The following is a 72089-nucleotide window of genomic DNA, read 5'->3' as shown; positions in this document are numbered from 1 at the left end:
TTTCCAGAATGATTGGAGTAGTTTGAAACTCCACCAACAATGCATTAGTATACCTGTTTTCCCATGACTCCACGAGCATTTGTCATTTTCCTCTTGCCATCAAATTTGTACTTACATGACCATGCTTATTTATTACAAGAGAGGGCTTTTTGGGGGGGGGAGGGGGTCAGTGTTCGAGTCAAAGGTGTGATAGTGATGCTTTTAAAAAGGAAAGAAAGAAAAGAAAATCACTGAATCATTTCAACATTAAATGTTAGAGAGCAGAAGGAAGTTCCAGGGTGGGCACAAAAAATAAGCAGGGGAATGTCTACCAGGTTAAATTCGAATTACAAGAAAACCTGTATGTTGTGTAAAAACAACTTCTGTATTACAGAAGTTCACAGTTTCATATATCATTATAGTCTTTATTGTTTTTAATTTTATATTGAAATATTCATGTTTGCTGATGTTTATTAAGTTAAAATAGAAAATTTGAAAAGGAAGTTCACTAAGGAAACCTATGAGTTCTAGTGGAATACAAACTCAGTATATACATTTTATTTACACACACACGTGTGTTTGTGTATGTATATACAGGAAATAATGTTTCATGCTACTATATTTATGAAAATATATCCTCGAGAGTAATATAAGATGAATGATTTTAACCTGTTTATGAGTCTCCTTTTTAATGAATTCAGAATTTCTGGTTATGATTATTGTGAACAAGCTAGCAAACATTGCATATCTGATTATGCCTTGTAAAGAGAAGTAGAAATATAACAGCTATCTGTTTTTTTTTTTAACCCAGGTAGTCCAATTTGTATCCCAAAGTGCATTTGAAGATGACTTTTGCTCTTGTGTAATTTATATTGATCAAATGCAGAAGCCACATAGAATAGATAAAGATTTGGATTTGGATTTGGAATTTGGAATCAGAGGAGTTCCCTTTCAACTTGAAATCCATAATCCTACGCAACAATTTAGATTTTAAAAGAAAAGCACAGAAGAAAGAAGAGTAGATAATTGAGAATAAATATAGAAGGGCATAACCATTTCAGAATGTGATAAACACTATAACCTAGAATGAACTAAGGACAATAAAAAGGGCTTTTAAAACAATAACAACTGCACTAGGTATAAATAGATCAAAGAAAGGGTGAATGGGGTAGATAGAATAAGATCATGAATAATGGAAAGAAATTAGAACCATTCAAATCTTACTTTGCTTCTTTTAGCCCTAAAAAATAATTATCTTCTCAAAGCAATGTACAAAACAAAGATGTTCAGTAGAGGACTGGAACTCAAGATAAATAAGGGAATGAATTCAAGTCAATAGACCTTGACAAAGTTTATCCTCAGGGTACTGAATGACCTAATGTGATATGATTACTGAAGAACTGGCAACTAATTTTTTAAAAAGTCTTTGAGACTACTGTATTCTGCAGATTTGTGTTTTAAATAGGAATTTAAAATAGATATGTCCATGTGTCTTTTTCAGGTTTGTCTGAGAGCATACTGTTTGTCATTTCTTATAATACAATGATATTCTCTCAGAGTCACATACCACAGCTTGTTCAGCCATTCCTCAATTGATTGGCATCCCATCAATTTCCAATTCTTTGCCACAACTAAAAGAGTTGCTAGGAATATTTTTGTACATATAGGTCCTTTTCCTTTTTGTTTTTTATCTCTTTGGGATATAGACTTCCTATACTTCTGGGACTGACTGTCTCTTCTATCATCCCTCTCCTTTGAACTCTTTGAAATCTGCTCTCCTAAAATCTTGGGTATATACTACACTGCACCTAGCTTTCCATTCCTCAGCTACGAACTCCATGGGATATGATTACATTCTGTCAAGGTTCCTTTGGCAACTAGTTCTGTCTTATTAAGCAGGTTGAGAAGAATAACATAAACTATTAGGCCCATAATATAATAATATTATATGATTACATTACATATTATAATATAATTATATAATTTATATAACATAATATATAATTATGTTATATATTATATTAATTATATTAATATAATATAATATATAATTATATATGTGATATAATTATAATATTAATATATTAAATATATAATTATGTTATATATTATATTAATTATATTAATATAATATAATGTATAATTATATATGTAATATAATTATAATATTAATATATTACATATATTATAATAATGTATTAGGCCCAAATTCACAGACATATAGTACTTTTGACCAAGTATCTTTTCCTACCTGCCTTTAATAGAGGTTGTCCAGTTATCTTTTCCACATCACAGAGTGAGGGGCATGGTACCCCTGTGATCTGGAAAGTCTGTGTAAAATTTTTTGGTGTTCCCTTTGTACCAGAGAAGTCTGATTTTTAAAATTTTTCTTCTGTGATGTATTTACAGTACCTTATTGTAAAATTTGGGTTAAGTATTTGGTCAAAGGTTCTGTGTCATCTGCTGACCTTTGCATATCATCTACAGCTTCTGCAAAACTCCTGAAAAATTCCCATTTAATTTCTTATGCTGACCTATGATATACTGAAACTGTCATGAGGAAAGTTATGATGTGGAAGGGATAACTGATATATCCTTTAAGGGATATATCCTTTCAGATATAGATTTCATTGCTTCCATCAAACATTTTCTCTAAATTGGACCATTACAACACATTAGTAGTAACCTTTGAGAATATGATCAAATTATAGCTAAAAATCACCATCTTTCAAATTCAGAAGTTTATTATACAAGGTCTGCTTTTGTTGACTACTGGTCAACTTTTTAGGCACAATTCAGGTATTTTGGGCTTACTTCAAACATTTCTCTTATCACAGAATCTGATTTCTAGTAAAATAATTTCCTTCAAATGCAGGTACATATTGAATTTAGAGGTGAACCCTTTTCTAGGAAGGATGTTCAACTATAAAGTTCTCTTCCTTTTTTCAATTTCTAAACCTAAGTCTGTTGATTACATCACATAAATTAGTTCTTTATCAGATATTTATCTTCCCATGGGAATGTGCCCATTTAAGCCATATTACCAGTGAATTTTCATGGTTTAAGCTTTTAATGATGAGTGTTTTTTTTTAAATATACAGAAAAAAATCCAGGGGAATATACTCTCAAACACATTATGTACACAATGGGTGAGAGTTGGGTGGAACAGGTGGACACTAAAGGTGGAAAGAGCTCCAAAAAGGGCTTGGCAGCCATTACACCAAAGGTACTGGCCCTCCCTGAATACACCCTACAACCCTTTACCAAGGTGTGGCCACTGCACATGCTGCAGCTTCACGGAGCCACAGGTAAGAGCTGGGAGGAACAGGTGGACACCAAAGGTGGAAAGAGCCCTGAAAAGGGCTCAGCAACCATCACACCAAAGAACTGGAGTTGGAAACAGCAATAGCAATGGTCATTTACTGCTGAAGACTTGTATATCACATGACCTTCCTATCACCAACACTGTTTTTCTGTTTACCTAAATGCAATAAAGCATCTTTTTGGTCCTCTTCGAGAATGAAGGACCACAACCATGTACACAACATGGTTATATTTCATATAACCATGTACAAAGTTTGTTTAGAGAAATTGAAGAAAGCACATTTGCACTTCTCCATATGCCTAACTCACCTAAACCATAGTTTCTATAAAGTTGTGCTGAGTGGGTCAGAAAATTTTGTGATGTAAGAGAGTGTAATTCACTTCTAGCCTTATCTCCTTCATTATGTTACAACACCCTATTACTATACCCATTTTTGTCCCAGTAAAAGCAGAACAAATAGGTTGTCTTTCACAAGTTTTCAAAATATGTTAACTATAACCACATCAGGAAATTATTAAAGACTCTCTGCTGTAATACCCTGGGGCAACTTTGATCTTTGTCAAGCGACTAGTGCCTCAGACAAATGGAACCTGTAACCAGGCACTCAAAAACTGCAAGCAAAATTCTTTCAGACCAGTAGTTTTTATTCAACTTACAATCACCATTAACTAAGAGCCTTTATGCACTACACAGTGTAGCTCATTATACTCTTATATCACATCAATTAGGGCCCTTGCAGGAGCTAGAGAAGGTGTTTTGAATAGCACTGCTTCAGGAAGAAGAAAAAGAAAAAGCTTCAGAATTCACTTTGAAAAAAAGACCATATATACTAACCATAGTTTGTGATTGCTAGATAGCTGGGGGTATGGAATCTATTGTGGCTTGTACAGTAAAATCTTTGTTATTAGGAAGGTTTTCCATTGAGCTCCTACTTGATAGGACCAATAGCCAAAAGGATCTATGGCTTCACTTTTCCAGGACTGCCTCATGTTATACAGTTCTAGTACATGTAGGTTTATGGATTGCTTGATAAACTGTATCCAAGTCTGGTTATCATTGGCTTCTGAAACTCAAGCACTTTTGCTGAAGAAGCATAGTTATTTATACCTTCTTCATCCTTAGTAGACCCTTCTGCCTAATTTTTAGAAATCACCCTTTGCTACTAGTCTGCACTCCTGGATTCTTTCTGCCTCATCTGGGAGGTGTCATGGCAGACCCCCTGTCTGAAAACCCTAAGTGAACCCTGGCCCTTAGTGGCTCTGGACTTCAACAGGAGAAACACATTCAATAACTTGTCCAGCTCACCACTCAGGATGTTGTGCCATGGGATAGTTGGGGAAAGGGAGGCCACATCAACTCTACTCCTGATGCATCTGTACTCTATCCTATGCTTGGCTATGATTATCAATGAACCATTCTAACCCATCAGTGCCATCCACTTAAATTTCTCCTTAAATTTACACAACAGCGTCTCATTGCAAAACAGAGCATAAACTCCACAGGTGGTACCATGTTGGAAAGATTTATAATATAGAATCAGCAACAGGATGTTTGTTGTCCCAAGACCAGCTAAGTTGGAAGAAGATTATCACCAGGTTGGCCAATTAGTGATTAACCAAGCATGCAATTCATAAGCATGTATTAAGCACCTATTTGCCAGGAAATGTGCTAGATGCTGGGGATACAGATACAGAATAAAATAGTACCTATTCTCAAAGAGCTTATATTCTAAGGAAAGGGTAGCTAGGTGGTGCAGTGGATAGAGTACAAGTGCAGGAGTCAAGAGGACCCGAGTTTCAATCTCACCTCAGACACTTGAAACTCACTAGCTGTGTGACCTTGGGCAAGTCACTTAACCCCAATTGCCTCATCCTGTGTCATCTTCAGTCATCCTGATGAATATCTGGTCACTGGATTCAGATGGTTCTGGAGGAGAGATGAGGCTGGTGACCTGCACGGCCCTCCCTAACTCAAAAAACAAAGTCAAGTGCAAAGTCATGCCATCATTTCTCTGATGGCATGGTCTTCTTTGCAACAAAGGATGAACACAAATATATTCTAAGGAGCACAACTCAAAAAGCATTGCATGGACAGTATGACAGCTTCAGAACTGGAAGCATACTCAGAGACTATCAATCTTAATTCATGCCTGAACAGAAATTCTCTCTCTCTGTAATTCTAAGTGATTACTCGGCTTCCAATTGAGAAAACCTAGTAAAAGTGAACTACTATCTCCTGAGGGCAGTTAATTTCACGACGTGATAGTGGAGAGTGGGTTAGAATTGGAGACAGAATATCTGCGTTCAGATTTTATATCAGACATCTGATGGCTGTGTGATCACAGGTAAGTCATGATGAACTTGTCTGTCTTGCCCAGAGCACCATCCTGATGAGTTTTGGAATTCCCTGGCTTAAGGAAGTCTTGTCAGTATAATACAACAACACTTTCTCAGCTGATGGGTGATTTTTAGTTAAAAGAGCTTGTCACTCTTTCATCAGTTCAAGAGCAGAAGTGCAGATTTAGCTAGCAGAACAGGAAGGACAAGGAGGGAAGCAATTAGCAGAGAAGTGGCTTCATATGGAAGAGGTTGTTTCTGAAGAGACCAAAGACATTGAGGTTTACAATTCAGAGTTGTGAATAAAAAATTTTGCATGGGTTTTCCTCACTCATCTTTTTCTCCACTAGGTTTCTAGACATGTATACCCCCTCTCCTCCATGGACACAGTGCACGATGGTGGTAATGTATCCCAGGCTAATATGATATTATTTTTATTTCCTTTTTGTTTAGTAACTGATGTTATAATAATTTTTTTGTCTTATTGTTAAGTAAATGTTTTATGTTTAAGACCTAATGGTATCAGGATGACTGATTTTGTGTGAAAGGGAAGCAGAGTGGTGGAAACTTATAAGCTACAGTGGCATGTATATTCCCCCACAGCAGAGTTATCCCTAGAAACCTGAGAGAGTTTGAATTATAGCCTTAATGGGGTGATCTGTCTTTGCTAATCCCAGACCTTCCAGGGTTAGTCAATAAAGAAGCACTTAATTAAACATTGTCTCATTGTTATGGGGCACTATGCTAAGCATCGTGGGAGCAGGGTAGAGTGACAAGTCAGCTCAAAGAATGAGAGGGTGACTGTGTTCCATGTAGGGGCTACACTACTAATTTTATCAAAAAAAGAATTGACAGTTGGACACGAACTTGTTCTTAATATAGCCATGATGCTTATAGTGATCATGTTTTTGTGCTCACAAACTCCCTGTGCAAATTGTTTCTAGAGTTTTTACAAGGAATCCATATTAATCTTACTGGCCCATAGTATGAAGTGCTTACTTTCTTACCCTTTCTGAAAATTGGAACAGTACTTGTCCATCTTTAGTCTAAAGGCTTCCATTTGCCATGATTCCTTAATCTTCATTGACAGTAATCTCATTCACAAGTCTTTTCAACATCCTGGAATATAGTTTCCTGGGTGCTCAGGTGACTTAAGAACAACTATGTGCTCTCTATTACTCTTTTGCCTTACTTATCTTGGATTTTAGCTCAATATTCCTCCTTTCTGTTTTATCATCTCTTGCCTAAAGATCATTAGAGAAAATAGAAGTGAATAGAAGCTGAGTAGTTCCATTTTCTTTTTGTTATCATAATTTCTGATTTCTACCACAGCTTTTTCCTTGCCTCAGTCTTCTTGTCCTACCATAGCAGAAAAAAGTCCCCCTTATCATCTTTAGCTCAGATGGAAAGGAGTCTAAATAAGCACACTACCAAAGCATTTCATCTCATTGTGTGAATTCACTTTTTGAATTGAAAATACAAAAAAATTGCAATTTTGTTACTTCAAGATGGGACAAGTCTCCTTAAGCATAGTGAATTTTACATTGTCTACCTAAGCATTTATTTTAGAATAAAACATTTTGTTTAATCTCTGCATATATAGCTGTACTTTGCAAATTTCAAGTAATATCGTCTTCTTACTTACGTTCTAAAATGGTGTGTAAGTATTTACTTTCAAATTTAGTGATACCATGTAAAAGCATGCCTGTGAATAATTGGACAATAACACTTTTTACTTTCTTCCCAGTTAATGGAAATATTGTATTTTAACAAAATTTTCTTCTTACTAAAGTAATCTAATACTTATAGTAAGCAGTATCAAAATTTTTAAAAATCAACATAGATAATATTTATCGATTTCTGCAATCTTGTCACTTCTCAGTTGTTGAAGGGAAATTATTACTTTTTTTCTTTATTATTATTATTTTATTTTCAATGTTCTACAATCACTACCATATAACTTACATTTTTCCCTCCCTCCCCCTCCTTCCCCCCTAATTCCCCCCTCCCTCCCTGAGATAGCATACAATTTTATATAGGTTCTACACATACATTCCTATTAAATACACTTTCACCAGTCATGCTGTATAGAAGAATTAAAATGAATGGGAGAAATCATAAAACAAACCAAAACGTAATACAAAAGAAAATGATTTGCTTCATTCTGTGATCCAATTCCATAGTTCTTTCTCTGGATGTGGAAGGTGTTTTGCCTCCAAAGTCCATTAGGAATTTTTTTAAGTCCTTGTATTGCAGTGAAGTTCCAAGTCTACCAGAAAAAACTCTCGCACACTGTGGTCGTTGCTGAGACAAAGTTCTCCTGGTTCTGCTCCTTTCACTCAGCATCAGTTCATATAGGTCCTTCCAGGCCTCTCTGAAGTCTTCCGGTTCATCATTTCTTATAGCACAATAGAATTCCATTACATTCATATACCACAACTTGTTCAGCCATTCCCCAGTTAATGGGCATCCCCTTGAGTTTCAGTTCTTGGCCACTAAAAGAGTGCTGCTATAAATATTTTTGTACTTGGGGGACCCTTTCCCATTTCTATGATCTCTTGGGGGTACAATCCTAGAAGTGATATTGCTGAGTCAAAGGGTAATGCACAATTTTGTAGCCCTTTGGGCATAGTTCCAAATTGCTCTCCAGAATGGTTGGATCAGCTCACAGCTCCACAAACAATGAATTAGTGTTCCAATTCTCCCTCATCCTCTCCAACATTTAATATTTTCCTGTTCTGTCATGTTTGCCAATCTGATAGGTGGGATGTGGTACCTCAGAGTTGTTTTGATTTGCATCTCTCTAATCAAAAGTGATTTAGAGCGTTTTTTCATATGACTACAGATAGCTTTAATTTCTTCCTCTGAAAACTGCCTGTTCCTATCCTTTAACGATTTATCAGCTGGGGAAATGAAGTTAGTTTCTCATGGACTATTACATTTGCTTCCAATTCAAATATCCAGCCTGCCTCCAAAATGCTGGGCACTTCAGGTTTCACCAAACCCCACCCCACACAGGTGTACACTCCTGCCACTTTCCTCATTTTCTTTATAGGATGGTGTGATACAAATGCTTTTAAAGGAATTCCCTTAATAGATAAAAAAGTCAAACCCAGGATGGGTGAAGGTTTCTTCACCACTTCCATAAGATTCTTCTCTGGCCTTTGAAATTGTAGATTTTACCTAAAGCACAAGGAAGGAGTCGTTGGCCTTCAGATACGTCACTAAGCAGGCACCCACATCCTTGTGGATGTCTAACTTCTAACCGTTTGGGCCTTCCCCAGCAAATACAAGACTTCTGGCACATTACATATTTTCTTGTGGAAACAGAGTTCAGCTCATCTCTTACATGTGCAAAGTACCTTGTGACAGCAGCCATGGAAGGAATGTGTGATTAATGGAAACATCTCCAAGAAGTCTTCTGCTTTAGCCAGTAACAAACACAATCCAGATTATCAGGTGAAGGATCAGTACCTGTTTTAACTATGGCAGAATTTTCAATAGCTTCTTTTTCGTACCTCTTCTTTATCTAAAATAGAATGTTTCAAGCTCGAAGCACCATGTTGAAAGCCGGGATTCAAGTCGAACACTGGTGAACCCTTGGAAAGCTTCATGGAACTGTCCTGCAGCGCAAGGGGAGCCTCTGAATCTCCTGAACCACCAAGTGCCCAGCCTCTCCCTAAATGCGCTTTTTCCTCTCGTAACTCTTGGGAATTTTTTTAGAAAAGGCACTCTCTTCAAAATGGCCGGGGGTCAAAGAGGCCGCGCTGGGGAGGGGCTGCCCCCTGCCCACCCTCCCGTGGCCGGCCTCCCGCAAGCCTGCCTCCGCAGTCCCTGTGAGCGGCTTGGGGCTCCTGGGCAGGAGACGCCCCACCAACGGCCGTGGCCACTGCCCGTTTCTGTTCTAAGTCACTGCTGGTGATGCCGGCCATGCCCAGGACCCTCTGACAAGACCTGAGCGCCCCGGCGGACTGCTCTGCAGGGCTGGTCTGTCCCGTCCCGTCCCCATCCCTCGGCTCTCCATGGCGCCGTTTACAGGAACCTCAAAGGGCAGAGCCCAGTCAGTGTCCTCCCCCATGCTGTAGAACACCGAGCCGCCTCGGCTGTACTAGGGGCCCTCGAAGCGGGGCAGGGCTGGGATGGCCGCCGCGTAGTCTTCCACAGCTTCGTACAAGTCCACCCGAAAATACTTGATCTGACCTCTGCTGTGGTAGGCCGTGGCCAGGTCCTGGGGGAGGGGGGAGGGGAGGGGGCAAGGGTCGGCGCGCGCTCTCCCGCCCCCGTCTGCGCAGGCGCACTGCCGAACGTAGGCGGAATGGAGGGCCTCGGCCTCGTCGTGTTCACCCCTCCCGAAGAGTGCGTGGGCCTCCGCCAAGGGCCCCTCGTGGCCTCGGGGCGGCTGCCTATTCCTGGCGGCCGAGCAGGTCCTGTTAGGGGCGGGGCCGGGGCCACGGCGCGGAGGTGGGAGGGGGAAATTATTTTATTCATAAAATGTTATTGACTACTAGAGTACTTGTATGAACTATTCCCCCCCCCCCCCCCCATGGCTATGGGGATATTATAATAAGATTCACATCCATCTTATACTGCTCAGATTTTTCAAAGCTTTATGTTAAAGAACCACTGTATTATGCTATACCTCTATGCGTACATATTTATGTGCATGCACCAGTCTTAGAAATGCAGCATCCAAGTCAGCCGCAGAATGCCGGCTACTTTAAATCCCTAACTATAGCTAAAAACCTGAAAACAGTTTAAAAAGAGCTTTTTGAGTTGCTAAAGCAATGCATGTATTTTACTTCTTAGCGAAGTCCTTCAGTTAGAGCGTAAGAGTATTTAACACGTATTTCTCACAAACTCAATTAGCTGGCTTTCCAGACCACAGTGAAATAGAAATAATAAATTAGATGTGGGGTAGGGGCAGAATATTGCTAGAGGAAAATACCCTGTGAGCAGCAAGAAGTGATGAGTGATGGAGGACGCAAAAGCAAAGACCTGGTATAGTATAGCAGTCCTGTACATACACGCCAAAGATTCCACAGGTCATTGTTGCATCACAGATCAATAAGTGATATTAATAATTAACCCAAGCAATCAAAATGTCTAATCATTTTTTATCATGCTCAATATGAGAAGGTATCAGAGTATATCACATTTTATTTCATTTAAAAATTATTATTTAATGTTAAAAAATTTTGAATTCCAAATTCTGTCCCTCCCTACCACCCCTTCCACATCAACTGAGAAGGTAAGCAGTGATATATATTATATATGTGAAATCGCGTAAAATGTATTTTCATATTAACCACATTAAACAAAGGCAAGAAAATTCTACTTCAATTTTCAGTTGGAGTTTATCTCTCTCTGGAGGTGGATAGCATTTTTTTGTTTTGAGTCCTTTGAAATTGTCTTGGATCGTTATATTGATCAGAGTGGCCAAGTCTTTCATAATTGGTCATTACAACATTGATGTTACTATACACAATGATTTCTTGGTTCTTCTCAGTTTACTTTGCATCAGTTCTTATAGGTCCTGTCATGTTTTTTTTTTCTGAAACAGCCGCCTCATAATTTCTTATAGCACAACAGTTCTTCATCACAATCATATGCCACAACTTATTCAGTCATTCTTTGGTTGATGAATATCCCTTCAACTTCTAATTCTTTGCTACCACAAAAGAGCTGCTATCAATATTTTGTACCTATGGGCTCTTTTCCTTTTTTAAAAAAATCTCTTTGGGATACAGACCTATTAGTGATATTGCTGCTGAGTCAAAGAGTTGTTTTTGAGTCATTTTAGTTAGGTTTGATTCTTTGTGACCCCATTTAGAGTTTTCTTGGCAAAGATACTAGAGTGGTTTGCCCTTTACTTCTCCAGTTCATTTTACAGATGAGGAAACCGAGGCAAACAGGGTTAAGTGACTTGTCAAGGGTTGCACAGCTAGTCCTAGGCCAGATTTGAATTTAGGTTTTCCTTGAGTCTGTGTCTGGCCCTTGTAAGTGTAAGCAAAGTGGGATTTTTTTGTTGTTTCTTTTTTTTGGAGTTCAGTTTCTCAGGCTTAGGCTAAATTGTAAACAGTTGAAGTATTAATCTCCTTTGAACCCTGATAATTCACAGTTGTGGTGAGTCATGTAGTTTTCATGCCTTCTGGCTCTGAGCCAATCAGGGGTCACATCTTTGTTATATATTCTGGGAGGTTGGCATTTTGATTTGGGGGTTCATTCATGAGAAGGACCTTTTGATTCTCTGGACAGGACTCTGAATAACCGTTTGTTAAGAGCCTCCCAACTACTCAGATGTTAGTGCTTTTCTGGTCTGGTGGTGTATGTAGGTGATTGTATTAATTTGTTCAGACAGTTGGAGCTCTGTTTGTTGAAGCTCTGTGCTAATTTTTCTTCTTGTATTTTCTATACTCACTTCTTTCTAATTAAAGTAAGATCGTTGACCCCTTTGAAGTTGTCTTTCCTTTAGAAAAGCAGATCAAAGAACCTGTGCTAGCAGCCCACCTGTGTGCTAGTGTGGTTGCTAATACAGAGCTCTATCCAAGGTGCCACTTAGCTGCCAAGGAGGGAGGTCAAAGAATATGCACAATTTTATAGGCCTTTGGGTATTCTTCAAGATTGTTCTCCAGAATGGTTGGACTAGTTTGCTACTCCACCAGCAGGTTATTAGAGTGCCTATTTTTCCCTCATCTCCTCCAATGTTTGTCACTTCTGATGGGTGTGAGGTGGTACCTCATAATTTTTTTTATCTTAATATGAATTTTCATATTTTAATTAAAAAAAACCTACATTACATTGAAAACCAGATTCCCAGTATAACTTTTGCTGTGTACTTGCATGGCTACTGATTGGAAAGAAGCAAATAGTCTTTCTTTACTTGCCTTCGCTTCTCTCTAATTTCTGGACTTAATTATTTAAGATTACATGTTAGCATAACTTCTGGATGTTTTACAACCTGCTTCTTAAGATAATTAATTTATTTTTACTTTTCAACATTCACTTCCATAAGATATTGAGTTTTAAATTTTCTTCCCCTTCCTCTCCTTCACACAGCATGCAATCTGATATAGGCTCTACTTATACAGTCATATTAAACATATTTTCACATCACTCATTATGTAAAGAAGAGTTAGAACTAATGGAGAGAACCATGAGAAAGAAGAATCAAAACAAAACAACAAAAGAAAAGGAGAGCAAATAGTATGCTTCCATCTGCATTCAGACTCCAAAGTTCTTTCTCAAGTTCTTTATCAATGTGGATAGCATTTTCCATCATGAGTCTTTTGGAGTTGTCTTAGATCCTTGAATTACTGAGAAGACCTAGGTATATCAATGTCACTCATTGCACAGTGTGATTGTTACTATGTACAATGTTCTCCTGGTTCTGCTCATTTCACTCAGCATCAATTCATATAAGTCTTTTCAGGTTTTTCTGAAGTCTGCCTGCTCATCATTTCTTATAATACAGTAGTATTCTATTGTACTCATATAGGACAACTTGTTCAGCCATTCCCCAATTGATGGACATCCCCTCAGTTTCCAATTCTTAAAATTCTTAAAAGGCTGTTTTGTTTCTGACTACTGTCTCCCTTAATCCACCCTCCCTTTTATCATCCCCACCTCATATCTAACTTTTCCCTCCTATTTCTCTATTGAGTGCTTGTGCATACACATCAATCTATCTATCTATCTACATATCAATCTATTCTATTCATCCCTAGTTGAACCATTTCTAATGACAATGAGGTTTAAACATTGCCCACTACCCCCCATTTACCCTTCCATTGTAAAAGCTCTTCTTTGTGTGCCTCTTTTATGTGAGAATATTTACCCCATTCTACCTCTTCCTTTCTCCTTCTTCCATTTCATCCCTCTTTCTCACCCTTGCATTTTTTTGGCAATCATTCCAACATAATTGTCTGACACTCACAGCCTCTGTCTATGTGAACTCCTTTTAAAATTCTTAGGAGTTACATGTATCATTTTCCAATATAGGAATATAAACAGTTTTGCTTTATTGATTCCCTCATGATTATTTTTCATGTTTACCTTTTTGTACTTCTCTTGAGTCTTATATTTCAATGTCAAATTTTCTATTCAGTTCTGGTCTTTTCATCAAGGATGTTTAGAAGTCCTCTGTTTCATTAAATATCCATTTTTTCCCTCGGAATGATTATACTCAGTTTTGTTGGGTAGCTTATTTGTCATTGTAATCCTAGCTCCGTTGCTTTCCAGAGTATCATATTCTGAGCTCTCTGTTCCTTTAATGTGAAGCTGCTAATCTTGTGTGATCTTGACTTTGACTTCATAATATTTGAATTGTTTACTTCTGGCTACTTGAAGTATTTTCTTTTTGTCTTGAAAGCTCTTGAATTTGACTATAATATTACTGAGAGTTTTCATTTTGGGATTTCTTTCAGGAGGTGGTTGGTAGGTTACTTCAATTTCTATTTTACCCTCTGGATCTGAAATGTCAGGTAGTTTCCTTGATAATTTCTTGAAATACAATGCTTGGACTCTTTCTTTGATCCTGGCTTTCAGGTAATCCAATATTTCTTAAATTATATCTCCTGGATCTATTTTCCAGATCAGTTATTTTTTCAGTGAGATATTTCACGTTATCTTCTATTTTTCTTTCTTTTGACTTTGTTTTATTGTTTCTTGATGTCTCAAGGAGTCACTAACTTCTACTTGCCCAATTCTAATTTTTAGGGAATTATTGTCTTCAGTGATATGTTATACTTCTTTTTCCATTTGATCAATTCTGCTTTTTAAGGAGTTCTTTTCTTTGGTGATTTTTTTGGTGCCTCTTTTTGACATTAGGCCAATTCTGTTTTTTTAGGTGTTATTTTCTTCAGTAATTTTTGTGCTTCTTTTATGAAGCTTTTAATTCTTTTTAAAAATAATATTCTTGCATCACCCTAATTTATCTTCCCAATTTTCCTTCTGCCACTCTAATTTCTTTTAGGAGTTCTCGTTGGACGAGTCCATCCAACTAGCATTTTTTATTTGAGGCTTTTCTTTGATTGTTGTTTTCACATTGTTGTCTTCCTCTGAGTTTATGTTTTATCTTCCTTGCCACAGTAGAAGCTTGTTGTAGTCAAATTCTTTTTTTTGTTTTGTTTTTGGGGTTTGTTCATTTTTCAGTTTATTTCCTATTTTGAACTTTTTGTTAATGTTGGGCTTTGCTCACCTGGATCTGGGGAGTCACTGTCCCAAACTTCAGACTTTTTTGTGCTATTGCTTTCAGATTTTAGTTTGAGAGTCTGCAAATTTTTGGTGCTTTCAAGGTCGTGTGATTCTTGGAGAGTTCTGGTTCCTGCTTTTCTGATTTTACCCAGGAATGGCCCCAGCTCTTCTGCAGCTGCAAGTGATAGTGCTCCTCTCTGCCTGGAAACTGTACCTAGGGCACCCGCTTCCTTGTGACTGACTACAATCTCTCCTCTCTGCCCTGGAACTGTGACCCAGAATTGCTTATGGGCAATAGAATTTCCAGTCAAACACTAACAGTATCTATTGCCAGCAAAGGGTCCCCTATAATGTTTTTCTGACCAGTTCTCTGACCACCTTACAATCTCTGGGCTAAGAGCTTCAGAAGCTACTGCTGCAGCTGCAGCTGCTCTTGCCATGACCACAGCTGTAGACTCTGGACAGGCTTCCACCCCAGTGCTACAGACTTCTGGTGACCTCAAGTTTTCTTAGATTTTTTTGTTGGATCTTTTCCTCTGAAATTTTATTTAAAGCGTTATTTTAAAGTTGTTTGGAGGAGAATGCTGGGAGATTTCAGCTGGGTGGCTATCCCTAATCCTTCTCTTCCCAGTACATGATATTTCAGAAAGAACTACATGAAAGCTACCTAAAGTTTTGTATCTTGAAAAGAGAGAATGTTCAGTTATCTGAAACATTCCTGAATGTGGAACACAATTCTTTTTTGACCCAGTGGATAACTATGTTTCTACTTCTACACTTTAATGAATCTGTAATCTAATCAGTGTTCTTCCAGCAATGCAGACTGTAACCCTTCCATACCCTCTTTTTTCTGGACAACTCTTGTTCACGTTCTCCAATAGACCCACCCAACATTGCTGCTAACTTTCCTCTACTTCTCTTGAAATTATGTGGATGTTAATGGAACATATAGTTTGCCTGTTGTAACTTCCACTCTCATCACATGAAAACCTTACCTGCTTTTCCAGCCACATATCTCTCTGATCACATCTTTTATGCCAATTCTCTTGTATAGTTCTCAGTAATATATTGCAGATTACTCATTTTCACCACATATTACCTTTTGGATGATCTTCAACTCTAATTTTTCATATAATTATATGACTTTCAGTGATATAACTTGAAGATAATGTTTTGATTTCATCAGTCTAAGGAACTATACTGTAGAAATCTCTCCACCAAAGCAGATTATCAACTTATCTACAACTTAGAGTCATAGACTGTTGCCTGGAGATATTGAAAACTTAGGTAGTTTGTCTATAACCAGAAAAATACTGTTTACTACACTTGCTTTTGGCATAGGGAACAGGGCTCTGGGCTTTGTTCAAACCCTGATTCAGATACTTACTAATTATGTGACCCCAGGCAAGCCACCTTGTCTCCCTGTGTCTTAGTTTCTTAATTTGCAAAATGATGGGCTTCTAAGGTTACTTATGACTCTAAATTTATGATACTTCTTGCTGTCATGCAAGTCCATTTCCTTTAGTTCTTAGCAGTAATACCAAACAATTAGTCATACTGTTAAGAAAAATTATAGTAGTGATACCAAACAATTAGTCATACTGTTAAGAAAAGCTATACAAGCACCTAAGTTTTTGGTATTATGTTTGGACTTTTTAAAAACTAAATTTCTCTAACTCTTAGAGGTGGCATATTATGGTAATTTAAATGCTGGATGAAAGACTGGAAGACTTCAAGATTTATCACTCTCACTAATTGATCTTAGACTAAATATAGCTTCTCTTGACTTCAACTTTCTCATCTGTAAAATAAATAAAAATGATAACAGTCATATATTTAAATCCACAGGATGTCTTAGAGGTAATCTTGTCTAATTCTTTCATTTTTAATGATAAAGAAGTGGAGGCACAGAGAGGTTAAATGACTTTCCCAAGGTTATGTAGAAGGTACATTTGAAGTCATGTCTTCTAAGCCTACATCCAGCACTCTGTCCATTGTACCGTTGATGCCAGGTCAGATGATCTCTATGGTTCTTTGGAGATCTAACTTTCTATGATTCTCTTGTGAGAAATGCAAATTATAAACAAGTAACCTTGCTATTTTTCAATAGCTTCATTTATGAAATGTTAGAAAAGTTCAGTTCACCTTAGTTTGGGGTGATTCAAGTGAACTAAGATTTCCAAAGAACCTTCAGAGAAATTGAATTGAATACAAGTACTTGTATTAACACTTGTATCAGACAATGTTCTTGGAATTAGGGATACAAAAATAATACAATTCTTACCCTCAAAGATATTACATTCTTCTAGGGGAGGAGATAATATGTATGCTGATAAATAAACATAAAAATATACAAAGTAATATTGACACTTTAGTTGGAGACATAAAGGGAGATAGGGATTCCAAAGGTAGAGGTGAGGAGGAAAAGCATTCCAGGCAAAGATGTTAGAGTCTCTGTGCAAAGGCTCAGAGATAAGAAATGACATTTTGTGTACAGGGAACAAAGTAGGTCAATTGGACTAGAATGGAGAATTCGTGATAGGGAGTAATATAAAATCACTAGAAATATGTGTTGGAGAGAGACTGTGAAGAACAGAGGTCTGTACACAGTGTTCATTGATTTGATCAAGGCCTTTGATACTGCCAGTCATGAGAGCTGTGGAAAATCATAGCAGAAGTTGGTTGTCCAGAGAAGTTCATCAGTATTGTGTGCCAGTTCCATGATGGCATGCTTGCATAGTTTCTGGATAATGGATGATGCTCTTGTGCTTTCCTAGTCACCAGTGGAGTGAACAGCAGGGCTGCGTGCTTGCTTCCATACTTTTTAGCATGACGTTTTCAGCAATGTTGTCGGATGCCTTCAATGAAGACGAATATGGTATTAAGGTCACCTACTGTACTATTGGTAAATAATTGGACTCCAAAAGGCTACGAGCCCAGAACAAGTGGAGGGAGGGTTGGTGTGTGACTTTATTGACATGTGATTGTACGCTCAATGCAGTCTCTGAGGCTGAGGTGCAACAAAGTATGGATCCATTCTCTGCTGCTTGTGCTAATTTTGGCCTAACACCATGAAAACAGAGGTTCTCCACTAGTCAGCACCACACCATCCATACATAGAACTATCAGCTACAGCAAATAGAGAAATTTTGGCAGTATGCTTTCCAGAGATGTCCACATAGATGATGAGGCTGACACACCCATTGCTAGAGTTAGCTCAATGTTTGGGAGACTCCAAAGGAATATGTAGGAAAGAAGAGGTATTAGACTACCTACCAAACTGAACACCTACAGAGCCTTTATGCTGACCTCATTGTTGTACACCTGGACAGTGATGCTGGTGCCATTCCAGGAAACTGAATCACTTTCATTTAGATTGTCTTAGGAAGATTTGAAGATCACTTAACAAGATGAGATACTGAACACTGAGGTCATTTCTTTTTTTTTTTTAAATTTATTTATTTAACTTTTAACATTCATTTTAACAAAATTTTGGGTTCAAAATTTTCTCCCCTTTTGTCCCCTCCCCCCCCAAACACCAAGCATTCCAATTGCCCCTATAACCAATCTGCTCTCTCTTCTATCATCCCTCTCTGCCCTTGTCTCCATCTTCTCTTTTGTCCTGTAGGGCCAGATAACTTTCTATACCCCTTTACCTGTATTTCTTATTTCCTAGTGGCAAGAACATTACTCGACAGTTGTTCCTAACACTTTGAGTTCCAACTTCTTTACTTCCCTCCCTCCCCACCCCTTCCCTTTGGAAGGCAAGCAATTCAATATAGGCCAAATCTGTGTAGTTTTGCAAATGACTTCCATAATAGTTGTGTTGTATAAGACTAACTATATTTCCCTCCATCCTGTCCTGTCCCCCATTACTTCTATTCTCTTTTGATCCTGTCCCTCCCCATGAGTGTCGACCTCAAATTGCTCCCTCCTCCCCATGTCCCCCAATCCATCATCCCCCCCACCCTGGTTATCCCCTTATCTCCCACTTTCCTGTATTGTAAGATAGGTTTTCATACCAAAATGAGTGTGCATTTTATTCCTTCCTTTAGTGGAATGTGATGAGAGTAAGCTTCATGTTTTTCTCTGATCTCCTCTCTTTATCCTTCCACTAATAAGTCTTTTGCTTGCCTCTTTTATGAGAGATAATTTGCCCCATTCCATTTCTCCCTTTCTCCTCCCAATATATTTCTCTCTCACTGCTTGATTTCATCCAGAGGTTTGCAGGTCCCTCTGGAACAGAAATCTCCTTCACTCCAATGTTCTGTGGCCTCTGGTCCTGCAGAATTCGCAGTGAGTTGCTATTTACAGATGTTCTATGGGTTGTGGGTTCGGAGCTATGTATATGTGCGTCTTTCTACTCCACCATCCTCTTCAGTTCCCTCTGTGCACTCTGTCTCTATGTGTGTGTGTGTGTGTGTGTGTGCATGTGTGTGTGTGTAATCCCACCTAGTACCCAGATACTGAAAAGTTTCAAGAGTTACAAATATTGTCTTTCCATGTAGGAATGTAAACAGTTCAACTTTAGTAAGTCCCTTATGACTTCTCTTTGCTGTTTACCTTTTCATGCTTCTCTTCATTCTTGTGTTTGAAAGTCAAATTTTCTTTTCAGCTCTGGTCTTTTCATCAAGAATGCTTGAAAGTCCTCTATTTAATTGAAAGACCAATTTTTCCCCTGAAGTATTATACTCAGTTTTGCTGAGTAGGTGATTCTTGGTTTTAGTCCTAGTTCCTTTGACTTCTGGAATATCCTATTCCATGCCCTTCAATCCCTTAATGTAGAAGCTGCTAGATCTTGTGTTATCCTGATTGTATTTCCATAATACTTGAATTGTTTCTTTCTAGCTGCTTGCAGTATTTTCTCCTTGACCTGGGAACTCTGGAATTCTCTTTTTGGATCTCTTTCAGGCGGTGATCAGTGGATTCTTTCAATATTAATTTTGCCTTCTGGTTCTAGAATCTCAGGGCAGTTTTCCTTGATAATTTAATGAAAGATGATGTCTATGCTCTTTTTTTGATCATGGCTTTCAGGTAGTCCCATAATTTTTAATTTTTAATTTTTAAATTGTCTCTCCTGGATCTATTTTTCAGGTCAGTTGTTTTTCCAATGAGTTATTTCACATTATCTTCCATTTTTTCATTCTTTTGGTTTTGTTTTGTGATTTCTTGGTTTCTCATAAAGTCATTAGCCTCCATCTGTTCCATTCTAATTTTGAAAGAACTATTTTCTTCAGTGAGCTTTTGAATCTCCTTTTCCATTTGGCTAATTCTGCTTTTGAAAGCATTCTTCTCCTCATTGGCTTTTTGAACCTCTTTTGCCAATTGAGTTAGCCTATTTTTCAAGGTGTTATTTTCTTCAGCATTTTTTTGGGTCTCCTTTAGCAGCATGCTGACCTGCTGTTCATGCTTTGACTGCATGTCTCTCATTTCTCTTCCCAGTTTTTCCTCCACCTCTCTAACTTGATTTTCAAAATCCTTTTTGAGCTCTTCCATGGCCTGAGCCCATTGAGTGGGCTGGGATATAGAAGCCTTGACTTCTGTGTCTTTGCCTGATGGTAAGCATTGTTCTTCCTCATCAGAAAGGAAGGGAGGAAATGCCTGTTCACCAAGAAAGTAACCTTCTATAGTCTTATTTCTTTTCCCTTTTCTGGGCATTTTCCCAGCCAGTGACTTGACCTCTGAATATTCTCCTCACACCCACCTTGCCTCCTGATCCTCCCAGCCAGTGCTTGGGGTCTGAGATTCAAATGCTGCTTCCAGCCTCAGGGCTTTTGGTGGGGGCAGGGCTGCTATTCAGTGTGAGATTAAGTTCAGGTGCTCAGGTGGGGGCAGGGCCACCTCACAGGCTCAGTTCCCTCAGGGGGTTTATGCAGAGACCTTCAACAATGGATCCAGGCTCCTGCCTGCTTTGGGAGCCCCTGTCTGCTCCCACCTTCGCTTCTGCCTCCTGAGGGGGCCTGAGTTATGGGGGCACCCCACACCCTTCTCGACCCGCCAAAGAGACCCTCTTACCGACCCTTGTCACCTGTGGGTGGAGGGACCCGCGCAGCCACTGGAGATCCCGTCCCTGAAGCCCGCTCGGATCTGCTCATCTCAGTGCCCTGGCCACGGCAGGGCTGTACTTGGCTCCCAGTTCACGGCACAAAGGACCTTTTGCGAGAGGTTTGCAGGTCCCTCAGGAACAGAAATCTCCTTCACTCCAATGTTCTGTGGCCTCTGGTCCTGCAGAATTCGCAGTGAGTTGCTATTTACAGATGTTCTATGGGTTGTGGGTTCGGAGCTATATATATGTGCGTCTTTCTACTCCACCATCTTGGCTCCACCCACCGAGGTCATTTCTTGAGTGGAATTGCCAAGTATTCAAACTTAAAGAGCACGTCCAGTGAGCTAGCCATGTTGATTGAATGTCAAATGTATGTTTGCCTGAAAGACTACTTTATGGAGAACTCATGCAAAGCAAGTGTTCACATGGAGATCAGAAGAAATGACACAAGGACACTCTCCTGGTCTTTCTGAAGAACTTTGGAATTGATTGTGAGACATGGGAGACACTGGCAAAGGATCAGATCATACCCCCATCAAAGAAGGTTTGGTGCTGTATGAGCAAAGCAAAATTGTAATAGTGCAGAAGAAATGTGAAATATGCAAATGTAGAGACCTCTCCCCTCCAAATGTTCATATGGACAATTTGTGTCCAGTCTATGGTAGAGCTTCCTGGATTAGTATTTGTCTGATCAGTCACGGTTAGACACACTACATTTTGAGCCTGACATGTCATTTTAGTCCTCTTTGAGAACCAGGGACAACAACCACATGTCAAATAGTTTGTTTTTATACTTAAGACAATGGATAGCCGCTGAAAATTCTATAGTCAGGGATTGAGATGGTTAGACCTAGGCTTTGGGAATATTAATTTAGTACCTTGTGGAGAGGAATGCAGAAGCAGAGAGCACTGCAAGAGAGATGCCTGCAGTTGGCCAGATGAGAGGGGTGGTGAGTGATAGCTAGGTATGAGTGGAGAGGAAATAAATGTGAAAGATTATTGGACAAAAGGTTCCCCCTCCATCTTCCAAGTTAGTTTTTGTTAATAAGTAATGTTCCCATCAGCCAATGTGAAATAAAGTTTGAGCAGTCCTAACACATACCCTAGGATCCTGCCTCAATAACAGGGGCTTGCCGGAATGGGAATATCACTCCTGCAGAGACTTTGAGTCACAATTGAAGTTATTAGTGACACAGCATGCAAAAACACAGTGTGTTTCCTCAGTTTTAGCCTACGTGAGAATAATTGGAAGGAGCATATAATGAAAAGATAGGCTTTTGGTTCCTTACCTTCATGACATAATTGAGAAACAAAAAGCATATAAGGGTGTTGACTATAGTGGGTAATATATTATAATCATAGCCAATTTCTCAGTAGCTAATTTAACAAAAGAAATGAAAAAATGGAGGACTGTGAGTGGATAAATTATTCTGAATAATTTACCAGGAACCAATTTGCCATCAGATTGAGGTGCAGCTTGATTTGATTCCTCCCTCTCCCACTTTTTTAGTTGATTCCTGACTTCAGGTCAAAATGGAGTGATCTTTATTGAAAATACAAAACTAAGCTGGTACAGTACACTTGACACTTGCTGACGACAGTGTACATTTCTCTAAGAACAATAAGAAGGATACAATATGATTATTAAATAACATTTTCCTTTCTCTCTATCTATATGTTTTCCAGAAAAAAAAAGACCACTCAAAGTAGCATCATCTATATGTATTGATTCTATATGGGATGGGGTTGTTGGGCAACAGACATCCTACCCTAGATAACTCTGATGGAAACAAGACTATTCATTTACCTTAGAGGAAAGAAGAATCAAAGTTAAAAAACTGAGTCAAAAATTAAATAGAACAAAGAGCCTAAAGTTTGAGGCCAAAAGGGAGAGGTTAAAAAGGTTAACTGAACATCATGCAGAGGATGGTAAAACTCTTCACTGATGCGTTTAGAAGTATTTAGGATTAATCATGAAGCAATCAGCCTTTTGCTATATTCATACACATGGAATAATGTAGCATTGATCAGATATATCCTTTCAGGAAAAAAAAATCTATCAGGGATATGAGAATTTCAGATCATTAGAGTAAGATATAAATAAAGTCAAACTAGGAATAAGCAGGTAGTTTACATGAAAAGAGGGATCTAGGTGATGTGGGGACCATAGCACCAGAGGCACTTGAAACAACTTTGGCTATGATCTCACACCTTTCTGATTTGCTGATGTGACAAGACCAAGGTCCCCCATTGCATCCTGGGTTGTCTCCTGTCATCCTGATGAATATCTGGTCACTGGACCGAGATGACTCAGGAGGGGAAAGTGAGGCTGGTGACCTTGCACAGCCCTCCCTCACTCAAATCAAAGTCAAGCGCAATTCATATCATCATTTCTCTGACATCATGTTCTTCTTTGAAATTGAAGGATGAACACAGACAGACAGATATGTATTTCTATTTGCCTCCTACAGAGTTGGCAAGCCAGCTTAGCTAAAGCAGCTAGGCATTATGAGGGAGAGACAGGAGGTGGCATGTGCCAGGCAAGTCAAACCAGCATCAACAGCTCAACCATCATTTTCCATCTTAGAGGATGGAAATAGCCAATAACTCTGGATCTAATTTGTATTTTGATCTTCCCTGTCCCCATAATAAGATTCTATGGTCTTTGTTTTTCTACTTTGCTTTGTGCTCATGGTGATTGCCTTTTTCTGGGCTTTTAAAGTGGATCTCTGCTTCTGGGGTACAGGGAGCTCTGTCCCACATTTCTTGTGCTGGGAGCTAGGGGCCTGGTTACTGGTTTTGTGTGCTGTGGCCTCTGGTTCTGTCAGCTAGAAGGTATATAAGGACCTTTTGTGAGAGGTTTGCAGGTCCCTCTGGAACAGAAATCTCCTTAGCTCCACTGTTCTGTGGCCTCACTGCTCCTGAATTCGTCGTGAGTTACTTTATGCAGATGTTCTATGGGTTGTGGGTTCGGAGCTATGTATATGTGCGTCTTTCTACTCCGCCATCTTGGCTCCGCCCCCGATCCTTCTTCTTAAAATAGTCAATTTTCCCCCTCCCCATCTCCACTTTCTTCTCTATTGAATTTGATATATTTCTACACCAAACCATATGTGTATGTGTTCAATGCTCCTTTTCCCATTTCAGGTAAAGATAAAGTTCATCTGATGTCTGCTCTTCTCACCCTTTCCTTTCCTCATCTTTGTATGTTATTCTTCTAAGAAATCCCAGTTATAAGAAATAGCAAGTCCTGCACTCTTTTCCCTCATTTCTGTATTTTTCTTTTGCTTTCACATTTTTTTCCTTTCTCCACTTAAAACCTGTGGAACAAAAATAATCCTCTCTCCTCTTCTAGGCTGTCTTAAAAAAATCATCTCCCTCAATATCCTTTAAAGATATTAAAATTCTGAAGGAACACTTGTTTTCTTATACCCTTACTGAAATATTAATGTTGCTTCATCATACAATTTCTTCCAATTGCTCTAATGAATTACCTTTCTAAGTTTTCTTGACTCATGTTTGCATTTCAAAATTTCTCTTTCACAGAAATCTTCTCATGAAAAAAATTTGAAAGTCCCCTATTCCATTAAAGATCCATTTTTTTCCCCACTGGTAGAATAATACTCAGTTTTGCATGGTAAACTAATTTTTATTTTAGGTCAATAAATCTAGCTTTTTTGAATATTGTCTTCCAAGATCTCCTCTTATAAAAGTTAAAGTTGCCAGGTCTTATGTGATCCTCACTATGGTTCCTTGTTACTTGAACTCCTTTTTGGCTACTTAAAGTATGTTTCTCGACTTCCTTTTCTCTCACTTTCTTCTAAACCCTCCTTAACCTGGCTTCTGGACTCATCATTTAACTGAAACTTAAAGCAGCTAAGTACAAAGTGGATAGAAGGCTGGGCCTGGAGTCAGGGAGTCTTGAATTCAAATCCAGCCTTAGACACTTACTAACTGAAAGTCACCTAACCTCTGTTTGCCTCCATTTCCTTGACTGTAAAGTGGGGGCAATAATAGCACTTATTGTTGGGGATAGATAACAATATACCGATAGAATGGGTATACACATTACCTGCATCACAGAGTTATTGTCAGGATCAGAGGAGATCAAATTTGTAAAGCACTTATGACAGTATCTGGCATATAAATGCTTATTATATTATTATATATATTATATAAGTGCTATGTAAATGCTTATTCCCTTCCCTTTGAAACTGTTCTCCCAAATTACCAATGCCAAATGCCTAATCTAATGGCTTTCTTTTGGGTTCAATTCTCAACTTTTTTGATATCTCTGCAGTCTTTGAAGTTGTTGATTTCTCTCTTCTCCTTAATACTCTTCTCCCTGTAGGTTTCCATGACACTACTCTAGCAAAATTTCATCCAAGCATAGTATTATTCTGAATGCCACCACCATTCATCACTTAGGTTCATATACTCAAAGTAATACTTTGCTTTTTCCTCTCTTTCACCATAATTCCTACCCAACCAGGTACCAAATCTTTCTATTGTAACTCCCAAACATCTCTCATATCTTTTGCTTTCTCTTCACTCACATGACTACCACCCAACTCATCCTCATCAACTTTAACCTACTAATGACCTCCTAATTTGCTTCCATGCTTCCAGTCTCATCACTCTCCAATCCATCCTCTACTCAGTAGCTAAGATAACTTTCTCAAGACATTTGTTTGACCATATACTCCTCTGTTCAAAAATCTTCAGTGCCTCCCTAATGAGTTAAGGATAAAATACAAACTTTTCCACATAGTTTTTATTGTCCTCCATAGTCTGTCCCCCAGCCTTCCTTTCCATTTATTTTACATTACTCTCCCTCATGTACTCAAACTCACTCAGGTCCTTTCTGTCCTTAAATTACTGTCTTCTAGACTGATTTGTATAATGTGTATATACTTCGCTTCTGGCTCTTCTCCTACCTGTCTGGCCTCATCTTCTCAGCCTCCTTTGTTGGATCTTCATCTAGATCATTGTTGCTAACCATACATGTCTTCTAGCGTTCTAACCTGGGCTCTTCTTTTTTCCTTTATACTCTTTCCTTTAGCTCCCATGGATTCAACCATCTCTCTGTAGATGATTCTCAGCCCTATTTGTCCATCCCACTCTCTTGCCCTCCAGTCTTGCATCTCCAGTTGCCTATTGGACATCTCAAGCCAGATGTCCTGTAGCCATCTTCAACTCAGTGGGTCTAACTTGGACATCTTTCTTTCTCTCTCAAATCCTCTCCCACTTCCAAACTTCCCTATTGCTGTGGGGATACCACCATCCTCTCAGTTATCCAGACTTGTGATGTAGGTGTCATTTCTGACTCTTTACTCTCTCTAACCCCTCCTATCCAATTTGTTGTCAAATCCTGTTCATAAGACTTTTGTAAGCATCTCTTATATACACACCAATTCTCTTCTCTGACACTACTACCACTATGGTGCAGGCCCTTATCTCCTCATGTTTGGACCATTGCAATAGCCTTTGGGTTGGTTTTCCTGCCTTAAATCCCTACTCCAGACCATCCTCTATTCATCTATCAAATTAATCTTTCTAAAGCACAAATCGTACCATGTTGCCACTGCCCCCCATTCAATCAATTCTAGTAGCTCCATATCACCTTTATGATTTTTAAACTCTATTTTATTTTCAGTTCTGAATTCTTTCCCTCCTGTACCCATTGAGAAGACCAGAAAAACAAAATTCTTTACAAATATGTATAGTTATGCAAAACGTATTCCTGCATTTACCATGTCTGGAAAAAAAAGGAAAAGAAAACATATTTCAGTTTGCACTGTGAGTCCATTCACTCTTTCTCTGGAGGTGGGTACCAGGCTTCATTGTGAATCTTTTGGGACTGTGGTTACTTATTTGGGTTGATTAAAGTTAATTAATCTTTCAAAGTTAACTATCTTCAGAGTATTATGTTATTATATATAGTGTTCTCCTAGTTCTCACTTCACTTTGTATAAGTTTATACAAATCTCAGGTTAGTGGTGGTATTATTGGATCAAAAAATATACCCAGTTTAATAGCTTTTTGGCTGTAGTTCATCTCTAAGATTAAATATACAATTATCTGGCATTCAAATCCCTTCATAACTTGACCTCCTCCTAACTTTTTCAGTCTTCTTACATCTAAACTACCCATTTCTCCCTCTATCTTCAATTTATCAACATACATACATATAATCTTATTTGTATATACATGTTTTGTTGTCTCTTTGTACATAATTGTTTTCATATTGTCTTCTTCATGTGAACTCCTTGAGAGCAGGTACTTTTCTTTGTATACTCAGCACTTAGTACAGTACCTGACACATAGTAGGCACTTAATAAATGCTTGTTGACTGATTGACATATTAGAGTTCTCTCCTCCCCTCCTCTTTGCCCGTTACTATAGTAGAATATAAACTTCTTGAGTGGACTATTTAGTTTTCACCTAGCACACCTAGTACAGTGTCTATACTTAAGAGGGTTTTAACAAATGTTTGTTGAACTGAATTATAGAGCCATTTTAACCTATTCTGGGATCTGGGTCTGATCACTATTAAATGCCCTTTGGAATTATGTCAGTTATCTCCTTAACCTATAGATACACAGAAGACAAAGAGTCCTTATTAAGAGGGATTCTGTTCTTTGGAGAATACTCAGATGAGACATTGCTTGACTAAGACCCAGGTGATTCCAAGGGAGACATACCACCTCACATTAAAGGGGTGGCATCCCCTTATTGGGTATAAAAAATTCCTTGGATCACATGATACTGCAAATTTCTAAGTGGGAGCTCAGTAACATTTCACTCAGTAAATAGAAGTAAGAAGCTAGGCCAAATCACCACTATCAGGGTATAGTTGCTACAGGTTTACTGTACTTGGGGGAAAGGCAGAGGAGTATATTAGCTGATAATAACCTATCTTAGGTATCTGCTTATATCTGCTTCCTTCCCTCTATCCTGAGCCTCCAGTATCATACTTTTTTTCTTTCTAATATGTTGGACAAACTTCTCTACGGTGTGTTGTTGGGAGTGTAAGTAACGAGACCTAGGGCCCAGAATGTGTGGGGATGGGATCAGGGGCGGGGGAAGGTATCAGTTAACGTTTATTATATGTCAAATACAGATGAACTCACCACTGAAGCTTAACAGCTGTAGCTTGTACCCATGATGAGACTAAGGTAGCAAAATTAGGGGATAAAAGATGTAGAGATGAAATATAGTCTATGTTCTATTATTCTAGAAATATCACATGAAATTTTTGTGTTTGGATCTAGAATTGTGAAAAAGTCTTTCTTTATCGGACAAAATAGGAACAAGATCTAAATTAGGACATCTGGATTTATTGCCCTGAATAATTGACACATGTTCACAAAGATGTTGGGATAATGATTTATTCTCCCAACCTTTTTTCTTTTCCCTGAGGGAGACATCTGTCTTTAGCCATTAGTTCTCTGTTGTCTTGTTTTCCTTGTAGATATTTTGGTGTGGAGAGAAAGTAATTTACTGTTAAAATTGCCATAGTTCAAACTGTCAGAGATCCAATCTTATCTCTAGATATATGAAACGACTTTTGTTGTGTTGGACGCAATACATTTATGTATAGATTTTTAGATATTTAGAAATGTTGGACAAAACTTCAATTGTTAATAGAAAACAAAGGAGGATTGAAAAAGCCAACTTCTATTGAGTTAAGGATTCAGAACAAAGCGTCACCTTTTTTAGAGCTAGTTGATAATTTGTGAAATCATTGTGATAATTATTTCTTATTCCAAAATTTTGCTGATTTTTTTGATAGAGGGGAAATGCTTATTGTTTAAATGGTTATTATTTTTCTTCATGAACTGTTTTTTTCCTGAACTGTTTCTCCCTAAACTGTACAGTACCAAAAAAATTGTATATGAAATTTTTCTTTTAACTAATTAAAAAGAATATATGGATTATTCATAGTTTTCTTACTAGATAACTAAGCCAGCCTGGTTTCATTTGGATATATGTCAAATTTACCAAATATTTACCAAATGATTCTAAATCTAGGGAAATTTAGTTGATTAAATATATCTTACCACTTACTATGCTAAAAGTCTATCAGACATCTTAAAAATACCCAATATATAATTTGAAAATGGCTTTCAAAGTTTTTTCCCAGCTCCCAAATTATTGGTTGTCCAAAAGTGTATTATCTGGAGTAGTAGCAGAAAGAAGGCAGTTAACAGAGAGTGGTGAAGAGAGGGCAAATCTGAGAAGCAAAGCCATAGATAGACAGAGAATGGTACTAAGGAATCAGACAATTGAGCTATTACTTTAAATGAGACAACAATTAGTGGGAGTTTTTGAACAAATCAGATAATTTACACAGGAAATTGACATGGATATAGGAGCATGGTTGAAAGTGAATATTTAGATGATCCTAAAAGTCAGTAGATAAACTGAGATCAATCCAGGGGCAGAACTTTCAATGAATGATTGACCATTACTCTAGGAACAAGAGAATCTGCATAGTCTAGTCATAACTCTTTTTTGGTATTGCTGTCTACTGGTGGGACCTACACAGATGATATTGTGGTGATATCCATACTAAATGAGGACATATTCCAGATACCATAGCTTTACCTCAGATGATGTAAAGTGGCCTTTTTGATTGAAGATTCATTTCTTTGGTTCAAGGTTTTTAATTCCCCTTTAAAATATAAACACCAGAAGGAGGGAGCCAAGATGGCAGAGTAAAAGCAGGGACTTGCTAGAGCTCCCTCCCCAAACCCCTGTAAAAATGACTCTAAACAAATTCTGGAGCTGCAGAACCCATAGAATGACAGAGTGAAGCAACTCTCCAGCCCAAGACAACCTGGAAGGTTGATAGGGAAACATCTATCACATTGGGTTGGGAGCAGAATGCAGTTTTCAAGGGGCAAGGGCTGAATTACTGGCACCTGTGGTGGTTTCCAGACTTCTTGACCCTAAAACACTGAGGACAAATTGGAAGGTCAGTGAAAAAAACCTGTCAGACCTGTGTGAGAGAGTAGAGTGGTCCGGCCCCAGCTCCAGGGTGGCAAAAGGGGCAAAGGAACCCACTGCAGCTGCAGCAGGGGCAGTGACAGTGGCTGTCTCTGGAGCTCTAGGTCCACAAATTGTAGGGGATCAAGTGGCTGACAGTTCCTCCCCCTCCCACTGGAAGCAGAACTACCTTGACAAAGAGCTCAGAAGTCAAGTAATTAACTGGGAAATAAGCAAAAGCAGGGCAAAAAAAATAATCAGACCATAGAATCTTACTTTGGTGACAAGGAAGATCAAAACATACAACCAGAAGAAGACAACAAAGTCAAAATTCTTACATTCAAAGCCTCAAAGAAAACTCTGAATTGGTATCAGGCCAGGGAAGAGCTAAAAAAGGATTTTGTAAATCAAGTAAGAGAAGTAGAGAAAAAATTGGGAAGAAAAATGAGAGTGATGCAAGAAAATAATGAAAAACAAGTCAACTGCTTGCTAAAGGGGACCCCAAAATGCTGAAGAAAATAATACCTTTAAAATTAAACTAACAAGGCAGAGCCAAGATGACGGTGTAATAGCATGTACTTTCTAGAGCTCTGTCCCCAAGCCCAGCCAAATACCTGTAAAAAATGTCTCTAAACAAATTCTGGAGCTGCAGAAGCCACAGAATGATGGAATGAAGCAAATCTCTAGCCCAAGACAGCCTGGAAGGTCACCAGGGAATGTCTATCATGTCACACTGGGAGCAGAAAGCAGTCCAGCGTGGGTGGGCTGGCACAGAAAGGACCTGAGCAGGACTCAGGGGACTGAATCTTGGGCACCTGTGGCAGTTTCCAGACTTCAGGACCCAAAAACACCAAGGACAAAGTGGAAGGTCAGTGGAAAAAGCCTGTGGGACCAGTATGGGAGAGTGGAGTGGTCTGACCCCAGCCCCAGGGTGGCTGAGGGGCGTGGGGGCAGAGGAATCCACAGCAGTCACAGCAGCAACAGGAACAGAAACAGCCACTGTTTCTGGAGCTCTAGGCCCACAGATTGTGGGGAGATCAAGCAGCTGATAGTACATTCCCCACCCCCACTGGAAGCAGAGAACTACCTTGACAAAGACCTCAAAAGTCAAATAAATGGCTGGGGAAATAAGCCAAAACCAGAAAAAGAATCAGACTATAGAATCTTAGTTTGGTGACAAGGAAGAGCAAAGCATGCAAACAGAAGAAAACAAAGTCAAAGTTCCTTCATCAAAAGCCTCCAAGAAAAATGTGAATTGGTCTCAGGTCATGGAAGAACTCAAAAAGAATTTTGAAAATCCAGTAAGAGAAGTAAAGGAAAAATTGGGAGGAAAAATGAGAATGATTCAAGAAAATCATGAAAAATGATTCAACTGCTTGCTAAACGAGACCCCTAAAAATGCTGAAGAAAATAACACTTTAAAAAGCAGACTAAACCAAATGGCAAAAGAGATACAAAAAGCCAATGAGCAGAATAATGCCCTAAAAAGCAGAAATGACCAGATGGAAAAGGAGACCCAAAATCTCACTGAAGAAAATAATTCCTTAAAGATTAGAATGGAGCAGATGGGACCTAATGACTTAATGAAAAACCAAGAAATTATAAAACAAAATCAAAGGAATGAAAAAACAGCAGACAATGTGAAATACCTCATTGGAAAAACAACTGACCTGGAAAATAGATTCAGGAGAGACAATTTAAAAATTATGGAACTACCTGAAAGCCATGATCAAAAAAAGAGCTTAGACATCATCTTCCATGAAATTATCAAAGAAACTGCCCTGATATTCTAGAACAACAGGGTAAAATAAATATTGAATGAATCCACTGGTCACCTCCTGAAAGAGATCCCCAAATGAAAACTCCTAGGAATATTGTAGCCAAATTCCAGAGTTCCCAGGTCAAGGAGAAAATATTGCAAGCAGTCAGAAAGAAACAATTTGAGCATTGTGGAAATACAATCAGGATAACACAAGATCTAGCAGCTTCTACATTAAGGGACTGAAGGGCTTGGAATATGGTATTCCAGAAGTCAAAGGAGCTAGGATTAAAACCAAGAATCACCTACCCAGAAAAACTGAGTTTAATACTTCAGGAGAAAAAATTGTCATTCAACGAAATAGAAGATTTTCAAGCATTCTTGATGAAAAGAACAGAGCTGAATAGAAAATTTGACTTTCAAACACCAGAATCAAGAGAAGCATAAAAAGCTAAGCAGGAAAGAGAAATCATAGGGCACTTACTAAAGTTCAACTTATTCCTACATGGAAAAATAATATTTGTAACTCTTGAGACTTTTTTCAGTATTTGGGTAGTTGGAGGCATTGTGTACATATAGACAGAGGGCACAAGGTGAGTTGAATAGGAAGGGATGATATCTAAAAAAATAAACTTAAGGGGTGAGAGAGGAATATATTGGGAGAAGAAAGGGAGAAATGGAATGGGGCAAATTGTCTCTCATAAAAGAGGCAAGAAAAAGTTTTTTCAATGGAGGCAAAAAGCGTGAAGGTAAGAGGGAAAAAGTGATGCTTAGCTCATCACATTTGGCTTAAGGAGGGAATAACAGGCACACTCAATTTGACATGAAAATATCTTACACTATAGGAATGTAGGGGAGAAGGGGATTAGTGGAATGAGGTGGGGAGGTGATGGAAGGGAGGGCAAATGGAAAGAGGGGGTAATTAGAAGTAAACACTTTTGTGGAAGGACAAGGTCAAAAGAGAGAATAGAATAAATGGGGGACAGGATAGGATGAAGGGAAATATAGACAGTCTTTCACAACATGACTTTTATGAAAGTCTTTTGCAAAACTACACATGTACAGCCTATATTGAATTGCTTGCTTTCTCAGTGGGTATGGATGGGGAGGGAGGAAGGGAGAGAAATTGGAACTCAAAGTTTTAAAAACAAATGTTAAAAATTATTTTTACATGCAGCTGGGAAATAAGACATACTGGCAATGGGGTATAGAAATCTATCTTGCCCTACAAGAAAATAGAGGGGCAGAGGACAAGAGAAGGGAGGGGTGTGATAGAAGGGAGGGCAGATTGGGTGAAGTGGTAATCAAAATGCATGCTGTCTTAGGGTGGGCAGAGGAGAGAGATGGGGAAAAATTTGAAATTCAAAATCTTGTGGAATATTGAAAGGCAAAAATAAATAAATTATTTTTAAAAATATAAATGCTTCTGGGTTAGGTATCTAACCCTCTAGGGGCTCTCTAGGTCCTCAAGTGCAACCCTTTAACTGAATCCAAAATTCACAGAACAAATATACTTAATAGAATAATTTTTTCTATAAAACGTTGACTCAGTCAAAAGACTGAAGCTAAGGACCTTGAAGGTCACATGTAGCCTTGAGGTTGCAGATTCCCCAGACACTAAAACTTGTACATCGTTTACACCTTTATGAGGATGAATTGACCCCATTCTTTCCTGAGAGAAAATTTTATTAGAAAAGTGGGTGAATACATTTCTGAATAATTTGAAGGGAATATAAAAGACATGCCATTGAAGGAGGAAAAGGACACAGGATAGGTGGCTGGGAGAAGAGATGAAACATTTGTCCTGTTCTACAGTTTTAGCGAAGAAAAATCTTGGTGGTGAGAACTGATGATTGGAAGTTTTCTTGGTAAAGAAGAATCTGGAGTGAAAAAAATCCCTAATAATAAAATTCCTATGGCTGTTGAGAAAAACTGATGCCCACAGAGATTGTCAACACTGAGAAAAAGTGATTTTTTTTGGTTTTCTTTGCTATCGAGAGCAGGACTGCACCGTGGATGATAGCAGCTACTGGGAGTTAAAGATATTGATTCTGTCTCTACCTGCTGCGAAAGTACTTTTGCGGAAAAAGTGTGATGAAACTAAACAATGCTCACTCCAGAGATGGAATGCTTCCAAGGAAACTTTCATATGCTCTCATGTGCTATCTTTTTTTTTTAACAGCCAAACTGCAAAACAAATTGGCAAATCTACAAAACCAAAGCAGATCTTTAATGTACATTTCCTTCCTCACACTTTTGCTTTCCCTGGGTTGGGATTTTAATAGATTTAATAGGTTGAGGTTTAGTAGAAGTTTAGGCCTCATGAGACTGCTTTTGAAAGAGTTATTGTATGTTGATTATTGCTTCAGTTTCAAATGAGTCTGTTTTCAAATTAATTAGTTCCTCTTCAACATGAATTATTGAAAAATGAAAATTACACATTTTTTACAGATGATTTCTACAACTGTTTATATTTAAGTATTATTAAATACATATATTTCCCTAATCTGGTAAGGCCAGTTTCATGTATGTTCTGGAGTCCCTTATCTCACATTTTCCCTTTGTAGCCTGAATTTCATATCTTTGTCCTCAAGACTTTTGCCACTTGTTGTTCAGTCATTTCAGATTGGCCTCCATTTGATATTTTCTTCCTTTTTAAAAATTAATTTATTTGTTTTCAGTTTTCTACAATCACTTCCATAAGTCTTAGATTTTCTCCCCCTCTCTCCCCTCTCCCTCCCTGAGATGGCATGCAATATATGGGTTCTACACATACATTCTTATTAATTTGGTGTTTTCTTGGCAAAGATACTAGAGGTCTTTTCCATTTCCTTCTCCAACTCATTTTACAGATGGAGAAACTGAAGCAAACAGAGTTAAGTGATTTGCTCAGGGTCCCACAGCTAATCAGTGTCTGAGGTCAGTTTGAACTCATGAAGATGAGTCTTCCTGACTCCAGGCCACTGTACTACCTAGCTGCCTTGGGACTGTTAACTTCTCTGAAAAGTTACCAATTTCTTTCCCCCAAAATGCCATCTATCAGCATTAAGGTAAAACCATTTTTGCCTCTGATTTTTTTTAACTGCAGTGAATGATCCTGCAGCATGTGAAATTGGAAAGAACGCTGGCTCTCTAGTAGGAGAATCTGAGTCCAAATTGTCCCTCTGGTACTTACCACTTGTTTGGCATTGGACAAATTCCTCAGTCTTCTTGGGCCTTAGTTTCCTCATCTATCAAATGAGGAAGCTGGAGTAGATGGCCTCTGATGGCCTTCTAGCTCTAGGCCTATGATCTTAAGTTTAGCAGGCACTCCATTTGATAATGGTTTTCAGTTGAACATATTCTGTAGTAGTATTTAATGCTGTTAAATGCAACACTTACTTAGTTGTCTCTTGTATTCCAAACTCAAGAATCTGCTGTTAGATTTAGAAAAATAATCCACTCTAATGTAGCATTGCACAAATAGTTCAATTAGTGCATGTTGGAATAATTACAGGGAAAGCTGTGGGATGTATCTTAATTGCTTGTAATGAACAAATTGATATTTTTCAAAAATGGAATCAATTTTTCTTTAAAAATGATTGTCAAAGCCTTCATTTCTTCCTCTGATTGAGGGCCAGGTCTTTTCATTTAGCTTCACTGATACATTAGAATCCATCCACACCACAGACGAGACTTGGACTGTTCACAACTTAAGCATTCACAAAGGCTATAATCACTGGCGTTTACTCTGGGAACATAATGGTGTTAATAGCTATTGCCATACTAAATGAATGAGCCAGGTAGCCTCGAACAAACATGAGAGTAAAACATAATTTAGTTCTAATGCAGCTTTAGTGCAACTGCCAAGTTTAATAGAGGGGGGGAAAACTTGATGGGCACTAACAGAACGGTTTTCACCAGTAGATGGAGGTGTTGCTTTGTATGAAAAAACCAAACCAAACTGAAAAAAACTACTTTCACTCTTTGTGTATACATGCTATGAAGTATATATCAGAAAGAGCCACCTTTTTTTCCCCTCTTTCCTTCCCACTTGGTCCAGCTATTGATGTGTTTCTATGGTGAGACATCATTAGTGCCAAGTAGCTGCTCCTGGATTTTGGAGTGGATAAAGCCAAAAGAGGACGAGAACAGGGAAATACAAATCATGAGACCAGGAGCTAGAACTGACTTTAGTCAAAGTTATTTTTTATCTCCCAACACTGAACTCTATCAATATTTAATTTCTTCCAAGTGCTGGTATCTCCACACTTCCCTTGACTACTTACCCTCCAGTTTTTATGGTTTTCATCCTACTCCATATAAAGATTTATTTAATTTGTGCCTTTTTCCCTTTAAATATCTGCTTTTTTGTTAAGTGACACTTAAACTAATTTGTGAGGACAGATTAAAATGTTACTTCTCCTAAGTTACGCAGGTGAATTTTAAAGGGGTCTTCTTGGAGATATTGCTTTAACTTGAAGGACTGACTTTATTAAGAGAATTTTACAAACAAAATATTGCCTGCTAGGGAGATAATCTATGGTCTGACACAGGGTTATCCCTGGTTAGGATGTTAATGCTAAGTAGAGAAAATATCCATCAGTTCCTATTTTTATGAGTCCCCCTTCTTATTTCATATACTTGTAGTTAGGTGGCTAAGAGATAAGTGGACAGTAAAGAGGGCATCATTGAGTCATTAATAGCTTTATTATTGTGTTGGTCAATCAATTTGATAATGGTATAAAAATAGTATTTACAAAAGTGTCAAAAAATATCATCAGGGACCAAAGTGAGTATTTCTTTTATATAGGCCTGGATTCTATACAAATCAGGTCTATACAAGGCTTCACAATTCTTCCAAAAAATGAGCATGAAAGGATTTGGACAGCACTCCAAGAGACAGAATTTCAACACACGCCTCTTCAACATTGACCTGTCATTGTTACATTTATTTTTCTCTCTAGGTATATAGCTTTTTGACCATTCAGAAATGGAGGATTGTCCAAATGTGAATAGTAGGCAAAAGTTATTAATTTTTTCTTTCTTATTTTCTCCCTGAAGTGGGTCAGGCCTGAATCAGACTAGTCCGGTGCTTTAAGTTGGGAATTAGAATTAGATAAGATGCTCATAGACTATCTGACAGTTAAAAAAGGAGACATATTTATGGTACAGAAACAATACTTAATAAAGATATAGTACTTAGCTCTTGTCTTCATATAGAAACCTTTCTGTCATGTGGGCTAGAGATGGCTTCCTGGGTCTGGTACATCTGCTGAGTCTAACGGTCCCAAATTCCATTTGTACAGGTCTCTTTTATGCTCCTGGCGATGAGGAAGCTGTGCAAATAACTCCAGTCTTAGTCCCCTGACCTAAATAAGTACCAAGTATAGTTTTAATACTTTTTAAGGAAAAGAAGTAACACACCCAAAATGGTGGGTTTGCTGACAGTCATTTCTTTTACTGTACCTCTTTCCCCACCTTCTTCTAAAGCTTCCTGTAGAACATATACAAAGCTGAGTAACATTTGTGGGAGGAATTGAACCTACATAAACTTTCTCAGCTTTCTAAATGGCAAAAATTAGTTCCAATTTAGCCCCCTTTTATGAACTCATCTAATCAGTCCATAAAACAAGTTTATAAAGCTTTTCAACCCTAGTCCACACTTAGCAATTAAAGAAAGATACAAAGAAAATTTTCTGACTGATAATGACTGAATAAAGTAGTTAAAGGCCTAAGGTGAAACTGAAGCCCCCTTATCCAGCATTAACTAGCAATATTAATGAATAATCCTTTGTAGTTATACTTAGCCCTATGCAAACATTAATTAAACCTCCTAGAACCCCTGTGAGGCAGGTGTTGTCAATTCTGTTTTTACAGATGAAGAAAGTAGTTCAAAAGGCCCAAAAATCAAGTTGTTAAAAGAAAGTCTGTCTAAGTCTTTTGGTCCTCTCAGATATGAGATGGGGGCAGTGTGCATGTGGGGTGGGAAGTATGTGTGGGGTTTAGGCAAATGTGTTACCTCTCATAAAAGGCCATTTAGATTTTAATGGTAAGGTAATTGTAAAAAATTGGACCTTTGAAAACATGAGTAACCTGAAAAAGTCCAGTCTAAGAATTAAAATGTAAAAACAAAAATGTTTGCTAGCACAAGGGGAAAAAAGAATGCAATTTTCTTTTTAGGGATTGACAAGTTCAAAGCAGTGCTTTTTGTTACCATGGGTACCATATTCTACTTACCCTGCTGGCTTAGTCTACTTGAGCTGTTAAAGAGGAAGAAGTCTAACATTCAGCAAGAAAGCTGAAATATCTTGAAGACTTGTTATACTAGTTCTGTAATTTTCATGGAATATCTTTTCTTTAGAGATCCATATTATATACATCTATTCAACATTACTGTGACTCTATAGAATAAGGAATTCAGTAGAATTAAATCTAGGATTCCCAGCCTCCCCACCCCCCACTTACAGAATGGTATAATAGTAATACCTAGCATTTATATAGAACTTTAAGGATTATTTCATTTGAACCTCACAGCACCGTTTGAGGTAGTAGTGAACAGAAAACTGAATTTGGATTTCAAAGACCAGGGTTCAGTTCCTGACTCAGTTACTTGCTCTTTGTGTGTCTTTGGAAAAGTCACTTAACCTCTGAGAAAGCTGGATTAAATGCCACCAAAAAGCATCTTCCATCTCTGAATCTATGATCTCACTATGCCAGGGCCTGCTGTGGAAATCAACAAATCTGCTTCATCCTCTGTCATGACCTCCCAGATAACTGGTTGTCAGTCACTCACCTATTAGCCTTCTTATACCACCCCCTGTCTGATTCCCTGGAAATCTCCATGCTATATTGCCTGCACACCAATGTTAAGTCATTACTACCATTTTGACATTCCTCATTGGTCACCACCCTCTTATGTGTGTAGTTCCTTCCCATTCTATTTTTTTTAAAAATAAATTTATTTATTTTTAATTTTTAACATTCACTTCCACAAAATTTGAATTTGAAATTTTCTCCCTGTGTCTCCCCTACCCCCAACCCCAAGACAGTGTGTATTGTGATTGTCCTTTCTTCCAATCTGCCTTCCCTTCTAACATTCCTCCCACCTTATCCTCTTCCTATTTTCCTAGTTGTAAAAAAAATCTTTAATATTCATTTTTAAAGTTTTGAGTTCCATATTCTCTCCCATTCCTCCCTCCCCACCATCCTCATTAAGAAGGCAAACAATTTGATATAGGTTGTACATGTGTGGTTATGCAAAAGACCTTCATAATAGTCATGTTGTGAAAGGCTAACTATATTTCCCTCTATCCTGTCCTGCCCTCCATTTATTCAATTCTCTCCTTTGACCAGTCCCTCTGCAAAAGTGTTTGCTTGTGCTATCCATTCTATTATCTCCCACACTTCCATACCCAACTGAGTGTGTATGTTATTCCCTCCTGAAGCCAAAACCAATGAAAGGAAGGCTCACTTATTCCCTCTCACCTTACCCTTCTTTCCTTCCCTTGTAAGCTTTGCAAGCTCTTTCTTGCCTCTTTTATGTAAGATGATTAACTATGTTCTACCTCTCCTTTTCTCTTTCTTCTAGTACATTCCTCTCAACCCTTAAGTTTCTTTTTTAGATGTCATCCCTTCATATTCAGCCCATGGTTTCTCTTTCCTGTTTACCTTTTCACGCTTCTTTTGATTCTTGTATTTGAAAGTCAAATTTTCTATTCAGCTCTGGTTTTTTAACAAGAACACTTGGAAGTCCTCTATTTCATTGAAGTTCCATTTTTTCCCTTGAAGTATTATACTCAGTTTTGCTGGTTAGGTGATTCTTGGTTTTAATCCTATCTCCTTTGATCTCTGGAATATCATATTCCAAGGCCTCTGATTCCTTGATGTAAAAGCTGCTAAATTATGTGTTATCCTGATTGTGTTTCCATAGTACTTGAATTGTTTCTTTCTTGCTGCTTACAATTTTTCTCCGTGATCTGGGAACTCTGGAATTTGGCTACAATGTTTCTAGGAGTTTTCCTTTTGGGATCTCTTTCAGGAGGTGATCTGTGGATCAATCCTTCCTTCCTTTCTTCCTTCCTTCCTTCCATCCATCACTTTAATCAAGCATATATATCATTCCTTTAACCAAGTACATATATCATACAGTTAGTTCAGGGGAAAAAGTCAGCACCCTGAACTTCAGAGAAAATACAGAGAAATCAAAGATCAACAGACATGAATTCCTCTCTCTGACCATAATCAATACAAATATCACAAATCAACAGACAGGTCCAACTGTCTGACCATACTTACCAGAGAGGGAAGCACCAACATCTGGGTTTTTCAAGCCAGGGGCCTCTGTGGCTTCCCAGAGTCCTTATCTGGCCAAACAAACACTCCCAGTCACTAAGCCCCTGATGGATTCTTTCAATATCTATTTTACCCTCTGGTTCTAGAATATCAGGACAATTTTCCTTGATAATTTCTTTTTTTTTAATTTATTTATTTATTTATAGTTTTCAACATTCATTTCCATAAGATTCTGAGTTCCAAATTTTCTCCCCATCTCTCTCTCCTCTCTATCCACTCCAGGACAGCAGGCATTCTGATTACCCCTTTCCCCCAATCTGCCCTCCCTTCTATCACATCCCTCCCTTCTCTTATCCCCATCCCGTCTATTTTCTTGGAGGGCAAGATAGATTTCTATATCCATTGTCTGTATATCTTATTTCCCAGTTGCATGTAAAATCAATTTTTAACATTTTAACATTAACATTCATTTTTAAAACTTTGAATTCCAAGTTCTCTCCCTTATTCCCTCCCCACCCATCCCCATAAGAAGGCAAGCAATTCAATATATATTATACATGTGTAGTTATGCAAAAGACTTACATAAAAGTCATGTTCTGAAAGACTAACTATATTTCCTTATATCCTGTTCTATTCTCTCTTTTGACCCTATCTCTCCTCAAAAGTATTTACTTCTAATTATGCCCTCCACCCATTAGCCCCACCTTCTATCATCCCCCACACCCCACTTATCCTCTTCTCCCTTACTTTCTTGTAGTGTAAGATAGATTTTCCTAGCAAATTGAATATGCATGTTATTCCTTCCTTAAGCCAAATGTGATGAGAGTAAGGTTCACTTTTCCCCTCTCACTTCCCTTCTCTTCCCTTTCATTGAAAAAGCTTTTTCTTACTTCTTTTATGTGAGAGATAATTTGCCCCATTCTATTTTTCCCTTTCTCCTTCCAATATATTCCTCTCTCACCTCTTAATTTTATTTTTTTAGGTATCACCCTTCTTATTCAACTAATCTTGTGCTCTCTGTCTACATGTGTATAATCCCTCCAACTACCCTAGTACTGAGAAAAATATCAAGAGTTATCAATATTATCTTTCCATGTAGGAATGTAAACAGTTCAACCTTAGTAAGTCATTTATGATTTCTCTTTCCTGTTTATCTTTTCATGCTTCTCTTGATTCTTGTGTTTGAAAATTAAATTTTCTATTCAGCTCTGGTCTTTTCATCAAGAATTATTGAAAATTCTCCATTTCATTTCTCCCCCTTGAAGTATTATACTCAGTTTTAATGGTTAGGTGATTCTTGTTTTCAATTCTATCTCCTTTGATCTCTGGACGATCATATTCCAAGCCCTCTAATTTCTTATTATAGAATCTGCTAAATCTTGTGTTATCCTGATTGTATTTTCAGAATACTCGAATTGTTTCTTTCTGGCTGCTTGCAATATTTTCTCCTTGACCTGGGAGCTCTGGAACTTTGCTACAATATTCCTAGGAGTTTTTATTTTTGGATCAGTTCTCCAGGAGGAGATTGGTAGATTCTTTCAATATTTATTTTACTTTCTGGTTTTAGAATATCAGGGCAGTTTTCCTTGATAATTTCTTGAAAGATGATGTCTAGGCTCTTTTTTTAATCATGGCTTTCAGGTAGTCTCATAATTTTTAAATTATCTTTCTTGGATCCATTTTCTAGGTCAGTTGTTTTTCTAGTGAGATACTTCACTTTGTCTTCAATTTTTTCATTCTTTTGGTTTTGTTTTATAATTTCATAGTCATTCGTTTCCATTTGCATTTGCTCCTTTCTAATTTTTAAGGAATTATTTTCTTCAGTGAGCTTTTGGAACTCTTTTTTTCATTTGTCCCATTCTGCTTTTTAAGGCATTCTTCTACTCATTGGCTTTTTGGGCTGCCTTTGCCATTTGGGTTAGTCTAATTTTAAAAGTGTTATTTTCTTCAGAATTTTTTTTTTTGGGGGGGTTTCCATTAGCAACCTGCTGACTCATTTTTCATAATTTTCTTACATCACTCTCATTTTTCTTCCCAATTTTTCCTCTGCTTCTCTTACATGATTTTCAAAATCCTTTCTGAGCTCTTCAGTGATCTAGACCAATTCATGTTTTTCTTAGAGACTTTGATTGCAGGAGTTTTGGCTTTGTTGTCTCCTTCTGGTTGTATGTTTTGATGTTCCTCATCATCAGTGATGTAAGAAAATGCCTCTTCAACATGAAAATATAAATCTATAGTCTCTTTCTTTTCCCCTGTTTGCTCGTTTTCCTAGCTAATTACTTGACTTTTGAGCTTTGTCAAATGGAGGTCTTCAGAAGCAGCCTCCACTTCAGCAGTGGCTGCAGCTGCCCTGAAACTGGGGCTGGGACTATACTATGCTCCCTTCTCAGCCAGGTGAGAGATAATTCCCATTGAACTTTGAGGCTGTCTTTAGTGTTTGTGGGTTGAGAAGCCTGGAAATTGCAGCAGGTGCCTGTGATTCAGTCCCCTAAGGCCTGTTCCTGCTCTATCTCTTCTGGTGCAACTCATGCTGAACTTCACTCTGTTCCCAGCCCAATGTGATAGACCCTTTCTATCAATCTTCTAAATTGTCTTGGACTAGCAATTTGCTTCACTCTGTCATTTTGTGGCTTCTGCTGCTCTAGAATTTGTTTAGAGTCATTTTTACAGAGTTTTTGGGGAGAGCTCCAGCTGGTCCTTGCTTCTACTCTGCCATCTTGACTCTAACCCTCTCTCACTCCCCAATTCTAATTTTTAAGTTTCTTGAGGGCAAGGACTGTCCTACTTGCTTATATTTGTATCCGTGGAGCTTAGCATTGTGCCAGGCACTTAGTAACACTTAATAAAGGCTGATTTATTTAGTTATTGTTTTGTTCATTTCTGTCATGTTTGTTCACCAGTCACATCGCTCATTTGGTGCTCTCACCTACCAGTAACTCTCTTTCTTCCCTTCACAATTCTCTGTCTGATGCTATTTTGCCAGCTCCTTGGAAGTTGATCAATTAGACCAGGTAAAAAAGGTACAAAAAACCAGATGCATTGCTTCCAAATTACATAGGGCATATATTCTATTTGATGAATGAAAGCATTTATAAGTGATAATTTTGTGCAAGCATTGTGTGAAGAGCTAGGAATGCAAACTGAAAGGGAAGTCAATCCCTTGTTCCTTTGTTCTGTTAGGGATCATTCCTTGTCAAACACTGCTCCTAGATTACTCCTTTCATCTATGTCCTTTGCTTCCCAAACAGAACTGTAGGAAATCACAACATAGCTAAGTGGTTCCAGTGCAAATTTGTGTTCTCTAATCTCAATTGGACCCTCACTACAATAAGGCAAATGTTATGTTCCTCCTTACTTGATTCCCACTGTCTACACTGTATGTCCCTAACACTCTTAGCTCTCCTTAAGCTTTTCCTAATACCCTTCCCTCCCACTCTCAGCTGAGGAGCTCGTTGCTTCATTGACCATTTGACTAGAGATTCCCTTTTTCTGGCCCTCCTTATCTCACATCATTCAGATATCTAACTTCATTTTCTCCATTTTACTCAAATCTTGGGTAAAGAGACAGCCTTTCTTTTTTTTTTTTTTTAACCAAAGCAAATCCCTTTACATGCACCCTTGATTTCATTTCCTCCCAACCTCTTCAAAAATTTCCCCCATTTTCCTTCCTACTCTCATCTTTAGCATCTCCCTATCTACTTATTTCTCTTCTTCTTACAAACATGTTCATGTCTCTTCCAACCCTAAAAGACCTTTACTTGATCTTATTATTCCTACTATCTTTCTTGCCTGTTTCTCATTTCACCCTGCTTTGATCCTTACAAATCTTTAGAGGTGTCTCTGAAACCATCTTCTTCATCATTTCTTATTGCACAGTAGTATTTGATCACATTTATATATTGTAAATTGTTCAGTGATTTACTCTGCAATTGATGGACAACCCCTCAGTTTTCAATTCTTTGCCACTGCTAAAAGAATTATGAATATTCTTGTACACATTTATTTAGAATTTGTTTTGCCCTAGGACTTGATCATTCTCTTAATATGACCTTCCTCCAGTTTCCCCTTTCCCCTTTTCTTCTTTATCTTGTATTTTCCTGTTGAGTGAAATGTATTGCTGCCCTCAATTCTGCATGAGTTTATTCTTCCCTCCTTTGGGCAGTTCAGATGAGAGTGAATCTCAAGTGTCATCCACTTCTCCTTTACTCATTGTTTGTATAAACTACATGTATATCTCAACTATGTGAGATATTTTCCCTGACCTTCCTTTCTCTTCCCTTCCCATTTTATTCTTCTAAGGTCATCAAGACATAGTAGAACTACCCTCAGTCCTTCTGCCTAATTAGACTGTTTGTGAGACAGTGTTCAGAGGGGGACATATGTGACATCTCCCCAAATTACAGTGCTAGTAGTTTAGTCCCTTATGATTGTTTGTTCGTGTTTACCTCAGTTTTTTTATCTTAATCTCTGGATTTGAATTTCAAAGTTACTATGAGCAGATGAAGCTCTGATGTTTTCATCAGAAATGCTTGAAATCCTCTTTTTCAGCAAAGACTCACATTCTCCCTGTCTAGAGTTATACTCAATTTTGTTGGGTAAGTTATTTTTGTCTATAAGCCTATATTCTTTACCTTCTGGAATATCCTTTTCCAAGCTCTGTACTCTTTCATTATGGCAGCTATTAATTCATGTGTAATTCTGGCTGTGGCTTCTCAGTACTTTAAATTCTTTCTGGCTGCTTGAGATATTTTAAAATTTTGATCTGGATACCTTGGATTTTGGCTTTAATGTTCCTGCGAGTTTTCATTTTGGATTTTTTTTAAAGATGACCCATGAATTCTATTTCCTTTTAGACCTCTAGTTCTAAGAGCTCTAGGCAGTTTTCTTCTAAGATTTCTTAAAATATAATATTTAGTTTTTTATTTTAGTCATGGCCATTAGGTAGTCTATTGATTCTTAAATTCTTTCCCCTTGATCTGTTTTCCAGGCCAGTTGTTTTATTCCTGTGTGATACTTTATATTTTCTTTAAAGAAAAACTTTAGTCTTTTGGCTATCCTTTAATATTTCTTATTGTCTCATGGATCATTGGCTTCTATTTGGTTTGCCCCAATTTTCAGTGAATTTTTTTCTTGAACAAGGTTCTGTACTTCATGTGCCTAGCTATTATATCTTTTCCCAATTTTTTCTTATATAGCTCTCATTTCTTTCCCATTTTTTCTCTCTAGTATTCTCATTTCATTAATAAAAACTTTTTTATTCATTTTAAAAATTCTTGCTTTATTTCTTCCAGGAATTCTGAGTGAATTTGTTCCCCCATTGGAGGTTTTCTTTGAATTTTGTTCATCTGTTTTGAAGGCATTATCTTCTTTTGAGTTAGTGTCTTGAGCATTGCTGCCTCTCATGGTGGGATTCTTTCCTTGTTCATTTTTCTAGCCTATTATCTGACTTTGGACTTGACATTAGGACCAGGGTCTATTAATTTCTCTTGGGAAAATTTGGTCTGGTCCTGATAGTTTCCTCCAGGTATTGAGTGTTGTGTTATTCTAGTATCTCAGAGATAGCTCAAGATGGGGACCTAGAAGCTATCAGTGCTCCCAAAGTAGTCAGATCCAGGGCAAAGTCTGCTCACCATCCCCATTATCTGAGCTCTGCAAGTTGCTAATCTAATTTTGGGTTTCACCAACAGTAGATTGCTACATGTGGCAAATGGTGATTAAAAAAATGGCTCTATTTCAGGAGGGTAAAGCTTTGTAGCAATGAAACAAAGCTTCTCTTTAATCTCTCAAGTCTGGATTATGCATTTTAGTTTCCAGACAATGTTATAGCTCTTGTCCATCCCCCCCCTTTTTTTTGCAATACCAAACATCTTCACATTTTAAAGTAAATTGCATTGAAAGTATCAATATTTGATCGTGATTTTCTTCTTGTTGCCCAAAGCAAATTCTTCCTGTTTTTTTTTTTTTTAAAGTCATATCTAAGCAAGCAGAAGGAAGAATAAAGCCAATGTCTTCCCAATCTGCACTTTCCATTTATCTAGGATGATTTCAGAAAGAAGAAAAATTGTACTTACAGCTTTGGGGTTTGAAGTAAGCAGGTAAGTCTATGCATATCAAGGGAAATGGATGTTATGTCTTTGCCTGCCACTGGAAATGTCCACATGTTGTTCTTGGCTAGGGCAAAATTGAGAGAGAACTAAACTGGCCCCCAGTCCTTCTGTACCCCTCCTATTAACATTTCTTACTTTCTCTTCAGTGTTTTTGCTTCTAAAGGGCCCAGAACCTTTATTATCCCTTGGCTGCTCAGGTCCTATGTCTCCTGAGGCAGTGCCCATGTTCCAAAGTTCCAAGTTAATTTCTTCTATTTAGTTCCCTTGTGCTTACACTTTCCCTCCTTCCTCTTTCCCTCTTCTTCCTCACTGAGGGGAAGTGTCTTACCTGTCACCTTTTTCATTGTCTTTCTACTTACTAGGGGTCTAGCTCGCTAATGTCTGATAATTGATTCACAATATATTAATAAATGATAGTGGCTGAGAGTCGTACTGGAAAACTTAAAGAAGTAAATTTCTAATGGATGGAACTTTCTGTACATTTGGTAAACTGGTGTGTAAAAGAGTTCTGAGCACAGCAGCTGTTTGGTTTTCTGTGGTTTTAACATCAATAATGAATCAATAAATGCTTGTTAAATGTCAGTTATGTGCTAGACACTGTATTAGGCACTTGGGGATACAGCTACAAAAAATGAAACAATCCCTCTCCTCAAGAAGTTTACATTCTTTTGAGGAAGGCAATATATACATATAGAAGGATAAGGGGGGAGTTGGTGCTTGACAATTTGATTTCTCCTAGCCCAGAATATAATCACAGATAATGAGGTGGTAATTTGAGTGTAAAGACAGAGAAGGTCACAGAATGTAAATGGGAAGGTACCAAAGATGATGAAATATTAATGTGTTAACAAGCAACTCTCTGCTACTTGCTTATGAAGTGTGAAGTTCTCTCTGGTTGAATTAGAGGGGCAAATTGACATTGGTTGGCAGAAGATTAGCCCAGGTCCTGATTGCCTTGATAAGCTCTATGGTCAATAAAACCTGTGAGCAGCTGTATTTATACCAGATAGCACAAAAGGAGAAGAAAGGAATTGGCCATGGCAATGGAGCTACTTACCCAGTGGGAGACACTGCATCTTACAGGGAGTTCTGTGGATAGACACAGGTATAGGGACAAAGAAGAAGCTTTACTGAGCAACTATTTACAAGAAACAGCTGAAAGGAACAGAACCTCTGGGAGCAAAGAAGACAACCAACTATGGACTCGAGAGGCTTGTCTCTGGCAATAGAGAGTTGAACTGTAGAGAAGAATGGATCTTGGGATCTTGGATGATCAACTCACAGAAGAGATCCCGAGTCTAGGGGAGAGTAGCCTGAGGACTCCATGAGGAGAGAAAATTCATCAGGGCATTATAGTATTGGAAATGTGAATTGTCCTGTTGATATGTACATCCTACATGTACACCTCACTACTACTATAAACTGTTCGTACTTACTTTTTCCAGTGATGTCATGTGTATTTGTAGGATAACGCATGACAGGTTTATGAATGGAAGGTTTTATTATAGGTTATTGGAAGGCTGTTTATAGCTATTTAGTACCATCATTACTCTGTCATCTTAGTAGATACCATTGCTTTGAGTTAATTGTGTCTATTGGTTGAGTGTTAGGAGAAACTCACTGGTGGGGACTCATGGGGTATAGTTTTAGGAAGATAAACATTCTGAATACCCATGAAGCTGGGGAAAGTAGGTGCTGTTGGAGAGATAAGATGAAGGGCATACTACATAAAAATATACAAAATAAATACAAGGAAATTTAGGGGAATTAGTTGCTAGCAACTGGGGGCACCAAGAAAGGCCTTATGTCAAAGGCAGAACTTGAGCTGATCTTTGAAGGTAATTCAGAATTCTAGGAAACCTGGAAACAAGGAAGAAGGGCATAGGGGAATCTTACGTACAAAGGAGGTGAGATGGAATATCTTACCAGATAAATGTGCCTCTCTATTCTATCAACTCATAAGATGCAATTTTTCCCTGGTTAGCCACTCTGGTTTCTGAACTGCTTCCTCAGAATGAGTCAGGTAACATTTTCATAACAAAGTATCCTGACTATTGCTTTGCGTAGTCTTTAAATGACCTATTTCAACTCAGGCCCTTCCCTCCACCTCCAACCCTAACTATGTTTCTTTGAAAACTCACAACCTTTTTTTTTCTGTTTAGAAATGTTTGAAAGTTTTTTGAGAAGAAAGAGAAGGGGTATTCAATAAAAGAGGGACTTTTGGTTTACACCATTCTATTAAACACACACACATATGTATGTCTCCCACTTTCTAAATGCCAGTCCCACTTAGTTGGTATTTGATCTCGAGCTTGACCTAACCAACAGTTAGTATTGTCCAGCTCTCTTCTAACCAACAGTTAGTATTGTCCAGCTCTCTTCTCACTTTATCATCCAACCCTATCTCCTCCCTCCCCCCAGATACCTTCTGTTTAGTCCCCTAATATCTAACTGCTGTGTCCTATATTTATCCTGCCTCCTAACTTTTCTCCCTGAAGCTCATTTCCTATCTCTACTACCCTGCTCTCTGCAGGGTGGGAAGGGATGGCATGAAGAATACAGCATCATGATCCCAGGTCCCATTTACAAGGTGTAATGTGGAAGGCTATCATCTTGCTATGTAGGGATGCTGCCAGTGTTCTTTGGCTGCTTGCTGTCATTCTCACCCCACGAAACCTGAGAAGTAACACTTCCTGTGGGTCCTGGGCAGATGCTGAGATGCCCGTCTAAGTTGTCTGTCCCTGGAAGCTGTTAATTAAAGTGCCACCAGGATGCTTCCATTGGCCGTATCCTTCTGCTTCCTGTATCTTGTATCCCACTGAGTATGCCTGTGGGTGGTCAACAAATAATAACAGATAATCACCTTTTCTTGCTCTTTCATTCCTCTGTAGAAATGCAAATCTTATCCTTCAGTGGGAAGCACACAGGCATGTGACTTTTATATCTGCAGGGATTACCAATGAGTCATGCTTGAAGTTGTTGTAAAAACTATTCAGGTGGGAAGGCTGGTGCTGTAATAAGAGTGTACGTTGGGAATGTCTCTCCTGAATGTTCAGTTATTAAAACATAGCACACACATAGAAAGTACTGAGTTTCCCTCTTCCCTTCTTACCCCTCTCCACCCCATTTCCCCCTTCCCCTCAAGCAGGTAATTATGTAGAATTTATTCCCAAATCTCTACAGGAAGGAGAACTTACCTTTTCAAATTCAAATGGTTATCACAATACAGAAGAGGGTAAATTTGAGAAAGGTAGCAGGGTAGTGTTAATGTGGGAGTGAGTGCCAGAACTCATGCAGATGTGTGTTATTTATGCCCTTAATTGTTCTTTCCAGTAGGTGGCTGGCTGCCAGTTCACATGAGTTAAGTACTGTAAAATAACAGATGTCACATATCACAGGAACACCAGGGAGGCGACGTAGCCAGTACTGTAAATCTGGTTACATTAGGTGGGGGTGATGTGGGGTAGAAAGAAGAAATGTATAAAAGCAGATGAGTCTGTGACTGTAATTTGCAAAACAAATTATCTCACCCAAATATGTTCTTTAGTTGTTATGCATCAGAGAGGGAGGAAGGGAGGGATGGAGGGAGGTAGAGAAAGAAAGGAAGAGAGAGAGAGAATCAGGAATAATAGAAGTTATTTAGGTAACAAACTTTTCCTTTATCCTAACAGGGAGCAGAGAGACTCAAGGTAAAAGATAAGACCTCAGTTCAGAGCCATTACTGTTCTAAAATACAGAGAAAGGAAAACAGAGAGGGAGGTATTAGTCTCAAGTGAAAACATACTGTGTATAAGGTAGAGTTCTTCTAGAAACAAAAGGAAAAGTGACAGATATAACTATTAATGTGTTCATTAATGATCAGATGGAGGGAGGGCATAGTGCATCAATGAAGTTTATAGTTCTGTAGGAAAAGATAGGAGTGTGCTATTATACAGGGAGTCTCAAAAGTCTTAGTGCAATTTTAAACTATCAAAGCTTAAAATTGTGCTAAGACTTTTAGGATATCCTGTGTAGAGACTTAGGAGACCTGATGAATATGAAGAAGTAATAATAAAAAGAAAATTCAGCCTGGATAAATGAACACAAACCTATCTGGGGAAAATAATCTTAAATGAAGACACCGTATTGGAAGAATGGGCAGTAAAACAGGTCATTTTGCCCTTCTAACAGAAAACAAGTTATATGGAAATTTCTAGAAATTATGACTATAAGAAAGTCAAATGCCCTTAAATGCAGAGGTGTGTGTTTGTCCTTCATTGCTGAAGAAGACCATGCCATCAGAGAAATGTTGACATGACTTGCACTTGACTTTGTTTTGAGTGAGGGAGGGCTGTGCAGGTCACTAGCCTCACTTCTCCTCCAGAGCCATCTGAATCCAGTGAGCTGATATTCATCAGGATAAGTGGAGATGACCCAGGATGAGGCAATTGGAGTTAAGTGACTTGCCCAAGGTCACACAGCTAGTGAGTGTCAAGTGTCTGAGGTGAGATTTCAACTCAGGTGCTCTATCCACTGCACCACCTAGCTACCCCTAAATGCCAAGGGGCCTTATTATGGATCAACAGGGAGAGAGATCAGCCTCCTCCTACCATTTTGCAAATCTAATATGATCATGTTCAGAATCAGGATTCTTTTTTTGGGTGCTGTCTGCCTCAGCTGCATCCACATACTGATGGGTAGAATTCACCTAAGTGTGAGTTCCTCGAGAACAGGACCTATTTCTTGCCTTTCTTTATATCCCAAGCACTTTTGCACAGTGTGTGGCAGATAGCAGGTGCCTAATGTAAGGGGCATTCCTGAGAGTTTATTCTCTTTGGGGGAGGCAATAACAAAAGTCATACCTAGGAATTTGGGTACCCAGGATAATATTCCTAGAGTTTGGGGAGAGATCTAGGACCACTTCTATTCATAGTTGAAGTGGGTTAGAGAAAGAGATCAAGGGAATTGAAGAAGCTAAAATCCTTGGCATCTTGGCATAGTGCATAGAGTTCTAGACCTAGAGTCAGGAAGGCCCAGATTAGAATCTAGTCTTAGGTACTAATTAGTTTTGTGACCCTAGACAAGTCATCTGAGCTTTTTCTGTTTCAGTTTCTTCATCTATTAAGTAGGAATAAAATCACTTAGATATTCTTCCTAATTACTACTGTACCCATACTTGAAGGGAGCAGGAAGGCAATAAATATTTGTTAAGCACTTGTCTCATGCTGTAATAGTAAGCACCCCAACATACATGGGGAGGGGCTGCTACCACATGTTCTTCGATCTGCATTCATAAAAAGAAAGGCAACTTTTAAGGGGTTAACAATCACTTTAATCTAGCACATGTATCATTCACCTAGTTCAGGGGAGTTAACTCTCTGAACTTCAAGGAAAATACAGAGAAATTAAAGATCAACACTCATGGCCTCCTCTATGACCATAATTCAACAGATAGTCCAACTATCTGACCATAGTTACTAGAGAGGGAAGCATCTGGGGTCTCAAAGCAGGGGGCGTTGGGTGTAGGGTGTGGGGAAGTGGGGGTGGGGTTGTAGGGGGTTTCCTTTAGCTGCTTCCCAGAGTCCTCATCTGGCCATACCTCAGAATCTTTATACACTTTTTAGAGCCAGAGGGCATCATATCCCTTGAGAACCAGTGCCTCATTAACAAAAGGCAAGGACCTTCACACAAAACTTCCCAGGCCAGACAATGGGTGGGAAAGATCCTCCTTAGTAACATTATTGAGAGACACTTTTACTAAAACAGCAAAAGATCCTACCTTGCTTGACTTTACACATGCCAGCTTAATGACTTGGGGGCAGCTAGATGGCACAGTGGATAGAGGATTGGGCCAAGAGTCAGGAAGACCTGAGTTCAGATTTGGTTTCAGACACTGAAGCTGTATGACCCAGAACAAGTCACTTAACTTTGCCTCAGTTTCCTCGTTTGTAAAATGAACTGGAGAAGGAAATAGTAAACCCCTCCTGTGTCTTTTGCCAAGAAAATCCCAAATGGGGTCATAAGGAGTCAGACATGACTGAAAAACAATTGAATGCCAGCAGCAACATGCTTAGCCTTAAGCTAAGCACTAGGGAAACAAATACAAGTGGAGAGTATAGTCCTTGCCTTTGAGGACCTTGAAAACACATAAAAGCTGAAACAGGTGAAGGTGCTCCCTCAGGTACATGGTACCAAAGTCCCAAGAGTCAGAAGTACAGCCAAGAGGGAAAGGAAGCATGGCTGGTCTATTAAGTGTCTGTGGCTGGTTTTGAACTCATGAAGATGAGTCTTCCTGATTCCAAACCCAGTGCTCTATCCACTGCGTTACCAAGTTACCCTATGTATATATTTGTTCCTGACAATTCTGAAGAATGAAGTATTGCACCTAATACTTGTATAATCAAAGTACAAAGAGTGGAATTGAGGTCCTATATGTTCCCCAAATATCTTCCTCACTAAGATTCTATGAATCTAGTTTCCCCTCTTACCTAGACTGGAATTTTCCTCACTAGCACTGTGTCAAGTGCTATGGTATAGTGAAACAACACTATAGAGTTGGGAGCACCTTGGGTTTGAATTTCACATATAGTACTTGTCGACTTTGAGAATATGAGTCATTTAACCTCTCTAGATAACAGGTTTCTCTTCCATAAGATGGAGATAATAAAACCTGTATTTCTTATATCATAAAGTTCTTGTGACAATTAAATGAGACAAATGTAAAGTGCCTTGCAGACCTTAAAGTCCTATATAAATATCAGTTTATATTATCATTAGTTCCAGAGCTGGAAAGAATTTTAGAAACCACCTTGTCCTACCCCTTCATTTGGTAGGTGAAGAAAACTCTGAGTTGTGGACTTGTGAAAGATGGAATTGTTGCAGGACAGCCCAGGAAGATTAGAATCTTGAGATTTCATTAGGGCTAATATGTATCCGCAGCAATCTGGTCCAAGGCCAGTAAATAGGCTCTGATTTGCTATTCACACACAGATGTGATGAATGTAGAAGGGAAGTCTTCAGATAGAACTGGGACAAAGTAGCCTAATCAGAGGTGCAGAGTGTCATGAGTAGTTTTTTTCTACCTGTTCGAATGAAGGGAAAGTTTATTACTCAAGTAACTTTTATTATTCCTAATGTGAAAGAAGATGGAAGGAGTGTGAAAAGAAGAGGTCTAAAGGAAATAAGTATTTTTTTAATAGAATAGTTTTCCAGAGGACACAATAGAAGGGGAGGGGAGACTGGGATAGGAATGTAGGAGGACTGGAGACAGATGATAGGGGAGGGTAGTAGAAGGGGAAATATATTTTCACCTAAATCATCTATTACAGAGATTAGGATAAGAAGATGTAGGGATTTTCTAGCCATAGGTGGGGACATAGGAACATTTAACTGTTGCTACCACCCTCAGGGATCATATAATGGCAGAATCACTCATCAGTCAGGCAACAATATTTATCAAGTACTTACTGTTTGCCAGAGATAGAAAAAAGGTAAACATGATCCTTGCCTCTGAGAAGTCTACGAATTGAGGAGGTAACTTGTAAGTAACTAGGCACAGACAAGTCATACATAGAATAGATTGAAGGTAGGCAGAGAGCAGCTGGAGGGACTGGGAAAGTCTTTTTACAGAAGTTGAAACGTTCTGAGTCTTGAAGGAAGCCAGAGAGACCAATAGGTAAAGGTGATGATACTGAGCATCCAAAGCATGGGAGACAGCCATGAGGACTGGAAAGGTAGGAGGAGGCCAGGTAAAAAGAACTTTAAATGCCAAAGGAATTTATACTTCATCTTTAAGATAAGGGAGTAACAAACTCACTTATCAGGGAGCTGACATGGTTAGAATGACTTTGCTTAGAAAACTCACTTTGGCTTCTGAGTGGGGGATTGGATGAGAGGAAGGAGACATCTGAGGCAGGGAGACCAAACTAGTATGGTAACTATGAATGGAGAGATGTGGATATAAATGAAATGTGTTGTGAAGGTAGAAGCAAGATTTGGCAATGGATCTTATCCGTCAGGTGAACAAGACTGAGGAGACAGGAATGACCTTAAGGCTGTAACTGGAAGAATGATGGTATCCTGTACAGTAACAGAAATTTAGGAGAACGTGGGGCTCTAGAGAATATTTAATGAGTTTTTTTCTGAACACAGTGAGAATGAGATGCTTATGGTACATCCAATTTGAAATGAGGCAATTGTTTATGGTGCAGCTACATGGCACAGTGGATCCATTGTTGGGCCTGGGGCTCATCTTTGTGAGTTTAAATCCAGGCTGACACTTACTAGCTATGCGACCTTGGGCCAATCGCTTAACTCTGTTTGCCTCAGTTTCCTCATCTGTAAAATGAGCTGGAGAAGGAAATGGCAAACCACTCAACCATCTATGCCAAGAAAGCCCCAAATAAATTCACAAAGAGTTGGACATGACTGAAAAGACTGAACAACAAAAAGTTGATTATGGGGTGCTGCAGCTCAGGAGAAAGATAATTAGGCCTGGATAAATAGATCTGAGAATCATGTACATAGAAATGATATTTGAACCTATGGAAGCTAATGACATCAGAGGGTGGAGCTAGTTTTGTCTCAAGCAATAGGGAAGACCAGATTTGTACAAACACCTATGACTGAAAATACAAAATATTTTCATTCAGATTTCTGCCTGAAACATATTTATCACAGACCCTTTTGCCTCCTCCAAGGGCATTTCAGAATTATGGACTGTGAGAGACAGCTGTACATATACTCTAAGTGTACATAGAGCCAAATGCCAAGCCTGTTGACAGAGACCCTACTGCTTACTTCGTAGTAATAAGGTCTGGCATCTGACGTTCTTGATTTGGGCAGCATCCAAGAGGTAAGAAGCTTGGTATCTTGAGATTCTGTTCCTGAAGATAAGAAGCATGGCATTAGAAGTTCTGATCTTGGATACCACATCAATAAATTCTATCTACGTAAATTCCATATAAGCATGAGCTGCATTTCTCTTCCTTATATTCTTAAATGGACCATTACAACAGTGGACTCAACTTATTTACCCTGTGACCAGGAATTGTGATGGGGCATGTACACAGATTAATTTCAAGTTTTCCTATGACTTTTAATAATCTCCTACAGAGTAAATCCAAGCGGCTCATAATTAGGACTTAAAAAAATATGAGAGAAGCTATGAATTTTGGAACTCTTGCAGATTTCTCTTCCCCATTAGACTGAACATTTCTTGAGGGAAGGGCTCACATTTACTTTTTCTTTTTGTATTTGATCACAGGTCCTACAGTAGATAAGCCTTTTGAACAACCTATAGACATTTATCAAGCTTAGGGATGTTACATTCTGTGGGAATTATATTTATTTCGAACACATGATAAACTGCCTACTGAACCTCAGAGAGTTTTCCTGAAACTAAAGTCAATGAATGCTTTGCTTAGCTTGTTGTCTTTGATTTTGTCTCACTGCACTGAAGCTTCATCACTTTCATTAGTCAGGTTTCTGGATAGATCCCAGACCACACCATATGGGTTACATACATACATACATACCCGTATTATTTTACATTTTCTTAGGAAGTTCTACAGAAGTGAGAATCTGTTACATTATGAATGCCAAAGTAGCTATTTAATCAAGTTGTCATTTCCCCTATAGCTTTTCCTTTTTTTGAGTGTGCTTTATATTTTCGAATTGTCAGCCTTGACATCACGCTCATAACCCCTGTAATTCAACCCAAAGTAGTCCTGACACATCACTAAAATTTATTGCTGTGGCAACATTCAACCTGGCAGGAGGGAGAACAGAAGAACTCAATACTGCAATTTTTAGACTTCATAATGTAATCATGATTAAGCTGGGTGTTATCAGAGTACTTTATTTTAGTATCATTATTTTTAAAATTTTAGGCTCAGAATCATGATTTCATCTAAGTAAAGAATTCTCAGCAGAGAAATTCCCTCCCCCGGTACAGATCAGCAATTTGTCTTCAATATGTTGTCTTAAACAGTGACCTGGGGTACTGACAAGTTATGTGACTTGTTCAGGATGGTAAAACCATTATGGGTCAGAGTCAGGATTGGAACCCAGGTTCTCTGATTCCAGAGCCCCTAATCTTCCCACTCTACAAGGCTATCTTTCATTAGCCTTGGTGGAGCAGTAAGTGTCTGAGGCCAGATTTGAACTCAGGTCTTCTTTACTCCAGGTACAATACTCTGTCCAAGGAGCCATCTAAAGATCTAGCCTCAGTGATACAAAAATTTAATTTTCTGTTGACTTTTTCAGGGGGAGTATTAGGCATCTATCCTTGTGGATCCAGATATCTAGATGAAAAGTGAAAGATTCTATCAGTCATCCAAATGTTTAAAACATTGATTTTCGGCACTGGATAGACAAAACAGTTAGATGCTTGACAGGATTAGTCACTTTTCCTTTGGAGTTTTGAGATACTACTCTCTAACCTTAAACATCAAATCACTCAAAATTTCAAAAAAATGAACTTTATATTCTGGACAGAAGAGGGCAGTAGTACACTAACATTGTTATATGTGAATAGTTGAAGGAATGGGCATATGCGTGTAAAGAAATTGTACTCTGCAGTAAAACCATAATGGAAATGTGAGATTCTTTTTTAAACTGTGATTGCCACATCTTTCTAGAGGTATTGTGCTGTAGAATGTTAAGTTCACCTTGACACTTTGCCACTCATCTCACAACTTGAACCCTTACTTTGCAAAAATGGACAACAAAAAGGAAAACAAAATGTCTGTGACTAGAAAGGCACTTGCTGACATTTTGCCTGGTTGATAATATGTGAGATTTTTAACTTTTTTGCATACATTCAGGCTTGAATTTCAGGTCTGTCACATTAAAGTCTATAAGACCTAGGCAAGTTAGAATTTCTTTGGACCTTAATCTTTTTGCTTGTGGAATGAGGAAATTGAGCTAGATGACAATTGAGGTCATTTTCAGATCTTAAATATGATATAGCCTAAGTAATTGGAATAGTTGACTGAGGAGCAGTTTTAGAAGGCTGGATGTTTGAAATAACTTCTCAGTTCATTGAAGGGGGGTAATTTGGGGGTGACCTGAGTAATCTAGTTGAGAAATAGCATAAGATCACTTGAAAGGTGAGAGTTACTCTCACATCCTTTGGAGATCTTCATTTCCTTATTAGAGCTAATAAAGAACAGAACTCCAGTTTACATGCGTTCATCTTTTAAATACTGAATTAAATTTTGGTTCAAACTCACCATTGTCACAAAGCACTCTGACTCTAATAACTCCTCTGCCCCACATTAATGCTCACTTAGGTTCAAACTGTTTCAATACACACTCAGAACTGGTTTGAGTTCTTGTATTTTGCCAGAATGTTGTTGAGTTTAATCATGCAAATGACAAAACTAACAACATTACATTTATACAGCACTTTGAAGTGTACCAAGTGCTTTCTTTATAACATCTGTAGAGAAGATGATGTAGGAATTATCATTCCATTTTTTAGATGAGAAAACTGAGATCAAAGAGTTAGGTGATTTGTCCAAAGTTCCTTGCTTAGCAGAATCAGAGCAGGTGTCAAACCAGTTCTTCTGATTCTTTTCTTTTATCTCTTTCCACTATGCCATACTACCTTGCATAAATTGAATACTAACTTTTCCCACTGGACTGTGAATTCTTTGAGCGCAGGGACTGGTTTTATTTTTGTTGCCTTCCTTTGTATTGCCACAGAGCCAAGCACATGCTTGCTGATGTGACTTGAATTGATGAATTACACAGGTGTTTGCAGTGGTATTATTGTTTGAAATTTTACCAGCATAGGACCTTGTATTTGCTGATATGCTATCTCGTATTGTTCAGTTCAGTTCAATAGAATTTAATTCAATAAGCAATCATTAAATATCTATAACATGCCTGGTATTGTGCTAGATGATGAGGATGCAAAGTCAAAATGAAAGTATCCTCAAGGAGAAAGAGTGTGTGTGTATGTGTTCATACTTTGTTGCCAAAGAAGACCATGCCATCGGAGAAATAATTGTCATTGTGACTTGCACTTGACTTTATTTTTTGAGTGAGGGAGGTCTGTGCAGGTCACCAGTCTCACTTCCTCTCCAGAGCCATCTGAATCCAGGGACCAGATATTCATCAGGATGACTAGAGATGACCCAGGATGAGGCAACTGGGGTTAAGTGACTTGCCCAAGGTCACACAGCTAGTGAGTGTCAAGTGTCTGAGGTGAGATTTAACCTCAGGTCCTCCTGACTCCTGCACTGGTGCTCTATTCACTGCACCACCTAGCTGCCCCTCAAGGCGTGTAAATTCTAGTGAGAGAAACAATATACGTACAGATTCATAATTCATAAAATCAATGCAATATTAACATGAAGTAAATTTTGAGGGGAGGAATCGGTAAAGGCCTTGGCTAGGAGGAGGCACTTCAGTTTTGAAGGGAACTAGTAATTACAAGAGGTGGAGATGATGAGGGAGGTCATTTCAGACATGGCAGACAGCTTGTACAATAGTGAGTAGGTCCGTGTGGCTGGGATGGAAAGTACTTGAAGGGATAGACTGGGCAGAGCTCTAAATGCCAATCAATCAAGCTTTTATTTTGATCTGTGTCTATGTCCTTGCTCTCCAAATATGTCTCAATTCATTTAGGACCAGGAATAGGTTGTTTTGCCGTTATTCACTGCCATCTACAGTGAATGCTTTCTCCACAATAAATGTCTATATAATAAATATCTATTGATAGATTGATTGACTGACCCTGAATTTGTAGACTCATGCCTGAGATTTTGTCACCAAAACAATATTGGGGAATGGAAGCAGGGAGATATCTGGCCTGGATTATCCACATTGACTACTCTAATGAACAAATGAAATGGATCTTATACAGCCCTTCAGCTTACCTAAATATTAGGTCAAATAGAGCCACAATCTCAAGGGAAAATGGGTTGAGTTATGAAGTAAGGATTTAGAAATTGTAAATTTTTATTTTGATTTGGTCACTTTTTTTTGGGGGTAACCTCCAAAAAGGTAATTTTTTTGGCACCAGTCCAAAATTTTACCACTTGTGAAATAGTAACACCTCCATAAGTGTAATAGTTGTGGGAAATAAGTAGCAAAACTGACGGTATTCTACAAACATAGTAACAGCAGTAGTAGCTACCATGTATATAGCATTCACCACGTACCTGGCACTGGGCTAAGTGCTTTGCAATTATCTCCTTTGAGCCTTGCAACAACCCTGGGAGATAGGGTTATTTTTATCCCAGTTTTATAGATGATGACTTGTCCAGGGTCACATAGTATCTGAGGCTACTTGGAATCTAGGTCTCCCTGACTCTAGAACTGGCACTCTATTCGCTGTGCTACCTAGCTGCCCCCAATAAAAGTGCCCTGAGCATAGCTAATTATGACAGAATGTATTACTCCTTGAGACCAGGTAGTTTCAGTGTTTAAAGATCTATTGACCACAAGATTTGAATCACTGAATGGAGATAGTAAAGAAAGGACAGGCAGACATCGAAGACTTTTCGTAACAGGACCTTCCCACCTTTCCAACCCTACTTATACTTTACTTCATTCATTACTCTTTATGGTACAACCAAAGTGGCCTGCTCATCCTCATCTTCCTCCTGACTTCATCATGTGTTGGGATTGGAAGCTCAAATCCGTGTGGATGGTCTCGGGCGGGTAAAAGTGGGACTTCTAAATCTTAGAGTCTTACGAGGCCCTCCATGAACAGCGGGGGTTCGAGAAGGTCAGACTGAGCTAGCTCGGGTATTTCTGCCTCTCCCCGGGAGATACGTGATGGGTGGAGTCTCCCTGCCCTCGAGGTCGTCCCGGATTGGAGCACACCTAGTTACCTAACAGCACGGTATTGAGATGCAAACTGTGCGGCTGAAGGTTAAGTAGGATTGAGGAAGCCTGAAAGCTCTCTCTTAGCAGGTGTGGAGCCAAGAGGACAGCAGGCTCCGCTCCTCTTCTTTCCTCTCTCCCCTCCCCCTCTCTCCCCGCTTGTACTTCTACTTCCAATCCCTTAAGCTTAGCCTCCTTAGGAAATCTCCCCCTCTTCCTCCTAAGGAAGACCCCCCTGCACTTGTAACTAGACCCTGTAATAAAGCTCAACCCTTGTTCGACTCTGGAACGACCTTTCTCTCATACGTTTATCCGGTTTGGCCAACTGAAGACCTGGGACAGGTAAGAAAGACTCGGGTAGCCCAATACAGGCCTCTAGGCCTGGCAATCATGTCTCTGTGCCTATGCACTAGCTGCTCCCTCTATGTAGAATGTGCATTTGTCTCACGCATTAGAATGTAAGATCTAGAAGACAGGGTTGGTTTTCTTTTTATCTTTGTGTCTCCAGGGCCTATCACTTAGTAAGTGCTTAATAAGTGCCTGCTGACTGATTGATCCACCGTGTAGCCATCAAGGATTCAAATCCTTTGGGGATATGGAGCAGGCTATTCCAGTGAATTCACAAGTCCAGTAACTTTCTCACTGAAAAGTTATGACCAATGGTGTCCATACATTCTCTGTCACTGGTCCCTTTTATTATTTTAAAAAATATATTTTGTTATATTATTATTTTATTATTTGGAGAGATTATAATCTCTCTAGAGGAAAAAGTACACAGGAGGGCAGTATCACTTGTTGGCAGAAGTGATTGGTTGGTTGACAAAGGGTCCTCCAATCTTGAGTCTTATGATCTTGTTCTAATTACATTTGGAATATGAAAAATCCCAACATAAAGGGGTGGTCATCTTTTTTCTTTGCTGGTTGGACACATATGTAAATCACTACATTGTACAAAATTATATGGAAGCTAACTACATACTAGATATTTAACTATGTGCAATATACATGTATGCATTTTATCCATATTTCTATCTAGAGGCAGTTTGGTGAAATGGAAAGAATACTGGCTTTAGAATCAGAGGACCTGAATTGAAATCATGGCTGTGGCTTTTACTTCTCTAGAGTTCGGGCAGATTACTTAACCTTCCTGGGGCTTAGTTTCTTCAACTATATAACTAGGGGGTTTAATTAGATGGCCTCTAAGCTCCCTTCTAGTTCTGCGTCTGTGATCCTATGATATGAACTATGAGCCTATGACCTAGGCCTATAGATACAATGGAATATGGAAGCAGCAAAAATATAGAACAGGACATGAATCATGAATATATATATATATGTATATATGTATGTATATATTTATACACATATGCATATGTATATGCACACATATGTTAGATTAGATAGATATGGAAGCCAGAAATTGCTTCAAGATAGGATACAAGGAATACATGTGACAGCTAACACTTCTAACAAAGATTCACTGATAATTTCTTGATCAGACATGGGTGCCAATAATTCTGACCCCAGCCTAAGTATGTGGATTAAATTTTAATTCTGAGATGGTCTCTATACTTAACAGCATGCTATATAGATCATCCTGGAAACTATTTTCTATTATAGGTTCTATTATTTGGATACCTCTCTTTCTAAGTCATCCATTCCACAAAGATTGCATAGACAGAATATAGGACGAAAGGGATAACTATGTAAAATTACTGAATATTAAAGACTTCTTCTAGTTTATAAACCTTGTCATGCTAGTTGTACATTATTTAGCAGAGTGTCTTGCACATAGTAGGCACCTCATAATGGTTAGCTGAATTGAGGTTGATCACCAGCGGATGTCTAGGTTTGGATGGCAGATGTCCCATCATGTATGTAATTGTCAAATCAATATGATCCAAGGAGTAACCCAGCAGTCTCTGTAGACCTAGTCTGTTTCACTGACTCACAAGGAGAAAATTATTTCAACTTGATTTCTACAAAGCAATCAAGGAAAATTCCCATGATGCAAAGTTATTGTGTGGAGTTTACATGTATGGTAATGGGTTGATTTGTACTTCCCAGAAAATTGTAAAAAGCACAGATCATACCATTAACCAGCAGGAAAATGCCTGATTATACTTTGAAGTACTCCAGGCCTGGTTTCAGTATACCTGAGAGAAAATGATGCTTATTCATAGTATTATAGTGAGGGTGAATGCTTATAAAGTATTTTGATCCCCTCAGATGAAAGGTTTGATGAACCATGGTTTGATTCAATCAGAATCCTCAGGTCAGTCTTTCAAATAGCTTTCAGAAAATTATTAGAGCTGAAAAAATTCTATTAAGCCTACAAAATGTGTTTTTGAACTCTACATCTTTGCCTAAGAAAATTGCTTCCTTCTGACTACTCAAATCCCTTTATGCCATTCTATATTTTAAAGCTCAAACATTTGACTTCAGCAAATAGGATCCAAGTCCATTCATGTAAAATGGATAGATTACAGTAGAAATGACCTATCTTGACCACTGCATCCACCTCATAGCACCTTGTAGTAACAGTGATTTGGTCTCAATGATCAATATCAATTGTCAGTGTTGTTAAAATGGCTGCATCTGTTTTTGCTGTGATAGTCCTAATTTCTCATCAGAAAAAATGTAGAAATGAACTCAGAATTCTTCAGCAAAATTTCATTAAGAAAAGCAAACCAGAAAGGAGGGATGTTGTATAAGATATTTTATATGACATTCCATTTCCCACCTTGGTATGCTCCATCCTTCCCCCATTATACCTGGAATGCTCCCCTTTTTCACTTCAATAATCCCATTCAAGGCTCAGCTCAAGGCCTTTGATTCTTTGTATTTCCTTTGCACATATTTTGCATATACTTTTCTCTATAACTACATTTGTACCCAGTAGAATGTAAGTTTCTTGAAGGTAGGAAGTTTTGTCATATTGTTTTATTATCTCTAGCACTTTGAAGAGAGCCTGACATATAGTAGACTAATAAGTGTATATTAAATTGCATCTAAATATTTAATTTTATGCCTGTCCTATTTTTTTGAGCCACTGGGCCTGGAGACTAGAACTAATTTTAATTTTTTTCTGGTTAGAAGAATCCTTTTTCCTCCATGTGTCAAAACAAAGTTCAGTGTGATTCTCTCTTGTATGGGTTGAACGTGAGGCTACTGGGAAACCAATGGAACACAGCTCTCTGCTGACTTATTCAAAGTCCAATGAATTAATCTGCTATTTCAGGAGTGGCAGAGGGAGGGTTTTCTCCCCTTCACAGCCTTGAAGGACATGTTGTTGTGCCCAGTTGAACTATCAGGGAATTGCAGCTGAATAATAAGAAAGATTGTATGGCCAGGAGAGAGAGTGAGAGGGTGTGTGTGTGTGTATGAGAGTGTGTATGTATAAGAGAGAGTGAGAGAGTGTGTATATGAGAGAGAAAGAGAGAGAGTGTATGAGAGAATATGTGTATGAGAGAGAGAGAGAGAGAAAGAGAGTGTGTGTGTGTGTGTATGAGAAAGTGTGTGTGTATGAGAGAGTGTGTGTATGAGAGAGAGTGTGTGTGTGTGTATGAGAGAGAAAGAGAGAGAGAGACAGAAAGAAAGAGAGAGAGAGAGAGAGAGAGACAGACAGACAGACAGACACAGACAGACAGACAGACAGACAGACTGACCTATGGAACAAGACCTAGAAAAGCTGCTTCATTTTCAGATAGAACAACCTTATCATGTACTTTTACAATAAGTAAATGAAGAGCCGAAATCCCAGTTCATTCCAAATACCAGAGCTGAATCAATCAAGCCAATGGACTATGCTTTTGTCCTGCGGACACAGCATTTGCTTTAACATGAAATATCCTGGTTTTACTGGATTCTGTAGCATCCCCAGGCTGCTAAAAAGTCTTTTTTATGTTAAAATTCCACTGTGTTTTCAATGTCAGGGTTTCTTTTTCTTCAAAAGGAAAAGGGTCCCTTGTGGAAGTTTATGAAAGCTGACACATTCTCTTCTAAAATGTCCTTCTGAGACCATATGGTTTATCGGTAAGCACATATTTTTGAACCTTTTAAAATAGGTATTATGTGAAATTAACGTGAGGTGTTTTTAGAAAAGTGAATACTATTGAATCAATGGAATAGCATGTCTTTCTCTCCCCTGTGGTTCTTACTCTCTGCAATTCACAAAAAAAAGTCATTTCCCCAACAATTAAAATGACATTTGGTCTATATAGCAAAAATCCTCATTGAAAGAGATTATATAACATGGCAGCCACTTGTCAAAATCAAAATTAAATATCCCTTTTTACTCTCCAAAAGCCATTAGATCTGTTACAGCTTAATTACTTGGAAAATTCATTTTCCTTCTCCCCCCCAACAGATATAGCCCTAATTGAGATCAGCATGCTCTCCAAGAGCATTTACAATTAGTAAACTCACACTATCACTCCGGTTCAGGTCCTAGTTTATCACCTCTTCCCTGGACTATTGAAATAGCTTTCTGATTGGTCTTTCTGCCTCAAGGCTCTATTCATTCCAATCTCTTTCAAACACAAGGGCCAAAGTGATTTTTCTAAAGTACAGATTGACCATGTCTTTCCCTACTCAATAAACTTCACTGGCTCCCTAAGACCACTGCTTTCAAGATAAACTCTTCTGTGTGACATTTAAAGTCCTTCACAACCTGGTCCCAATCTGCCTTTCCAGCCTTATTATACGTTATTCTTTCATGTACACCGTAGTACAGGCCACTTGCCTTCTTATTGTTCCTTATACATGGCAACTAGGTTTCCCACCTCTGTGGCTTTGCAGTAGCTATCCCTCATGCATGGCATTCACTCGCTCTTCAACTCTGCTTTTCACAACCTTGCTTTCTTTGAAGGCTTAGCTTAAGCTCCACTTTCCACATGAAGCCTTCTCACTACTACCCTCCCCCAACTATTTTGTATCTGTTTTGCACATTCCAATATACATTTGTGTTGTTTTCCTTGGCTATATTGTAAATTCCCTGAGGGAGGTACTCTTTTATTTTTGGTTTTGCATCCCTAGTGCTTAGGTACCTGGGACAGCACCTGGCCTATACTAGGTTCTTAATAAATGCTTGCTGCTTATAGTTTGCTTGAAAACACAACACAAAGCAAAACACTACTTCTACAATCTAATTCCATGAGACTGAGGTTATATGTCCCCCTTAACTCAGTTATGGCAGTTAATACTGACAGAAAGCCTCTTACCCTCTAAGACTAGAGTCAAGCGGGTAGGATACTACTCTATTTCAGTCAGTTTGAGGCTTAAACCAAGATTCCACGGCAGAAATTACATTTAGTTTCAAAGCAGAGAGTAAAGTATTTATTCATTTAAATCAGGTTTAAATAAACAACTTTTGCTCCAATTATCTCATGCTTCCTAGACTATCTTAACCATCTCAAGTACCTGTTACCATTACTGTCTTAAATATCTACCTCACCATGATCGTGGAAACCTGTCTTCCATATGGCAAACTGCTTATTCTGTGTGTGATATACATGGCATGACTCTTTATAGCAAGTGGTTTTAGATCTGGGAAGTATTCCTAGTCTTTATTTCATGATAATGCAAAGTGCCTCCAAGCATCTCAAGGGGTCACCTGGAATTCTCCAACCAGAATTAATGTTAAGTATATGGAAGGCTTCTAAAGAGAATTGTATGGCTGCCCTAGGAAGTCAATCTGAAGAATGATTGGAATACAAGATGAAACAAGTAACTAAAAATGAATACAAAAAGTGCAGCAAAGTTGTATATAAATAGCATCAAGGAGGACAAAGCCCAACCTAAAGTGAGGCTTATGGCTTTAGCAATAAATACTAAAGGCAGCAAAATGTCATGCTTCCACATTGGAAACAGTAGGAAGAGTAAGGAAGGGATAGCTCTTTCTTCCTCAATTCCTACTCCTTGTTGGAGTTATACAGAGTGATGGGGAAGCTACTTACCCTCTATCCCCCCCCCCCCGCCCCTTTTTCTTCAGCAAAAAGAATGACATTCAGATACAAGAAAGATAAAACAAACAGGATGAACAGGGAGCTGAAGACTAAGAGAGGTGAGGAGATAGTAAGAGAATACCCAGCTGCCACCAATGAATTCATATCACCTTATCAGGGTGGACTTGGTTCTTGGGTATCTGAAAAAACCTGTGGATTTAATTTCTGAGTCATTGTTAGTTATCTCTGAGGAATAGTGGTGAATAAGATTCACCCCAGGTACCTACTTGGAACTGGAGGTAGGCCAATTTATTGGTTTTTATAAAGGACAAAAGGGTAAATTCTTCAAACTGTCTGGTGAACTTGACATTGATTTCTGGGCCCTTTCTCTCGGTTCTCCTTCCTATCTAACCAGCCCTTCTCAATCTCCTTGGCTCAGTCTTTATTCATGTCAGTTCCATTAATTATGGGTACCTCTCAAGGCTCTCTCCTCTTTCCTCTATCTCACTTCCTGATCTCATCAACTTCCATGGGCTATCTTATCATTTCTGCAGATAGTTTTCAGATTTAAATATCCAGTTTTAGTCTTTCTCCTGAACTCTTGTGTCTTATCTTACCACTGTAAGACAGATAAACACAGCACACAGGAGGGCTTCTAGCACAGGTTCACTCTTGATTTGGTCAGACAGGAAAGACACTAAAGAAGGGGTTAGTAATCTTACTAATTAGGGGTTAATAACTAACTAATAACACTAAGGGGTTAAAAATCTTACTAGACTAATTCTAGTCTAGTTTTCCCAGAAGAGGTTATTGACAATGAGAGTACAAACTCTTACAGCATTCCCCAATCACCCTTCTTGCAGGGGCTGGTCAGAAGTGGGGCCAACTACTGCTACATCTTGATGGGGTCAGTTGAGACAGGCACAACTTGTGCATCCTGTAAATCACCTCAAACCTCAGTGGGGGCCAGTTGAAACAAACACAGATTTTCCCCAAAGCCTTGATGGGGGCCAATCAAGGCACATCCAGCATTCCAGTTTGTGCACTCAACCCTAAGGTTCCCCCCAAGCCTCAATGGTGGCCAGTTGAGCCACACATAGCATTTGTGCATTCAACCCTAAGGGTTTCCCATTCACTGTCTAGTGACCACCCGTTTTATTGGCCAACAGACAAAGAAGTCATATTGCCAGTAATAGCTGCACAAGTTTATATCACCTCATCCCTGTATCTCACTGTGTAGCTGCAGTGGATGTTTATATTTATCATTATAAAATGCTACACAAGCATGGTGGAGATGTTTTGAACCGTAACTGTGTGAACTCATATCTAGTACCTGGGAACAGGAGATTGTTATGGCTATGGATCCTGGGAAACTGAACTCTAAGAAATAATAACAAAAATTCACTTTATACACGCTAAAATCTACCTTACTAACTCTAAAATTCACCTTACATACAACCACCAATTTTTAATTGGCTATCTCATAGAAATCTCATAAATGTCTCATTTCTTACACCCAGACCTGTATCTCTTCCAAACTTCCCTGTTATTATTGGGGGCACCACCAGTCACTTAGGTAACATCAGTGTCAGCCTTGATTCCTCACTCTGATTCCCTTCATAATACAGTCACCAAATCTTGTCATTTCTATATTCATAACGTTTTTTTGGTATATGTGGTAGTAGTATTGTCAAGTCTTTGCATATAGTTTAGGGAACACCTTCCTAATTAAGGGATAATCTGGTATATGTGACCTTTCTACTCACATAGCTACAACCCTAGTTTAAGTCTTTATCACCTCTTTTCTAAGCAAGAAACTTACAATAATCTTAATTGGTCTCTTTCAACTCCAATCTACGTAGTTGCCAAATTGATTTTTTCTAAAGAATAGGTGTGATCATGTCACCTCTCTGTTCAATAAATTCCAGGGACTCCTTATTCACTCAATATAAAATGGTTTCTTTGGCATTTAAAGCTTTTACAACTTGGCCCCTTCCTACCTTTCTAATCCTCTTACATTTAACTTTTTCCTCCCCTTACTCTCCAGGCATACTGTCTTACTTGCTATTATTCACATTATAAAAAGGAATGAAGATATAATTCTTGTCTTCTCCCTTTGAGAAGGGAGTCTTTGATTTCTACATGGAGGGGAGTAGGAGAGATAGGGAACTCAATGTAAACTTCATCTATCTCTGCACATACACCTCTCCTTTCCCTTCTCTCTCTCTTACCCCTAGTTAAATAAAAGGATTTTCTGGCTAAAACAAAATGAAATGAACCAAAACAAAGATAGTCCCTGCCCTCAAAGAGCTTATATTCTAATGAGGGAAGGCAACATATATAATGGAAGTCAGAGAATAGTGTTTTGGTCTGAGAAGACACAAAAAAGGTGAATAAAGTCATAGGGAAACTGATTGACATGTCCTTTCCTTTACAACAGATCAGTTGTAGTATTGATCTGATTAGTGATGCCAGAATAAGAGGCTGGTAATGAAATGCAACAGCATGACCTCAGGATGATCAGAGAGCAGCTTAACAAGTTGAATACTCATGGTAAACTCTCACTAATAACAGGCCCAGAACCCCAGTGCTTCAGTGGGTAGCTGGAGCACAAGATCAGAGGTAGAGGGTAGAGGCATGAAAATGACTGGAAATGACCCATGATCTGATTATATTGGAAACCATGGGAAAGGCATTAATCTGCTTTGATCTTTTATTTCATCTTTGGTCTCCCTCTTCCTCTCCCTGTCCCTTTCCCTCTCCCTGTCCCTTTCCCTCTCCCTGTCCCTTTCCCTCTCCTTCCTTCCTTCCTTCCTTCCTTCCTTCCTTCCTTCCTTCCTTCCTTCCTTCCTTCCTTCCTTCCTTCCTTCCTTCCTTCCTTCCTTCCTTCCACTGCTGATCTCCCTCTTTGGAACACTCTTTATCTTCCTTCTCTTGCTCTGTCTCTCTCTTTGAAGCTAAATGATGTATATGAACTCTTATCATGAAAGGCCCAGCTTCTTGAACCAAAACATAATTGAATTTCATCCTAATTGCAGAAATGTTTGTATTTCTTTGCCCTTAGGATTACGATTAAGAACTACATCCTCAATTTTCAGAGGTTGTTTTGGATGGCTTTGTGTATTTGTACAGGGATAAACATTTGTCTGAAAATCCATATGTTTGCAAGTCTTCATTAAACATTTCTTTTCTTCTCTTGAGAAAATTGTATATTTATTCAGTGGGATTCAACCAGGCTAGTTTTCTACTATTCACTACTTTAAGATCCTAAGAATTACTGGCCTCAAAGTTGCTGCTTAATAGACCTCCTGAATCAATGCTGATAATAAATATAGTGAAAAATACAGGAATAGAAGTTTAAAGGGAGAAATAATTTTAATATTTGTATCTTTGAGCTGGGCATTGTGACACTTCTCTAATTTCTGCTTCTAGGAAGGCTGATGCTGATAGATCACATGAGTTCAGTTCTCAGCTGCAGAAGTTAAGCCAATCAAGTATTTGCACTAAGTATGACACCAAGAGAAGGTAAGCTGGTGGTGCAGTAGATAGAACACTAAACCTGGAGTCAAGAAGATGTGAGTTCAAACACTTAACAAAGCCTCCAACACTTTAATAGTGTAAGTTATTTAACCTCTGTTTGCTTCAGTTTCCTCAACTGTAAAGTAAAGATAATGGCATCTTATCTTTCAGGGTTGTTGTGAGGATCAAATGAGATATTTGTAAAAGCCATTAGCCCAGGGCTTGGCATGTAATATGTTCTATATAAATATTTCCCTCCTAACATGGTGAGTTCCTGTAATAAGGGAGTCATCAGGCTTCCTAAGGAGGGATGAACTGACCAGGTCAAAAATGGAACAGATCAAAGCTGTCTTTTGTTCAGTCATGTCCCCATTTGAAATTTTCTTGGCAAAGATACTGGAGTGGTTTGCCACTTTGTTTTCAAGCTTTTATAAAAGGGGAAACTGTAACAAACAGGGTTAAGTGACTTGCCCAGGGTCACAAAGCTAATAAGTGTCTGAGGCTGGATTTGAACTCAGGAAGATGAGTCTTTCTGAGGCCAGGTCCTGAATTCTATTCCCTGTGCCACCTAGTAGCTAGCAAAGCTTCCTTACTTATTATTGTTGGAGCCCCACATCTGAGCAGCTGCTGCACTTTCAACCTGCATAAAAAAAGGAGACCTAGTTAAAAAAAAATCAAAAAGTACATTTACTGACATTGTTTCCTACGCTTAGAATATCCTTCCTCTTCCTCTTTGCCTGTTGAATTCCTATGGAGGTTACCTCAAATGTTACCTCTTCCAAGAAGTTTACCTTGCTCTCTAGTTGGAAATGACCTTTCCTCTTGGAATTCACAATTTTTTTGCAAGTCTTTTGTAAATTTATTATATTATGATGTATCATATTTAATCTGCATTTATATCCTATCTCCTCACTCATATAAATGAGTTACATAAATTATTAAATAATGGAATGGTACTTTTTGAAGGAAAAGATAAATACTGGTCTTTGAATCCTATTCAACTCCAATTAAAAAAAAATGGTGTTTAACTAGATTATAATTACAATTTAATGACAAATAAAAGTTTACTGTAAAAAGACAGGTGGCAACACAATATCAATATAATCCAGAGTAATTGGTTATATTTCAGGGTCATTGAAATATAGAAAGGTATTTCTGCAATGCATTTTAAAGCCTAGGTAAATTGTATGTCAAATAAAAAGCATTATAAAAGGTTTCAGTTGAATCGTTGTATTAAATGAACCTTTCAACACCTTTCAGAAGAAAAGAGATGTTATTTTGTGTGATGGAATAGCCAGTACTCTTCTCAAAGGTATTTGTCTAGGCAAAGGAAAATATTCTAGGAAGCTTTAATTAAATATATATATACATAAAACAATAAATCCTAGTGTCTGTTTACAGCATTATTTTTCTCTTCTTCCCTCTCCCCCGACCTGCAAGATCAGAGTTCCAGGGATGTTCCCAGAAATTAAAATGCCACATACACTACCCTGTCTTCCTTTGTACCCACCTCCCATTACAACCCACTACATGATTACTCATATGCTAAAAGCTGTCTTTGTTTCCCTCTCTCAGTGCTCCAGTGTCAAATAGATATTTTGTTCTGCTAATGTTACAATCAACAGAAAGCTGGAAGCCATTCTCTGACCAGTGAACTAGTACAAAGGAATGAAACAACCGCAACTGATATATTAAAAGAAGAAATCTTTGACTCCCAATTCTCTCATTGTGCCTAGTTTTTGGAACATTATTCTAATTATTCTACCATATTCTAGCTGATTTATCTAGGTAAACCTTCTATCTGGAGAAGTGCTCAAAGATATAATTAAGAAACTTGATATCTTCAGAATAATAATTGTATCAACAGTGTCAGTACAAGCTAGCGTGGATACCTTGATCTCACCTGTTAAATATGAATTTTCATCTCTTCCTCTATGAGTCAGTATGGTGTAATGGATAGGACATTGTAGTTGGAGTCATGAAAATGATGGTTCAAATCTTGCCTCTGATGTTTACTATTTGTTTGACTCTGTGTAAGTCATTTAACCACTCTGTGCCTCAATTTCTTTGTCTGCAAAGGGGTGGAGATTTAGCTTGATTACCTGTAAGGTCCATTCTAGATCTAAATCAATGATTCTAAATTAGTTTCTATGATCTCTAACCATCTCCAGTCTGTATAGTATTGGAATTAACTGTTATTTAAATGTTTGATAGAATTCACTTGTAAATTCATCTGACCCTGGAGATTTTTTCCAAGTGAGTTCACTGATGGCTTGTTCAATTTGTTTTTCTGAGATGGGGTTATTTAAGTACTCAACTTCCTCTTCTGTTAATCTGGGCAATTTATATTTTTTAAAATAATCATCCATCTCATTTAGATTGTCAAATTTATGGGCATACTTTTGGGCAAAGTAATTTCTAATTATTGTTTTAGTTTCCTCCTCACTGAAGGTTAGTTCACCCTTTTCAGTTTTGATATTGGTAATTTGATTTTCTTCTTTCTTTTTTTTAAATCAAATTGACCAAAGGTTTATCAATTTTATTGGTTTTTTCATAAAACCAGCTCTTAGTTTTATTTATTAATTCAATAGTTTTCTTAATTTCAATTTTATTAATCTCTCCTTTGGTTTTCAATATTTCTAATTCTCTGGGCTCGTCAAGGTCAGCAAGGAGAGGAAGATAGCAATTCCTGATCACTCCACCATCTTGGCTCCCAGAACCGGAAACCCATCTCCACTCCAAATACACATTTGCTTTTGCCTCTTATTTTCAAACATGAAATTCTGATTTATGATATA

This window comes from Notamacropus eugenii, chromosome 3 (assembly GCF_028372415.1).
Source record: "Notamacropus eugenii isolate mMacEug1 chromosome 3, mMacEug1.pri_v2, whole genome shotgun sequence".
NCBI classification, from domain to species: domain Eukaryota; kingdom Metazoa; phylum Chordata; class Mammalia; order Diprotodontia; family Macropodidae; genus Notamacropus; species Notamacropus eugenii.
Note: the sequence above shows the minus strand (reverse complement) of the source record.